General features: G+C 59.3%; 2 protein-coding genes across 13 annotated transcripts; one reads left to right on the top strand and one right to left on the bottom strand.

Moving 5' to 3' along the window:
- The first annotated feature begins 37343 nt into the window (after positions 1-37343).
- CCDC188 (coiled-coil domain containing 188) lies at positions 37344-42900 on the top strand. 7 transcript variants are annotated; one of them, XM_082697553.1, is made up of 10 exons: positions 37344-38386; positions 38518-38625; positions 38770-38874; positions 38992-39048; positions 39139-39198; positions 39345-39409; positions 39598-39655; positions 39909-39961; positions 40880-40961; positions 42376-42900. In XM_082697553.1, exons 1-10 carry the CDS (start codon positions 37853-37855, stop codon positions 42469-42471), a joined length of 1218 nt encoding a protein of 405 aa, XP_082553679.1. In that variant the 5' UTR covers positions 37344-37852; the 3' UTR covers positions 42472-42900. The 7 variants fall into 7 exon arrangements, 5 of the variants coding, with proteins under 5 accessions (XP_082553679.1, XP_082553678.1, XP_082553680.1 ...); XM_082697556.1 differs by lacking the exons at positions 40880-40961; positions 42376-42900 and adding an exon at positions 40051-40331 and having other exon boundaries at positions 37350-37828; positions 38324-38386; XM_082697555.1 differs by lacking the exons at positions 40880-40961; positions 42376-42900 and adding an exon at positions 40051-40331 and having other exon boundaries at positions 37358-37828; positions 38283-38386.
- On the bottom strand, positions 40955-56553 carry ZDHHC8 (zDHHC palmitoyltransferase 8). 6 transcript variants are annotated; one of them, XM_082697470.1, is made up of 11 exons: positions 56316-56552; positions 49537-49658; positions 49205-49362; positions 48946-49118; positions 48691-48793; positions 48141-48232; positions 47822-47963; positions 47524-47611; positions 47309-47418; positions 44971-45971; positions 40955-41939 (listed from the first exon to the last, which is right to left on the bottom strand). In XM_082697470.1, the coding sequence occupies exons 1-11, from the start codon at positions 56417-56419 to the stop codon at positions 41714-41716; spliced, it is 2319 nt and encodes a 772-aa protein (XP_082553596.1). In that variant the 5' UTR covers positions 56420-56552; the 3' UTR covers positions 40955-41713. The 6 variants fall into 6 exon arrangements, with proteins under 6 accessions (XP_082553596.1, XP_082553595.1, XP_082553599.1 ...); XM_082697469.1 differs by having other exon boundaries at positions 47491-47611; positions 56316-56551; XM_082697472.1 differs by lacking the exon at positions 40955-41939 and adding an exon at positions 42600-43843 and having other exon boundaries at positions 56316-56550.
- Positions 56554-59622: the final 3069 nt, after the last annotated feature.

Here is a 59622-nt window from a genome sequence, read left to right on the forward strand (position 1 = left end):
GCCAGTGGGACAGGATGCTAGGAGGCCCTGGACCATGAGGGTGCTAGAGGGACCGGCAGTCCCTGGCCCACATAGCATCAGGAAACTCATTTTAGGAGCCATCCATGCCCCCGCACCACAGATAGGACAGAATCAAACAGTAAGATGTGCGCACTGAGAAGCGTAGGGGCTGAAGGGAGGAAACCAGGACACAGAGCGCAAGCTTGCAGAAGGGCAACCAAGAGGCCCAGAACCCGTGGTGGAGGTCCACTGGCTCCCGATGAGAGTGATCCCTCTGAGGGAGCTCATGGGGAAGGGAGGGAGGGAGCAAACAGAGAACCTGAGTGGTGGGTGCTCCCAGCCCACCCAGTGCTGGCAGGAAACCACCGCCACCAAGCCTGGTCAGGGATCCCACTGGGCGCCATGGACAAGATTAGGACAGATGGATCTGTTCCCTCGGAAGGTGACTTCTTAGCAGTGCAGTGACCACAGGCTGCTCTGGCTGAGCCCCCCTAGAGAGGGTCTGCGTTCACGTCCATCCCTGCCCCGTGGCTTCCCTGCTCTCCCTCCAGGGACCAGGAAGGTCCTGAAGCTCCATTGCCTGAACGAACCAGCCCTGGAAAAGCCAGTGTGCCAGGGTGAACTGGAAGGCAGCCCAGGACCACCGTGTGGCCTCTCACTGCCTCAGTCTCCCTGTCTGGAAGATGCCAAGAGAGGCTGGAGGAGGTGGTATGCGCCTGGCCGGCAGTGGGCTCGTACAGACTAGTACCTTTCCCACCCTCCCAAAGATGGTGGTCCTGCCAGGCCGGCCCACAGCCCCTGGGCAAGGAAGCAGAGGAAACTGGTTGGGGAGAGTGGGTGGCAAGGACTCGAAAGACAGCCCTGGCCGCAAAGGGAACCCCCCAAGGAGCAGGGGCAGGAAGGGGCTCCTAGTACAAACACAAACCCATCCAAGGCCTGACTGGGGCTCAGAGGGATTCCTTGTCAGCCCAGGGTCCATGGCGAGCGAGGGGCAGACCAGCATGGAGGCCCCTGTCTGGAGGTGTCTCTGGAAGGCTTCTGGGAGGAGGAGGCCCTGTCCCACTGAGAACAGGCAGCCTCTGAGAACAAATGCTTGCACGCCCTGGTCCCCACTGAGGGAGAATGGAAACTGGAAGGATGCCAGAGCCTGGCAGACGGCGGCCCTGTGGCTGGGTTCAATCTCAACCAAGGCGTGAGGCACTCCCCTCCCTCCTCTTCCAGATCTGGGCCAAATGCCTTCTGCTGTCCTGTCCTTGGAGGCAGATCGCTGGCCCCACAGACGGCTGGCCCACCATTATTAACACACTTTGCTTGTACCCCAAGCATCTCAGTCTTCCAGATTAAATACAACTGTTTGGGAAATCCAAAAATCTGGGACTTCTGATACCTCCTTGGCAGGGGTTGAGAACACAGCTAGGATGGCCCCAAAGGTGGGATTTCCGCCCCCCCCCCACTCCACCCCAGGGCATGCTGGAAGGCCCTGGGACCCAAGGGGCCACGGTGGGCAGAGGAGAGGCAGAAGATGGGCTAGCGTAACAAAATACGAGACCAGGCAGCTGAGAAATCACCAAGCACTATTTCTCACAGTTCTTGAGTCTGAGGTCGAGGCCCAGGGAGACTGAGTGTCCTGGCCCATGGCTGCCATCTTCTCATTGTGTCCCTGTGTGGCGGAAGGAGCGACACAGCTCTCTGTGGTCTCTTAGGCGGACTCCAGTCCCCTTTGTAAGGATTCCACCTTTAGGAACTAATCACTCCCCCAAAGCCCTGCTGCCAAATACCATCGCCTGGGGGTTAGGATTTCAACAGGAATCTGTGGAGGAACCCAAACATTCAGCCTATAGCCCCCAGCTTATACCCAACTCACAGGCTGATGTGCTAGGGAGCTCCAACCAGGCTGCAGCCCCTCAGAAACCAGTTTCCCCACCGCCAAGACACTCACTCATCCTGAGGCCTTGGCCCGAGCCAGGGGAAGGCTGCCCCTATCTCTACCTTCTCCAAGAAGCTGACTGCCCTAGGACAGAGTCTGTCCGATATCTGCCACCCTTCCTCCCTGAGATGCCTGCTCCCACAGCAGAGGGAGGGTTTAGGGGATGCTGAGGTAGGGCACTGAATGGAGATTAGGGCCTGCAGAGGCCCAGGGAGGCCACAGACCTTGCCTGGGAACTGCAAGCAGGACAAAGGCCCAGGACACCAGCCAGAGGCCCTCAACAGCTGCCCAAGCAACTCTTAGGCACCTCCCATGTCCAGCTCTCAGCAGGAAGGGGCCTTGCCTTCAGAGCGTGGTAGGCGGGTAAATGTTCCAAGTAGGCCCTGAGCTGGGATGTGAGAAGGTCCTGGGGTCAGTACCTGGAAGAAGCTAATAGTCACTGAATACCTTGGGAGCCCAGGCCACAACCAAACGGCCAGCCCCTCCTCAAGACCCAGGAGCCTGAGATCAGGAAGGTCTGCGCCCCTGGGGGGAAGGGCCACCACAGGACACGTCCACCTGTCAAGAGTTTTGTTTACCCGCCAGCCCCTCCTGCACGTAGTCACCTCCTGCCGAGAGGTCACCATGCTGGGGCTAGCTCTAGTCTGTCCTCCCTGTTCCGTGGGCATCGATTTCTGTGTTTCCAACCGAGCCTGGAATTAATATCTGGCATTTGGTTGTTTGGGTGGAAACAGCATCAATATTGTCTGCGGGGTGTCCTGGGCCCCACTGAGAGGCCTATTCCCGCCCATGAGCCTGGACAACAGTGCCTGGGCCTGACCATAAGGCTGCTGAAGGTGAAGACACAGGGAGGACACATAAGCTGCCCTGGGCCACCCCAAAAAGCCAGGCCCACAGGGGTTCTGCCCTGCTGGAGTTTGTTACCCCAGTCCTTCCACTGGCACCTTATTCTCTCGTCCTGATAGCAGCATCCCAGCACTCCCAGAACAGACCCTCATCCAGTCCCCTTGCCCCACGCCTGGAGCCCCTGCCGCACTGTGCCCTGAGCAGAGATGACCTGAGGGCATGGGTTCAAATCGACCTGCAGGGTAACCAGAGCTGTGGGGCGGGTACTTGGCCAGGCCTGATGGGGGTAGGGACGACACTGGGAGGCAGATGCTGCAGATGGAGGGCGCTAATGGGCAGGAGCAGAGTTGGAGTCCTCCCACTGCTCATGCCTGAAACGCACCACATAGTGTCTGAGACAGTGTCTGAGACAGTGTCCTCACAATCCCCCTTATACACGGAGATGGGCCGACGGGCCCAAGGCCACAAGTCACAAGCAGGGGCCAGGACCAGTCTTCTGACCCGTCATCCGTACAGAGATCTGTTTTTGATGTTCCTTATTCCAGACTCGAACCCTCACCCGATCAGCCTGTAGACCAGCGTGGAGGAGGTGACAAGGATCCAGGAAATGCGGATGGGGCTCAGTCAGAGCCTATGGAGGAGGGTAGACCTAGCCACATGCAGGAAGCAGGGTGGCACTGACTAAGACCCTTGGACAGCCGGGCTTCTGTTTGCTGGGATGTGATACCCCAGGAGGGCTTGGCCCACAGACTCTGCTGCCTGCTGCCCACCGGATTTGCACCAGGTAGATAAGCAGCTGGGCTGGAACTCCCTCTCACCGAGGTCTCCCTCGGGCCCAGTGTCACTGGGCTGGCCCAGACTTCGAGAGGCACGAGGGTGACGCCAAGCACCATCAGGAAACCCCATGTGCCCAGGATGGGATCCTGGGATGCAGACCCTAAGGGGGCAGCTGGGGGGGGGGGCGCATCAAAGTGGCAGATGAGCGAGTGGAGTGGGGGATGAGCGAGTGTCGTAGGTCCGCTGGGTGTGCAGTTCCCGGCTGACAACAGATCCTGCCCCTCTCCCTGCTCCTCCATCAGGCCCTGGGGTTTAAGTGAAAGTCAGACACACAGTAGGTGTTTGCAGGCCTTGGGAAGGGCTGAAGGCTGCTCTGGAAACGAGCTGGGGAGGCAAGCAGTCAGCCCTGATCTACATCCATCACCTTTGAGATTTCTGGGGGGCGTGAAATGGGGTTGGGACATGTTTACCCGAGGTCCAGCTGTGAGTCAGAGTGGGGCCCAGTCCTACCAAGAACTACCCCGTGGTTGGAGCCAGTATTCCAGGACACACAGCCAGACCCAGGGGCCACCACCACCACCACGGGCCACTATGGTACCCCCCGCCCCATCTCCACACCTACCACCACCCAGGATGACCAAACCTGCTTCACAGGGAAGCAATGGCTTCCAAAGGCCTGGTATACAGTGGGTGCTCATGCATTGCATGGCCTCATCCACCCCTGATACTCCCTTCCAGGCCCCAAAATGGGAGAGTTTGTCCTAGGATATAGGGCTGGGTCTCAGGGAGCTCAGGGCAGTGAGATCCCCAGAGTCCAGCAGAGCCCTGCTGGGGAGTCCAGCACGAGTCCCAGAGGCCATGTTCCATGTTTGAACTGTGGGAAAGGAATCAGGTTAGCCTGACTTGCCTCCAGCCCTGCCCACCTGGAGCCCCATGCTGGCATCGGAGCTCTTCCTATGAGGATTAGAGCCAGGAATGCAGACAGCTTCCTGTTTGGCATTTCAGTGCACCTCCTCTGTTAAGCCTCACAGCAGCCCATTTCCCAGGCTGGCCGTTGGGAGCCTCTGGGCGCCCCCAGTGGTGGCCCCCCTTGTCCCCTGACCCCATCCCCACACACAGCACCTGCCCACTGCCTCCCCAAGGCCTCCCAAGCAGGTGCAGGATTATACCTTCTTGCCAAGCAGTGCTCCCAGCCCCAAGGAGGGAGTCTCCCACCTTCTGGAAAGTTCCTTGTCTGCGGGGGGGGGGGGGGCGTAGGGAGGCAGGCAGATGGGGGTCAAAAGGCCATGCCCCCCCATGAATCTGCTGCCAGGGATTGACCTAAATCAGTCAACAACATATGTTCAAGCTCTGTGTTTAAGGACCTGCCCCGGGAGTCATTTATATCCATGAAATCCCAGGAATGACCTGCACAGCCCATGCCCCGCGTTTGTCCAGGCAGCATGGAGCTGTCTCATATCTGGAGGAGGTGGCCAGGGGATGTCCATACATGGGAGGCCTCCAGGCTCAGTGCTACCAGGGGCTATGGGCTCAGGGCCCCCTGGCCTACTTCCTCCAAACATGATCTGGGCTCAAACATCCAGCATGAAATCTGGTGCTCACTGCCCTGCACCAGACCCATGGCCAAGGGCACGGCTGGGCACACTGAGGCAAGAGCCCCGTCCTCACTATGGGGCAGCTGCATTGGAACTCGAACTCAGGCTTGCAGCCTTCAGGGCCCAGGGTCCTGAGCTGCCCCCATGTCAGAGTCTGTGCCCCTCTTTGCCACCCACCTTGAGGGGTCCAGCCCCCTGCGAGTGTCGGTTCTGGACCCTGCCCATGTGGGTTTCGTATCTAGATGACGTGAGCTCTGGCCACAGGCAGAGCCCTTGCTGGAGCCCCAGGCATCCTCCCCCTCCTGCTCTACTCTAGGGAGTCAGGGAGGATGCTGGGAGAACAGGTTCTCACACACATCATGCCTCTGACAACGAGACATCAGGCTGTCTGCCAGCTGTACCCTCTCATACCTGGCCTGTGCTCAGCCATGCCAACCCTTGTTGGGGGGGGCAGAGAGGTCAGAGACCCTGCCCCATGCCTATCCCCTATGCCATGCGGTCCTGGGCAAGGGGCCACACCCTGGGCCTCCCTTAACCCTCTGTGTTGAGGGGCTGCCTGGGAGGCAGCCCAAGACAGGTGGCCTTTGCCACTGGCCATGTGAGTCTGAGGACAGACGACCCCCAACTGAGGAGGGCTCAGGGAACAGCACCCTGCTGACTCAAGGCGCCCCAAGCTTCCCCCCAAAACATGCCATTCCTGCCAACTTACCAATGAATAAATACACTGACAAATTAACAGGCAAATAAAAGGCCTGGACACAGGTTCAAGGGCACAAGTGGGCATGAGATGAGGCTGGGTTGGAGGGTAGATCCTGGGAGCCTATGGGATAGACAAGAATAACCATAGCCACTTTGGTCCCCAGGCCACCAAGGGCAGCCTCGGTCACAGGACAGCAGCCAAGGAAGCCCAGCTGGGCCAAGCAGCAACAGAGGGGGCCCCGCCCCCGTCCCTATCCCTCTCCTTACCCCCATCCCTTGCCTGCTCACCCCTAGCCCACGCACCCAGCCAACTGAACCCCATACTCCACTCAGTCCTCTGTCCATCCGCCCACCCGCTTCACTATTGTTTACTGGAGGGTTTTCTTCAAGAGGGTTTTTTGTTTTTTTTCTCACTTAAGTGATTATATTTTGAAAGGAAATCTTACAGCACCACTGGAAATGGAAAACAAGCATTGCAGGCGGCAAATAGAAGGTATCCGTACAAACAGAATGGCAACAAAACAGGTTATGAAATCCCACGAGGCCTGGGACCTGCAGAAGGCTGGACCTTCACAGTGCAGCTCCACCTCCACACCAAGCTGGGAGGTCCCCGGTCCCCAGTCACTCCTCGATGACGTCCCCATCATGGGTTCTTCTACTTACAGGGACAGCACTCCTATACAAGAGTCAGAACGTTCTTCCTTTATTCCGTGCATTAATTAGGTACCACCTGTGAGTGCTATCTAGTTGGGACATGAAATAACTGAATCTTGGCTCCCTTTCAGGATAGGGACTCCCACTTCCTATTGTTTGCCATGGGCCTTGGGGTCCTGGGAAACCCCAGGCTCAATGCCAAGCTCCTGTACAAGGCCCTGGGCAGAGCAACAAGCTAGCAGCTCCAGCCTAGAGGGGCGGATTCCCTGCCCATCTCTTAGAATCCCCTACACCTGAGCTGTTCAAGGCACTGAGAAGTCCTGCAGGAGACCTCTTAACCTTGTTTGACCCAGGGCTTCCTGGGGACCCTTTCTCCCCCAGCTCTACCCTGTATATGGAGGGTCTCCTGGGAGGACAGGCAGTGGGCATCCCTCCTGGACAGCCTTTCTCACTGATAAGAACACTTATGGATCCAGCTCTACTCCAACAGTGAAATGATTCCCACCCAGATGGCATGTGGCCATTCTTCCTGTTGTGTCCAGCAAAGCCATAGGGTGCATATGGCTGCCCATGGCTCCATTGATCCAGGCCCGGAGCTACAGCCTCTCAGCTGCCCCCAGCCCAAGTGGGAGAGCCCTGGGCTCAGTCCTTGGCTGTGTGCTCTCTGTAGGCCTTATCATCTCCTTGGCTGAGATCCCTCTATTGGGACATCTTGCACCAAGCTATAAAAGAAAAGGAAAGCTGGCCCTCTCCTTCGCACAGTGGGCGTTCATAGGAGGCTTCTTAGACAGAATATATACTCTTGTCCACTCCAAGCCAAGGCCCAAATCTGTGGGGCCTAACAGGTGGGGGCTGAGGTGGTCTCCCAGTTCTGGGGCCTAACCTGCCTGGGAGGGTCCTGTGGCCATGAGGCAGCCCTGGGGATCAAGCTGCCTGTCCAGTGAGACCAGTCTATGCCTCAGAGATGGCAGAGCCCACAGCCAGGTGCCTTCTAGAAGGGGCAGCCTTCAGAATGGGACTTTCAGGATGGGGGAGCTGTTGGCGAACCGAGGTTTGGGGAAGGAAATGCCAGATGGAGGGAAGAGAGGAACAGACAGGACCACTAGAGGTACGGGAGGTGTTTGGAAAGCAAGCTAACCCGGAGGCCACTTCTTGGTCCCCTGGTTAGAGAAGTCTGGGGAGAAGGCTACAAGGAGCCACTTCCTGGGTGTCAGGCTCCATCCTTGGGAGGGTCTGAGCTGACAGCCAGGAGCATGGTAGGGGTAGAAAGCATCAGGGCCAACCCTCCCCACCCCAGCTCTGAGCCCATGGGAGCCCCTGCCTGAGCCCCAGCCGCTGTGTGCTGCTCAAACACATCAACATCACAGCCAGAATGGCAAACTTTCACTGTTTTCTGTGGTTTCGGAGGTGTTCCCAGGACTTGGTGATGTTGAAAGTGGGACTCAGCGTGCAATGGAGCTGTCAGGCTGGGCCTCCAGCGTGTCGCCAAGCAACCCCACAGGGACTCACACCCCCTTGGGTCTAACCCCAGTCCTCAGTGGCCCCTGTAGGGCCTTTCAGTCTGTCAGGCCCCTAGGACTCCCCCCACCCCAAGCCCGGCCTTGTCATGCCAGGGGGCATGAAATCAGAAGGGAGTGAGTCCCAAAGGCTGCTCTAGTAAACCATGGACAGGCCCACAGCTGAGGGAGGAGGCCAGGCTCATGGCCAACACCTCCTCCCCAAGGCCACGCCTGCCACAAAAGCTTCCTGTTGCCACAGTGTCGGCTCTATCCCATAAAGCACTGGACAGAGCCTGCATCCATGTTGGGGGTGGGTACAGTGGCCATGGGGGACCCATGGGGTTGTGGGCCATGGAGAGTTCTAGGGGCCTGTGGGGGTTCATGGAGGGGGGCTGTCATAGGGAAAAGGACAAGATTTAGTCCAATAGAGTGGAGTCACCAGCTTGGAGACTCACAGTTGGGATCTTCCCTGACTGCCCCTGGGGTACAAGGGGCCAGGACTGGGGCAAGCATGTTCCAGGGGGCAACTGACTCACCCCTCCAAGTGGCCCCAGTGAGCCTCATGACAAGGCCCTGTGGACAGGTACCTGGAACAGTCTGGCTGGTCCCAGGACAAGAGGGCCAAACTCAGCCTCTTCAGACCAAAATTGTCCCACTCCCGCCCACCCAAGGTGGTGAGGGGATGGCCTGGTCAGGCCTAGAATAGCAGAAGTTTCCTTCCTCACCACCCTAGAAGACCCCAAGGGTCCCCACACATGCCAGGGACCCTCGAACCCTTTTACCGAACCACACTCATCAGCCTGGCCCTGGGGGCTGTCCTCAGGCACTCACTCAGAGAATGCTTACAGACTCCTGACAAGGCTAGGAGGCCCAGCAAGTGGCAGAGCCAGGATTTACACCTCAGGCCTATGAAGGCATCTGCCACAGGACATTTGCTCAGGCCTCCTTTTGTGCCACTCAGTGAAGCTGCCTCATGGGTCCCATAAGAGATGCTCAAAGTGAGGGTCCCAAAGGCTCAGACCAGGCCAGCAAGGGCACTATTGGGGGCCAGGTCTGTGGTGGACCCAAGATGTTGCCAGGGGATGGCCCAAAAGACAGTGCACTTGGATAAGACTGTGGGGGACATCCAGGTCCACTGTGGGCCCCATGAGCCATTCCCAGGAATTGACCCTCAGGACAAAACAAAACACAGACGCATGTGCATTCTGGGACTGTTTTCTGAGCCCCGTTTTCTAACACAGAGAAGTCATAAACAGCCCAAATGTCCAACCAGAGGAAGACAGCCCCATGAATGTTGGATCCTCACCCTGGGAACAGAGGCAGCCAATGAACCTGTGTTTCTGGAGAATCTCTAAATGCAGGGCGTGTGACGTTGTGCTCACAGAAAAGCAAGACCCGGGCGCAAGGGGGCTTGTGGGACCAGGCTGACAGAGATACCCAGGAAATCCGCCTCAAGAGGGCAGGCCGGTGGGACCCCTCATCTAGCTCGTGTCTAACATTTTCAGATTTACTGTGTTCCAATTGCCACAAAAATGTGCTTCCTTTCGTAATGACAAAAAAAAAAAAAAAAATTGTGAAGTTAAGGCTGGATGGGACAGTAGTCACTCGCATTCCTGGGACCCCACCCCATCGTGCAGCTTGAGCCCCAACGGTAGGCCCCAAATGGTCCCTAGTACCCTGGCCGCCACCAGACCCAGCCCTTCTATGTTTGTCAGAAGATTTGCTCCACGCCAGCTTGGGGCAGCTGGCCCCACAGGGTGGGGGCACATGTCCTGCCAGGAGCCATCTGTTCCCACTGCACCCCAGGCAGGCTCCCCGCCAGGGACTTCAAAACGGCCACCTGTCTCTGCCTTGCCAACCGTGAGCCCTCCTAGGGCCAGGGGCCTCCCAGTGGCCCCGCACAGAGGCCTCAGGCCTCAGCTCAGCTCTGAGCCAGTCCCTGCTGTCGGGGACCCTCAAGACTGACAATGGGCAGAGCTTAAAGCAGCTTAGCATGTGGTCGAGATGGGTGGGTGTGGCCTAAAACTCTGTCTGTGTCCTGTGTGTCTTCAGGGCGTGCAGGAGCCACCTAGGGAGGGGGGCCCTGCCGCGGGGGAAGATGTGGGTGCAGACTGGGCTAGGTGAGGGCATGTGCCCAGGGCTGCCTGGGATAGACATGGGACATCACTGAGGTCGTCTTGGAGGGGTCAGGTCCGAGGAAGTGGAGAACACACTTCTGTGGGATACCAGTGAGCTGACAGCCACACCCACTCAAGGCAGATGCCCTTAGCCCGTGAGGTGGGTGGGGTTGGGTGGTAGACTGAGGTACAGACAGGGTCAGGGTGCACAGGTATCACGCTGAGCCAGGACTAGTCCCAGATCGGTATGACTGTGGTGTCCATAACCCCACATGGCCCCAGGGCTGGGATGAAGCTGCTTCAGCTCCAGGGTGGGTCTGGGGAAGAGGGGATATTGTCACCTAGGCTGGTAATAACACAAAGCAATGAGAAACGGAAACGAAGAGCAGGGAACAGTGAGGACGAGATGGAGAAGAAGCCAGTGGGGCAAGTGTGGGAGTCAGTGAAGCCCAGAGGAGGAGCTCCCAGCCCCATCACACGGGGCGAGGAGCCTGGTCACGGGCTGGGGGTCACCCTCTGGGTGCCACTGAGCACTCAGGTTCAGGGAGCACAGACGGACTCAGGAGGTTCCATTGACTGTGTGATGATGTCCCCTGGAGGAAACCCTGCTCCCTGTCACTGATCTGGCACCACAGGGAGACCTATTTCAGAGTCACCAGCCAGGGAAGGGCCTCTCTGTGATTAGGGCCAAAGCCTGGGATAGGTATTTCAGTAGCCCTCCCCAGTGTCAGGACCAGGGAAGTCACCAGGAGGAATTTGGATGTGGGTGGCCAAGATATGGGTTTGTATGGCCACCAAAGAGACCATGGGGGCCTGAGCCAGTCAGGGTGAGCAGGAAGGGGCAGCCAGGCTGGGCTATAAAGGAAAAAGAGAAGAGACCAAGTCCCAAGCTGGAGGCCTTTCTGGGTGCCCCAGGCCCATATCTATTCCTTTCCCACTTGGATCCCTCCCCCTGGGTCTCTCCGTTGTCTGTCACTACATCATCTGGCACCCTCCATCCCATAGTCCTTCACCCTGGGAGTTTGTCTGCCTTCACTCTGGCCCCTCTCCCTGCAGGGACCCTCCCACCAGCATCCTGGCCCCTGTCTCACCCATGGCCCCACAGTGCCCATGACTCCCTCATCACAGCCCATTCTGGGTACATCAGCCGAGAGTCAGAGTCCCTCCATCAGGTCTGCCAGGCCTCCCCACCGCCCTCCCAGCCTGCAACACTTAGTTCCTAGGGAGCGTGGTGGCCTCCGCCAGCAAGGGGCCCCTGGGGAAATCAGCCAATGCCAATAAACTTTCTTCAGACACCCTAATGTCCCAAGTGTGCCATCACTCTCCCGCATCGACCAGCCCACCAGAGCTGCAAAGCTGGCCGGGATAGACCCTTGTTCATCAGCCTCTCCTGCTGGAGACTGGCCCTCACTGCCCCACCCCAAGCAGCTCAGAAGCTCCCCATTGAGCCCTCCCACTTAGTGGCAGGGCTTGACTCCATCACCGCAGCCGCAGCCTGGGGTCCCGCATCACCTGGAGGAGCAGAGGGTGGCGGGCAGGGGCAGTGCCCACCGCCCCACCAGCATGACATTTCCAAACAGGCCGGCAGCACTTCCTCGGCAAGCAGAACAAGCGCAGTCAGCAGCTCCCCAAGGCTCCAAATGCCAACATGGCTGCCCAAGCATGGCAGGGAGAAGCCCAGCAGCCCCGCTGGGGTCAGCCATCCCAGCAAAAGCCTGGCAGCACAGGGTGCTGGAAGGATCCTAGAACGGGTCTCCTTGACACACCACTCTGGGGGTTGGGTGTCGAGCTCCATCCTCTGCCAAGTGCAAGGGTACTGCTCCTGGCCACGAGCTGGAAGGGGTCCCCACGGCTACCTCCACCTTCCTCTGTGGCAAGCCTCTGGCTGCAACTGGAAACAGGGTTCTGGCTCTTCTCCCCCCCAAGCCCCCCTGCACATGGAGCCGAGACCGGCCCCTCCAGGGACCCATGTGGTCTGAGAATCAAAGCCATTTCCATCCTTAGCAGATGGTTTGGGAGAGGTTTTCCCAGTGGGACAGGAGGGGACATGGGCCTGGGGCATCCGGGGCAGCCTCCCGCTTGGGACCTTGGTCCACTCTCCTTATCCAAGGACAGGTGGCCAACGGTGTCTCTATGGCAGGGTCTCAAAATCTTAACAGACCAAGAGCCTGCGGACGGCATCTGGTCCGTCGGGGAGGCCCAGGCCTGGCAGACCCCAGTGGGGAGACCAGGGTAAAGGGGACCAAGAAAGCCAAGGGCAGAAAGCTGCCCACTGGCCACACAGTGCAGGGGGACGGGAGTGAGGGCTTGAAGGAGCCAAGTTTGGGCCTCCAGGGTGGGCACCAGCCAGGGTTGCCTCCAGCCTTTCCGCTGCCAGATGGAAGATGCAGGGGCCAGGGCGAGACAAGAACGTCAGCAGGGACGGCAAACGGTGCTGGATGAACAGGGAGAGCCCCTGACAAGCTCCCAGGGAGATCCTTGGCCAAGGAATCTGGGTGGCCAGCGGGCAGGCCTGGGACGGGCACCACGGGCTGGCTGAGGGGAGAGGCTGCTTCGGGGAGCGGCCACCACATCCAGGGGAGAAGGTGAGGGACGAGGGCTGAGGACCAAGAGGAGCCCACTCTCCGTGGTGTCCGCTCCCCTGCTCTCCTCCCCCAACCCCGTAAGATGCCTGAGAAAAGGGAGCATGGGATATCTCTCACAGAGGAAGGACCATGAAGCCTTGACCCACCCACCCCCTACATGGATTCCAAACCACAACCTCCCCACCACGGGAGCACTGCTGTCTTCCTCCTCAGTACTTCGGAGTCAGGACACACAGGTCACTGGAGGGAAACCGAGGCACGGAAGCTCTGCCCAAGGCCACTGCTGGTCGGTAGATGAGCTCATGGCGTGTGCCTGTATTTGTAGATCTGGGCTGGCTGTCCCCTGTGTCGGAGCCCTGGGCATTCCCACAGAGGGCCAAGCTTCCCTGTCCGTCGTGTGGGACAAAGCCACCCTTCGTCTCGGGGGTGGGGTGCTTGAGTCAGGATGCCTTGACCAGGGCTGGCCATGCCCTGCAACACACAGGGCACCTGCGCCTGTACTGTTGCCGAGTCTGCAGCCCCTCAACGCACAGGCACCTTAGCCCACTGGGGTCACATCTTCCCAGGGTCACAGCCTACACGCGGGAGCGCTCCAAGCCCAGGCCCTGGGCTCCGCTCTTCTGGGGACTGCCTTCCCAAAAAACTGAACCCTGACACAGGGGCAGGCCAAATGGGCAGGAACCCCTGCTTGGCCTGCCCCACCCTGGAGGGAAGCCCTGCCGCCCACAAGGGGTCCTGCTGAGGCCATGGCCACCCGCCCCCATTCACAGGGCTGCCAACCCCGAGCGTGAGCCAGTTGGTCGTTGATTGATGGGTAATTGTTTTACCTCTGAACAGCCCGAGCCCCATAATTTGGAGGCATAAATCCCAGCCTGTCGGGCTTGGCTGACATGGAATGACACCCAGAATTAAATGGAAGCATAACAATTAACTACCCATAAAAAGGTTCTGAGCAGAGCCCCGCCAACTGGGAAAGTGTGTCTCCTTATTCTCCGGGTGGGATCCCACGGACTTACTGGGCCTCCGGGGGGGATGAGGGGAGGCAGCATGACCCCAAGTCCCTGAGCCCCAGCGGCCTGGCTTTCCTCCTGGAAGGTCTAGAACTCCTCTCCACTTATGGTGCCCCCATACAGGTCTGAGGATCAGCTGACTTCAGCTCTATTCCTGGGGGTGACAGCCGCTGTCAGAGCTCCCCTCCCCCACCCTGTATCCCTCCAGAAGGTGCGTGCTCCGCAGGGCTCCCTAAGGTACCCCAGGGGACCCAGCCCCAGCAGTCTGCAGCAACCCACCTCCTGCTGTAGCCAAGTGTCCTCCCCCAACCCTCAGCCCCTGCCTCTCTGACCCTGGCTTCCCCTCCCAAACAAGCCCCCAGTCCCAGCCAGGGGGCAGGGTCCTCTTGCATGACCCATGCTAACCTGGCTATCAGCGTGCCCACCACATGTCTGAGGCTCACTTGTCCAGGTGTCACCTCTGTGTTCCCACTGCCTGTGCCTCTCAGACCAAGTACTCTCGCCTTGTACCCTCAGCCTCAGGAGGCCAAGGCTCACCACAAGGGGGCTTGGTCTCCCCCGGCCTCAGTTTCCTCCATGAGTCAAGGCACCCCGGCCCTGGCCAGTGACACCTGCTCCACGGCGCTCCCCAGCACATCCAGTGTAGGGCCTGAGCTGGAGAACGAGGTCCCTGAAGTTGGGGAGGCTGCCTCCAAGCCCCTAGGCCTGGAAGCCCAGCAGCAGAGCTCGTCTTTGGGCTCACGTATCCTGCAGGCCCTTGTGCAGAAGGATGGGGGCTGCGGTCTCAGCAGGAGAACCCTCTCCCAGCACACCACAGCACTGAGGCACCAGACGGAGCTGAAGGCTCTGTTAGGAGACTGGCCAAGGCTCCACCCTGCCTGGCTTGAAGAAGAGGCCGGGAAGAACTGGAGAGACCCAGCCCGGCCAGCTCCATCGGCGTGATGGTGGCCCAGAGGAACGGCACTGGCCTCAGGGACAGAGGACCCCCAGGCCCCACGGGGGTTCTGGGCAGGGACCCCAAGTTCTGGCCAGAGGTTTAACACCAGAAACTCTTACTGAGTGGATGCAGAGCCCACTTTAAAAATCAACTTAATAAAAAGCCACTTGCCTAGCATTGGGAACAGTCAAACAGTTGCTGTAACTTCATTGTCTCCCAGCTCTCTGTTTTGTAACTCGATAATTGTGATTTTGTTTTCTTATTAATGTCATTGTTTTAAACCTCCTCCACCACTTTCTCTGCTGGGCCTCAGGGTACAGAGCAGAGGCGGGGCTCCCAGAGGTTTCCTCCAAAGAGGCTCGTAGTTCCAAAGAGACTGCTCTGTTAAAAAATGCCCACCCCGCCGCTGTGGGGGAACGTGGGAGCGGGATCTCAGGGACAGGAGAAGCACAGCAGCAGGTGGAGGAGAGCCAAGGGTATCCGGGCAGTGGGGAGAGCCTGGGCAAAGGCTGGGAGGCATAAGGGCGGTTGCTAAGGGAGGTTTGGTGAAGGTCAGATACTTAGGAGGCCAGTGGGGAGGCAGGGGAGAAGTATGAACTTGACCTGGGATGTGTCACTGAGTTGAGGGGAGTCCAGTGGCCCTGGCTGGGGTCCTGCAACCAGAGAGGGCTAAGGGGGGCACATCCAGAGGAGAACCGCTCCCCCTTGGCTCATTCCAGTGCCCACCAAGCCTGCCAGAACAGGGGCTGGGGAGCCGCCCTGGAAGACATGCACTTGCGGAGGCGACAGGCGGCCCCAGATTCTGCACCCTGCAGACACTCCAGCCCTCTCCCCAGGCCCTCCGGTGGGAGCCACACCCGCATTGGGAATTCCGGGCAGGTCCAGCCTGCACGCTGTGTCGGAGAAATGCAACACAATTAATTAGCCCCTAAAAAAAGCGTTTGAAGTGTTTATTGCAGGAGCTCCTGGTTTTATAAGCAGATGGGGAAATAAAGTGGTGGGGATGACAAGCCGGGAACAGCTGCACGGGGACCCGGAACCTAATTCATAATTCAGCAGACTAATCAGAGAACATCTTCTGCAGGCGCCGTAATGAAGGGACGTGAGGCCGCAACTGATGAGCGGCTCCCTGCTGCGCCCCAGTACTCCGGCCTGAACGGCCGCTCCCCTGCGCGGCCACCCTCAGCAGCCCTGCCACCCGCCCCAGGGCCCCGGGGCACCGGTCCGAGTGCCAAGCTCTTGACATGAATTTTCTCAGCAGCGGCGTTGGTCAGAAACCCATTTTCCAGGAGGGGAAGCCAAGGCAAGGGGAGGCTGAGTCTGAGTGACAGGTCCTGGCAGGCACACAGCCCCCCATCCCTCCAGGCACCCTCAAGAGTCTGAGCCCCAAACCCAGGCAGTAGTAGCAGAGGTCCCTCCAGCTTTGTGGGGTGTCTTGGGAGAAGGTTTCACCCATACAGGGAGCCTCCGGCAGGGCCTCGGGTAGACTGAGGAGTCCTCACCACCTTGCAGGTCGGGGAGCAGAGTTCCAGACGGGGCACAGCGTTTAGAGCTGGGCCAGAGAGGCTGGGTCCTCAGGATGAAGCTGGAGGCTGTATGGGGGGGGGCCCTCCCTCAGGGTAGGCTGGGGCAGGGGTGGGGCCAAGACAGGGTGGGTGGGGGCGGGGTGTAGGGGGCGGGGACATGAGATAATGGAACATAAAAATTCACATGCATTTTATGAGTCTCCCGCCCCGACAGGAGTCCGCGTTCACAGCAGTCACGGACTGTAAAATATGCAGGATGAAATGTCTGTGACAGGCGTAAAGTCCTCGTTTTCTCCTGGGCTGCTGTGGAAACAACGGAGGCGGAGGGCCTCCCTTACCCGCTCCATGCCCCTCCTAGAGCTCCTCCTCACCCGCAGCTGGGCCCTACGCCCCACAGGCTCTGCGTTCTTGATTCTTGTCCATGGGCCTGGTAAGACAGAGACTCAGATAAGAGCCCAACCCACCATGGCCTGAGCAGCTCGCTCCTCCAAGGGCTAACAGAGGTGGTCAACTAAACACAAACAAAAGCATAAATAATATCAAAGTCATTAATGGCCTAACAGGAAGAAGGCACAGGTGCCGTGATCCCCCAGTGAGAAGGCAGGGGCCTTGCGGAACTGGGCTTTGAGGCATAGGTAGGAGCTCATCAATGTGAGATTGGTGGTCACTATTCCCAATGATGGAATCCAGACTCAGATTAGAAAGGGAACCTGGAGTCAGACCATAACCCCAAATCCATTAGACACCTCCCCTGCCCACCCCAGGCTGACCTGGCTGAGGTCCTTTTCAGGGGTCCAAGCCCCAGCGCCCAAGCTTCCAGCCCTTGGATCCGAGTTACCACCTGTCGGGCTGTAAGATGAGGGTGGGGTAATGGGGAAGCGAGTGCTCAGTTACCTGCCACAGGTAACAAAGCAGCCCAGTCACTTGTGGACACAGTGTGTGGGTCAGAATGTGGGCAGGGCTATGGGGGATGACGCTCTGTTCTGTGTGGTGTCCACAGAGTCCCTCAGTGGTATTCAGTTCATGCCTGGCCTTGGCTGACTGGGTCCAGGGCCAGGCTCAGTGGGTTGCCCTCATCCACAAGGCCTCTCCAGGGCTCAGACGACTTTTGTGCCAAGAGCCAAGAGCAGGAGGTGGCCTCTCCAGGCTCGGAAGTCCCGGGCTGTGGCACAGCATCGAGCCCACCTGATACAGATGGTCAAAGCTGTTCCAGGCTGCCTCAGAGCAGGTCCGGCCCAGTCCAGTATGCTGGGGGGAGCAAAGGAGTAGAAGCCCACCAAGACCCCAGTTAGGAGCCCCCCGTGACCCCCAGAAAACAGGACCAACCAAAGCACCTGAAGCTCCAGGCAGATCCCCTCATGGGTATTCTTTCTGGAAAAACATGAGCAGGGAGTGACCCCATGATTTCAGCCGGGGCCTACCCCATCCGAATATTGATGGCAGATGAAACACGCCAGAGTCTGCTTGGGGCCTAAGTAGCTAAGGTGTGCTAAACCCAGGGCAGGCCCTCAGGAGTTGGAGCCAGGCTAAAGGACCCTCGCCAAGGCCTGGTCTCTGTGCTGAAGTCAGACTGGGGGTCTGCAGGCAGGGCTGGCTGCCTTCCATGCCCCCCGCATGCCCCACCACCAAAGCGACTCCCAAAGTGACTGGCTGCCAGGGAGCCAGTCATTGGCCAAGGACACTCTGGGGCTCAGCCTGGGCACAGCCAGCACATTGTTCATCTTCCCATGGCAGAGGGCAGGGGCGGGAAGGGGGATGCAGCTTTCTCCTTGTCCCCAGCCCACCCACTTGAAAAGAGAGATCCAGGGCGCCTGGGTGGCTCAGTGGGTTAAGCCGCTGCCTTGGGCTCAGGTCATGATCTCAGGGTCCTGGGATCGAGTCCCGCATCGGGCTCTCTGCTCGGCGGGGAGCCTGCTTCCCTTCCTCTCTCTCTGCCTGCCTCTCTGCCTACTTGTGATGTCTCTCTCTGTCAAATAAATAAATAAAATCTTTAAAAAAAAAAAAAAAGAAAAAGAAAAGAAAAGAGAGATGCACCTGCCCAATGCCACCCAGCTTCCAAGTGGTAGAGCAAGAACATGAACCCTGGTGTCCCTGGCTCCAGGGCCATGTTGCGGGCACAGGCTGGCCCATCGCCTCCCCCTCAGCCAGATGTCTATACCCACTGTCCACTCTCACCACCTGTCACTCTTCCGGCAAGCTGCTACCCCAAGAGGACTCGATGCCCTGGTCTCCCTTCCCCAGGCTGCTCCCCTGGGGAAGGGGCCCCTCCACAGGCAGCCGAGAGCCCCAGGAGGTTAGCCAAAGGGCAAGGGGGCACCTGAGTGTGATGGAGCCACAGTTTCTGTGGGTCCAGCACCCCACTGTGGGCGGCTGTCTCATGACCCTGCCGTCTGGCCTTATGGACTGGCTGCAGCACTCCGGAGTGCCCAGTAATGGACAGAGCCACTCCTGGGCTGTACTCAGTGTGGGCACACGTTCCCCCCACCACCCCATGCCTGTCCCGCGGGGCGGCTCTGGCAGAGGCAATCTCGCTGAGCAAACACGCCCCGGATTTGCTCTGTGCAAACAGCAGAAACTGCCGCACCACAAATGAGGGGCTCAGAGAGTAACTGAATGCACAATGGGCCATGGACGGCTGTGTCCTTTGGGGCAGGAATACAGGAGGTGACCCCTCGTTTTCCACAGTGTGGGACATTCAGAGGGCAAGGCCATGGGACCCCAAGACATATGCATGCCCAGACACTCAGGGGCACTGAGCTGGTCATTGGGGGCCCACGGGGGGCAGGATGAACATAGTCCTGTGTTCAGTAGGGACTGAATAGCACACGTGCTGTAGAGAACATGCTGGGCCCCGCAGCTCCCGCAACCAGAAACCTGCCCTGGGCCCACCGCCAGCACAGCCAGCCCCACCCTGACTCCCAGCTCTGGGGCCAGGGCCAGTCTTGCCCCAGTGGGGTCCTCCAGGCCCCTAGAGGGCCGTCAGCACCCATGTGGTGACCCCCCACAGAGCTCCCGAGAGAGGCCTTCCTCCTGTCTACCTCTCTCAGTTCCTCCAGGAACGCAACCAAGACCCTGAATTGACAGGTCAGCCAGGCCTGACCCTCTTGGCCACTGGAAGAGCGCCTCCCTGAGGGCCGCCCTGGACAGCGGAGCCATCAGGATCAGAGCCCACCACCACCCTCAGCTGGGTCCCCGCCCAGCTGCCCCCTGTGCCCCAGTGGTCCTCCTGAAACTTCTAGATCCTGAGGGGCAGAGAGCTCTTCACTGTTGGCCTCTGTGACTGCCATCCACCCAAGGGAATCCCCACCCACACCCCCACCAGGGGACTTTGCCTCCCCCACAGCTGAGCCCAAGGCAGGCCCACAGGTGGACAATGCGGTTCCAGGGTAGGAGGGTTCCTCACGGTCCTTTCTCTAATTTTTCTGCATTTCTGCATTTTCCCATCTGGAACATCAGCCGGGAAAATCAAGCTCCCCTCAGGCATGTGGGGGAGCTGGAGGCCCAGGGCTCAGAGGAAGGTCAGGCTCCTTCCAGGCTGGATCCCAAGCAGGTGGCCCAGTGAAGAGCCCCCTCCAGGGTGCAGCCAGGGTACCCTCCCTGTGCAGAGTCATTTGTCCCCCAGCGGGTGCGGGGAGTGAAGCTCGGTGCCCCTCTCCAGGGACATGCCAGGCTCATTTCATCGTCACTGCGACAGTTACATTAACTGGTATCTAATGGGACGCTCGGCTATTGGACATGGAGCAATTCCAGTTTAATTAGGCATCAGGAAGCTGGGCATTAATTAAAGTAACAAAAGACTCAGCACAAAGTGGGCCAGGCCTTTTTGGAAAGGCGGCAGCCCAGATCCACAGGAAAGGCCAGGAGAAGGCCAGCCTTCCCGGGGCTCCCTCGCTCATCCCAAAGCCTGTCAGCCTGGCTTCGAATCTTCTGTCACACCCACTCCTCAGGCCCAAGCACCATAGGCCACGTGGGGCCTTGCATCTTGACCTCCTGGCCTTGCGTGGCCCAGGGTTACGCCCCTTTGGGCTTCATGTGCTGCCCTCTCAGGAAGAGAGGGCAACAGGAGCCACCTTGGAATTCAAGCAGAGCCCCTGCTAGTGCTCTCCAGGCCCTGGCAGCCCGTGGCCCCACCCAGGGGAAGCCTGACCCCCACTGTGTGCACAGACCACCCTCATCACCCCTTTCTCCCCATCCGGACAAGCAAAGGGGCTCAGACCCAGGGACAGCCGGGGACAATGGCCAAGGGCAACAGACACAGGAGACGAGCTATGGACACTGCAGCCAACACGTATGAACTAGAAATGACCTGCCTCCCTTTTCCCTCTGCCCAAGCCTCCATCATCTCCTGGCCTTCCCTAGTCCTACTGGGCCTTGGTCCCTCCACAGCCACCATCAAGAATCACACAAGGGTTTCCAATCACATGAAATTTGTCACATTTATGGGAGGCGCTTTGTGCAACTTTTTAAGGGTGGGAGAATTAACGGTTTTACATTTCTTTCTCTAAGGATAAACAGAATACTAGATTAGGTGGCTTACAATATGACCCCAGTTACTCCTCTCCCACCTTAACTCTCTCCCAGTGTATCCCTCTGCCCTTGACCTGCCCTTAAGGCCTCGCAGGTGTGATTACCACCGGACCCTACCATTGACTCCAGAACAGGCTCCAGACTCCAAGGCCAGGCCAGAGCCCAAGATTCTCTAATTTAAGCCACTTCTCCCAGCCCTGATGGAATCATCTCCTTCTTTCCAGATGTCCTACCTCTGTTGATGTGTCCTGCTCTCCATCTTCACTCTCCCGTGGAAACTGAGCTGATTTATGTCCAGGGGACAGGGCCCTTCCTAACCGAACTGGATTATTGGGTGGCTGACTGGGCAGGAGCTGTGGATCTCAGTGAGACTCAGCCAGGGGTCCGCACTGCAAGAGCAGGAGGATTCCAACCACACAACGATATCGAGCCACCTCCATGGGGCATTTGCTTCAAACACGCTGAGTGAGATAGGCGTGTTTTTGAAAACCTCTGAGTCTCCTCACAGCCCCTGTTTCTGTGAGCAACTGTGGGGCTCAGCCAGGAGGTGACAATTCAGGAACACCTGTACAGGAAGTAGCAGAGCCATCCCTCCCAGAGGGTCTGGAAGTAGGTTCTGAGCAAGGGCTCAGGGTCCCCGGTCCAGACCACAGGCTTCTCACCACCGTAGGACCCAGGCCTGCTCTACGCTGAGACAAATGCTGCACGCTCTCATATTGACATTTCCCATAATGATGATCATATTTTCCCCATCGGTCGAGACCTGGATCAATGGCATTTGAGTAATTGGAGATTGATTTTAATTAAGTCTCAGAAGTTTTGTGACCGCGCCTTAAAGGACTCCTTTTTATCGGCTGCAGAGGGAGTTGCGGGAACAGGATCCTGGTGTTGCCTGACCCTAAGAGGGGGGGGGGGGGCTGTCTCCAGGGGTGTTCTTGGGCCCTGGCCTGAGCCTCCCCCACCTGCCCCACCCAAGAGCAACCCCATCTTTTGTCCCAGCCAGGTCTGAGACTCAGCCCAATGGGCAGGGCTGGCTGGGGTGGGGCCCAGCTGGTACTGGGGGGTAGATTCTGGGGAAAGAGCTTGGTGGGTGGGGGCAGGCCCCTCTTTCAGGACCGGCTTCCACAGCTGGATCTTGGACATTGCCCCCTGCTGGGTGCCAGGTCTCTCTCCTCCCTGACCGGTTTCCTCAAATGTGAAGTAGGGTCATACTGCGCACCCCTCCCCCACATACTACACATCCAGGCCCTCCCTACCCCCAGGGAGCATTACCACCTTGTTTCTCTTCCATATTCTGATGGGATTGTCTGAGCAGAACAGGCCATCCAAGCCCCCTTCTGCCCAAACTTCATCTTCTAGCATTTCCAATATCCCCAGGCCTCTGTCCCCAGGCTACCCCAGCAATGTCCTGGTCACACACTGCCCACAGAACACAGAGGGCTCATGTGGGTTCCCTACCCAGCAATGTCCCCCACCAACTGTCTTCTGGGCCAGGCCACTGGCCCTGCTGACCTTCCAGATCCTGCCCAGGGCTTCCCACCCAGCCTCCCACAGCCCACTCACTCCTGGGGAGCCCATGCCTCCCCAGCTGCCCCAGCAATATCCCACCACCCACCAGCCCCACTGGCAGCTTTAATGCCATGGAGGAGAGAAGGTCATTAGCAGGAATGTATTATTAATGAAGAGGCCTAATTAAGCAGACCGCTAAATCACTTGGTCTCACCCTGAATCCCCGAGGACTAATGGGGAGCCATCAAGCCCTCAGGAGTAGCTGCCAACTTCAGGTGGGTGGGCCCCAGGTGCTGAAGATGCCGGGGGTGCCCAGGCCCCAGGCAGAAGCTCAAGGATGGTCAAAGCCACGGCCCCAGGGACAGTCAGCTCCCACCCCAGCCACTGGCTGAGACTGAGGTCCCCTGGAGAGCCTGATCACCCAGTTCAGGTGACAGTCATGGGCAGTGCCTTCTCAAGCCTTGACCCCTCTGAGGGAGTGGAGTCAGGGTCCATGGGACAGTCACTGCCCATGCCAAGACCCTCAGGTGTCTGCCCTGTCTCTCTTTGTCCAACCGCCCACTTCTGAGAAGGGAGAGGCAGCCCCCAGGAATAAAGCTGGGTTAGTGCCCCTCTTCTCTGACCACTGGCTTCCCCAGTGAAACTCTGCTTCCTCAGCGGAAGATGCACTCACCCAGCACCCCCACTGCCAGACCACATGGAGCCTACCACCGGGACAGGTTTGGGAACCTCAACACCCAGTGGCAGCGCCTTATCCTGTCCCCTAAACCCACTTTGCAGATGAGGAAATCGAGGCCCACTTACAGAGCAGAAACTGGGGCCAAGCCCCTCCCAGGTACCCAGAAAGCCTGCATTTCCATACACCTCCTGGCTCCTGTGGTTAAGGTGCCTCCTAGAAGCAGCCCCCAAGATCACCAGCCCCTCCCAGGCCAATGTAAGGACAGGGAGCAATAGGCAGAGCGGCCCAGGCTGCTGCATCGTCCATAGGGTCAGGGCCAAGGCCACGGGGTCCTCACATGGGTGGGCAGCCAACTCCTGAGCTGGGAAGGACATTCACCGGGCGCGGGAGGAGAGCGGGCAGCCCTATGGAGGAGCCTTAATGAGCAATCAGACTCAGAGGAGCCTCAATCCTGCTAATGGTCTCAGAGCCTCTGGCTCTGAACAGAGAAGTATGACAAGCTAATGAGGGAGAGCGCTGGCCAAGGGCACTCCCAGAGCAGTGACCCCAGGTCAGAGGTCTAGAGGGGCTGGACCTAAAAGCCTGGGCTGGGGGAAGGGCCTGGAGGAGCCGGGGCCAAGCCTCTGCTTTCAGGTCCTTGGGCCTCGGTTTACCCGTCCAGGTCTGTCCTTAGAATAGGGGTGATGAGGGAGATGGCCCTTTCCTGCTGTCCAAAGTGGGAAATGGGGAAACCAAGGCCAGGACCATGCCTGCCTAACCCGTCAACCGTGGTAGCAGTCAGTGCCAAGCCACAGAAGGTCTCCCTTTCAGCCCTGCACATGGGACTGCCACCGTCACCCCTTTATTTCTCGAACTGCTACATCTTTTTTGTATTGTGTTCTAGAAAACTTTAAACTGCCAAGAAAAGCTGTAAGAAGAGCTGAAGCGGCCCCTGCCTGTCCCTGGCCCACCAGCAGGCACCAGACGCCACTCTGTGCCATCATCTCGTGGCAGGCCGTGCCTCTGCAGTGCTGTCTCTCAGCACTGGCCCCCGTAGGGCTCTGGAAGCTGTGATGACGGGAGGAGGAGAGCTTGTGGCAGCCAGGGCAAGGTCCTTCTTGGAGGCCCAGGTAAAGGGACTACACAGCAATGTCAGCTAGGACTCTAGCCCGGTGGGGCCTGGAACCAGGATCAGAAAAAGTGATTCATGTAAAGGGAAGCTGGTCTCCAGGTCCTGCCCCAGGCAGAGCTCCTGATACCCTCCAAACTGCTGTCCAGCTGTGGCAGAGTCCAGACTCTCACAAATGCCAGGCCTCCTTTGCCTGGAATTGCCCTCTTCCTCTTCCTACAATTGAAGGCTGCACATTGCTAAATGCACAAAAACTATAGACCTAGAGAATTAAGGCAGCACTGAGCAACCACTCACACTTTAGTGAGAATTGATGGATGGAGCAGCCCTGGACCAGATCCCAGCAGCATGATAGGCTAAGTCTGACGGTGAAGGTATATTTCCAGGGCCCAAAGGAGCGGTGGGTAATGGGAGCTGTGGGCAATGAGGGGACCAAGGACTAGCCCAGGGGGGAAGAGGGTGTCGCTTCCTACCAGCCCAGAATACCTGCGATATGGGGCAGTGACTTCTGGGCCCAATGAGAAAATCTCGAGGTGGGGCGCCTGGGTGGCTCAGTGGGTTGAGCCGCTGCCTTCGGCTCGGGTCATGGTCTTGGGGTCCTGGGGTCGAGTCTCGCATCGGGCTCTCTGCTCGGCGGGGAGCCTGCTTCCCTCTCTCTCTCTCTGCCTGCCTCTCCGTCTACTTGTGATTTCTCTCTGTCAAATAAATAAATAAAATCTTTAAAAAAAAAAAAAAAAAGAAAGAAAGAAAGAAAATCTCGAGGTCACTCCATGAATCTCCCAGGGAAGGAGACAGGCTCCACCCACCTGGCTCAGTGATTAAGCAAGACCCTACTTCTGTGGGAGTGGGTAAGGGGTCCTCGCCTTCTGTGTATGGATGACACCCACCCCTCGTATACAGGTCCCAGGAAGGTTGGGGTGGGGGACACAGGAGTCTAGCAGAGCCACATCCTGGCCCACGTGACTTGGCCACCCCAGCCCCAAGGTGTCTGCACCATGCAGGACATCAGCCACTTAACTTTATCACAATTCCTTTGAAAACTATTAAGTGTAGTTATTAATCATTAAGTAATTATATCTGCTCTTGTATTAATTATCTGGCCATTGGGAATTTCATCAAGATTTAAGATTTTTAATTGTTAATACTATGTCCCAAACACAAGGGAGGCTTAGCACCTCCATATACTCTCCCTCTGCCCAAGGTGAGGCAGAAGGGCCCCTTGGGCCCCAGAAAGCATCTTCTCTGGGGTAGGGACAGGCTCTGCCCTCACTGGCACTGCCCGGCAGGGCACCCTCGGCCCTGGGTATGACCCAACCTTCCCTCTAGAGATCCGTAGGGTCTCCAAACTCCTGCTGAAGAGCAAGGCCCACTCCCCAGCATCTGCACCTAGCCCCACAACCACCAACCTCCACAAGGCCCATAAGCTGGCACCAAGACCTACTGGGAAGATTGCATCGGGGTGCAAGGTGCCTCCCACATGGCAGATACCCACCAATGACTCCAATGTCCTCAGATTGGCCCCCAGCTGCCCATTCCAGGCCTGGGTACCCCCAACAGGACTCACCGACCCCTCAGCCCCACTGCCGTCTCCAGTATCCCCAGGAGCTCTGGCTTTGGCCCCAGGGTCCATGGCCCCCCTCTTATCTGGCCATGCTCTATGGTCCTTCATGGGCATTGTCTCACTTTGCCCTCGTGGCCCGCTTCACAGAGCCCATCTCACAGAGGAACAAACCGAAGCTCAGAGCCAGGAGACCAGCACCGCCAGGCTCTGCACAGCTGACGCTCTCCGGGCCACTTCCTCAGAGTACCTGGTCCCGCCCCAAGCCACCTCCTCAGTTCCTCAGGCTCTGGCTGGCGGGGTGGGGGAGTCTGTGGAGGGCAGGATGGCTGGGCATCTCATCCAAGCACTCCCCAGCCCTGGGAAAGCTGCAGAGGCTACGTGTTGGCTTGTGACGTGGGTATGGATGAACAGAAGGATTAGGGGTTCCTCTGCCCGTTCTTCCAGGCATCACAGCTCTCTCTGCTCCAGCACGGTCAAAGACAGAACTCGGGTGGGTAGGGGACAAGAGGGGCCACTGGCAGTGTCCTTGAACTGCAGACTCTCAAGGGCCTGAGTCCTTCAAGACCTTCCCGAGCCTGCCCCTCTTCCCTTTCTGCAATGTATTGCCGCACACATAGCCACGTCTAACATCTCTTCGGTGGCAATCAGAACAGCATGCAGATTCCTATGCAGGACCAACTGATGAGTGCCAACTGATGGTGGCCTTGAACAAGTGCAAGTTTGTCAATGTGGTGCTGCAGTTGTGGTGGTGACAGCATAGTTATCCCAGTGATGGTGACGGTGGAGGCAGGGAGGACCATGGCAGTGATGGTGGGGGTGATGATGGGGATGGGGATGGAGATGGTGAGGGTCGTGGTGGTGACGGGGGTGTTGGGGGTGAATAGGATGGTGATGGTGGATATGGTGGTGATGGGAGTGGAGGTCAAGGTGGTGATGGTGCTGATGATAGGGATGGTGGTGGTGAAGGTAGAGATGGTGGTGATACGATGATGATGATGATGGTGATGGCGGTGATGGTGATGATGGTGAAAATAGAAGTGGTGATGGTGGGATGATAGTGGTGACAGTGGTGGTGAAGGTAGAGGTGGGTGAGGTGGTGTAGTGGTTTGGCAGCGATGGTGCTGCTGGTAGAGGAGATGATGTACGTGAAGGCAGGGACAGTCATGTTCTTGGTGACAGCAGTTGCTGATGAAAACTGATTCTCCACGGTCCAGAGCTTTTCCGACAAGCTGCATCCTTGCCCCCACCTCCCCATCCCAGCTGCTGGCCCCTTTCCTTCCTGGTGGGCTGTCCCCAGGAGGCAGGAAGAGGGGGAGCTTTGACCAGACCTGACAGGAGAGTGGTATATCTCAAGCTCACAGAGAACATTTAATCTTAGTTAAATATAAATAAGTTCAATTATTGGAAAGGGAAAAAATAGCCTAGTATTTACTGCAAGTGAATCAAAGGTAATTACTCTGGGAAAAGTCCCCTTTAAAGATTCTGGGCACCATCCCCCTCCGGTCAGGGTCCCAACTAGCAGGTGGGGTTAGACGTGGGCCCGAGGAGAAGGAACAGGGAAGGATCACCCAACCTCTCCCCAAGGGCGCATCCCTGCCCCTTCTTCCTCGCCCCAGAATCTTGAGTGTCAGCCAGGTCCTGACACATGCCCCCTGGAGGCCTGGGTACAGTCACCCCATAGCCCTTGGCAGAAGCAAAGGGCTCCGGCCTTCCCCAGGCCTTTGACTCACCCATTCCTCTCTCACCTGCCGCGCAACTGTAGGCAAGCCCTTCACCTCTCTGAGCCCGTGTCCTCACCTGAAAACTGGGTGATGAGACAGCTTCCTGCATCAGAGGGTGGTCCTCAATAATGATCACTGTCCCTGTGGCCGGCAGCAGGGAGCAGCTGATCTGTGACAATGACCTGTCTGCTGTGTAGATAGCGGAGCCTTGCTTTCCCTCCCCAAGCCCCAACCCAGCCCAGGAGTTTCACCCTGAGCACCTCCTTTCAGGTGCCCCCAGTGTCATTCTAAAACAGAACCCTGAGGGGCCCTGGGTGGCTCAGTCAGTTAAGCATCTGCCTTCAGTTTGGGTCATGATCCCGGGGGCCTGGGATCGAGCCCCGCATTGGGCTCCCTGGTAGTGGGGAGTCTTCCTCTCCCTCTCCCTCTGCTGCTCCTCCTCTCTGTCAAATAAATAAATAAAATCTTAAAAAAAAAAAAATGAATCCTGAGCCTTGCCAGCCACTCCAGGACAAGCTAGCCCTTCCCCAAGTCTGCTTAATCAGGGTCCTGTGAGTACTGGTTCCAGGCAGATCTCCCACCCCCAGCCTGGCGGCCTCCTTCCAGGCCCCTCCCTGCTGTGACTCGGGCAGGCCACCTCACCTTCCCACAGGGACTTCCTCTCCCCTCCGTGGTCCCTGCGCTGAAGGAGGTCGCCACCCCAGCACCCACCCTGGGGGCTTCTGAGGCGACCCGAGGCCATGAGGGCCAGCTCCCCGCCACAGCACGCGTGCACAGCCACGGGTGACCAGCTGCAAGGAGCTGCCGCTGTAATTAGCGCAAAACGTGCTGCCTTTGCTGGAGAGGAAAATCCCATCTCAGAAATACACGTCCAATGCAAGTTCAATTTCACCCGCGGGGCCATAAAACCCTCTTCCAATCACCTGGTGCTGTTGGTTGCCAGCACCGTTAATCCTGGGAATGTTATTTAGAGCCAAGACATCGCTCGGGGAAAAAATCAAGTCCGAAACCCACAAGGAGCCCCACTCTGCTCCCTACAGAGGTTTCAGGAGATGAGCAGTAGATACCTGGTAGGGGTGTGGGGCAGGGAACTGGGTGTCCAAGGAAGCCACCAGGTCATGTCCCTCCCCCACCAGCCAGCAGAGTCCCAGATGGGCCCATCCTGGGTGGGAAGACAGACCAGGTGGCTCAGCCCCACTGCACTCTGCCGCCCCCACCTGACCCCGTCCTTCTCCTCGTCCCAAACCGCTGCTGGCCCCCGATCATCCTCCAGAGATTCATCCCACAACCCGGTCTTTAAAATCGTTTCCTTGATTACCGAGGGTAACAATGAAAACACGTAATTGAATCTCCAAGAAATTACCATTTTTATAACTTGCTCCCAGTTCCTGAGATAAATTAAACGTCTCCCTTGTATGGTGAGCCCGCTCTCGGCCCATCATCGAGGGATGATACTGCCCTTTATCATCAATGTGGGGCCTTATTAAGAAGAATGCCTCCCGCTGCCTCCCGGGAGGCGCCTGCCAGTTCCACGGTGCGGCCCTGAGCGGGCAGCTGTCGGCTGGAGAGGCGCTCGGCCAGCATGGAGTTGGGCAGGTGGGTGGGCGGCTGGCCCCTTTGCCGGATAGCTGGCTCCATGGTGTGGGTGACTGGTGCAGGAAATGGGTGTCTCAGCCCGGGGTCCCCAGAAAGCCAGGCTGGAGGGAGGGAGCAGGTAAGAGAGGGACAGTGGTGAGCAAGGCTGCCCTCCTTGTTGAACCAAGCTGACCCCAGGGAACCAACTGCCCACTGGGCTGGGCTGGACACCCAGGGGTCTTGTGGCACCTCAAGGTCAGGCACCAGAGGGGCATGGGGCAGGGAGGGCTTGTCTGTGCCCCCGGGGAGCAGGGAGCAGGTGACCAGCTGTCTGAATGCTCGGTAAGCTTGTAAGATAGTTCTTCAGTGGGTTTGGTGGTCACAGCTAGCTCGTGAGTGAGTTAAGCCCTTGCTGCCTAGGTGGGCGGGTGGCCTTTTGGGTGGTGGGAAAATGGAAGCCACCAGACCGTGGATAGCGTTTGCTGCAGGCGTTTGCAGGCTGCACTCAGCAAACTCACCTTCAAACAAAGGACCCAACAGTGGGATCGCTCACCTGAGAAAGCTGAGTTGGGGGAGGGGGAGGGGAGGGTGCTCTTCTGCTCTCAGGGGACAGGAGGCTTAAGGCCCAAAGAGCAGCTTTCCACTGAGGACATTTGGGTGTACTTGGGCCAAGAACAACAACAATAACCCTGAGATATGCTAACCCTGAAGGTCAGGTAGCCTTGGGGCCAAGCTCTCTGGCAGAGCATCCAAGGAGACTGGAATGGAACAGGCCAGGGAGGATGATGGACAGCCCCAGGAAAGGACTATACCCCACCCACCATCTCTCTATCCCCTACATAGCCCCACAGGCAGCCCTGTAGCCCAGAGCTTATCTGGAGGCTCTGAAGATGTGTTGGTCTTGAAATCCTATGGTCGGGTGGCAGAGTGTGACCTCAGTCTACTCTCCAGCCATGTGTCCTGGGCCTGACTGAGGGCAACCTCAATGCCCCCTTGTCCCACCCTCCCAGCCAAGTGGAAATTGCAGCTCAAGGGATAGTTTGCCCTGGACTGCAAGGGACAGTGAGGCTGGGCTCAGGCTCCAAAAGTCCAAGGTTGAGAGAGCCTGTGTCCCCCACCTTCTCTGGCCTGCAGCCCCATACCCCAACCCGGGAGCCCCTAGCCCATCCCCCAGTCCCTCCCCACTTCCCTCCAATGTCACAGGCCCCACCTCAGCTTTGAGCCCTCAGGGCCAAACACAACCCGTCAGCTCTCAGCCCCACACCCCAGAGCCCCATCTCACCATGCCAAAACCCAGATACTTAGCCTGGCCCTAAAGAACAAAGTTCATGGGGCCATGGGGCTGCCCAGGGGCCAGAAAGCCTTGATAAAGGCTGGGTCACCTGAAAGGAGAGGCCTTGGGAGTCCAGACCCAGGGCTGGGGAGCCTGCACTGAGAATTCTCCCCAAAACCCTGTCCTCAGCACACAAGTAAACACCTGGTGTGTCTCCCTTGAGAAAATAAGGGGGTGGGAGGGCAGAAGATTTCAGGTACCATGTGGACATGCCAAACAGTGGCAGTGCCCAGCTGCGTGGCCAGCCCTCCACCCAGGACAAGGCCCACGGTGACATCTCTGGGCACAAAGTGTCAGCGTCCTACCCCTGCCACACACGCACACCACCCCTGGGCTCTTGTGTCCTATAGGTGACTCCCGTCCTGACGCCCCCACTGGCTCCACTGTCTTTCTCCCTCCAGAAGGGCTCTCCCCTGTGCCACTTTCTAGCCAAGCCCCAGGCCCCAGCAGTTCCCAAGTTCGGGCCAGACGCCACTGCGGACCTGGGGCCTCCTCATACCAGCCCAGGCTGCCCACCAACAAACAGGGCAACATGGGGCTAGCCCGGGGTTGTCAGGAGGGCTCCACTTGGGGAAGGCCCACAGGCAGGAGTCCCAGCCCCTTGAGAGGAAGCAGGTGAGGGACCCCTGAGCTGGGGGGGGGTCTGTATATGTGGTGAGAGCCCCCCTGGGCAATTTAGGTGTGAACAGAGGGGTGGAAATAGTGAAGGACATTCTGATCCGAATGGCCAACCAGCCACTGCCCTAGGTCAAGACAGAACCACAGATTCAAGTAAAGAAGAGGTTTCTGCCCCCCAGCATTGTCCCTCCTCCACTGGGGTGGCCCCCTGTCCCAGGCCTGGGGTGTACCCCAAAACCTTCAGCCTGTCTGCAGGGTTGTAGCGCCATCTGGTGGTCAGTTCTGGGCTCCACACTTTGGTTGGTGGGCAGAGGGTAAGGGCATCCTTCAAAGAGAGGAAGCACATGGCCCTACAGGTATACTAGCCAGGCCTGTGACCACTCCAAATATTCCCCACTTCACCAGACCCCCAGTTTCTCACTCAAATCCTTTGGGCACATTTCCTTGGTTCAGTGACGGGCCCCAGGATCTCATGGCACAGCCCTGTCTACTCCCAGTAAGAGCCAGGCAGAGGCAGGGTGTGGACAGCAAGATGGGCAAGCACCCCAGATCCCAGTCCTGGTAAGGACTTGGCAAGCTGACCCTGGCACTGGCCATTAGGCTCTCAGGCCAGGCTGACTCCCTGGGCACCACTGTCCAGCTAGCAGGGCAGACGCTCACAGAAGTGCAAAGAAAGGGGTGAGTTTGGCTTGGGTGGGATCTTCTGCAGAGGTAGTCTCCAGGCCCAGGCAGGGGTAGGCACCACCAATTCACCCACCCAGGAGCTGTGGGGCCCGACAGCCCCCAGAACTACCATCTCCACAGCCCGGAGCCCTCAATGCCTTGGCTGATAGTAATTTATTGGAGCTGTACATCCCTGAGAGGATTTTCCTTGACATCCTTATTATCCCTCCGATTCTTAAATAAAAAATGTGAGCAGTGGGTGTCCAGAGAGTCACCCTAGAAGAGAAGACAAATGGCCTGCCACTGCCCAGGGACAGGACAGACAGAAGAGCAGCCCCTTCTACCCCTAAGCCTCAGCTCTTGAAATGGGACCACCCTAGAAGGACTTCATAGGCCCAGGCTCCACCCCCACCACCGCCCCCCACCCCACCCAGTGCCCTCCCTGCCCTTCACCGGCATCCTAGTGGGCCCTCCACCAGTCCATTCTCTGTCCACCAAGTCTGCCCCCACAGGCTAGAGAAGGGAGGGGAGGCACCTATCTCAGCAGCTTTCATGTACTTGCCTGAAGTGTACCTGTTGGCCCCGGGATGGGGGGTCATTCTCTAAGGAGCCCCACCACTCACATGGCAACACCCAGTGCAAGACCACACTCAGATACCCTTGGCCCCAACCATGGGCCACCCTCTGCTACCTGCTCAGAGCTAAGGAGAGCTCACCTCTTCCCAGGCCGTGGGAGGGAAATGAGGGGCCAAGAGTGACCTAATCACCCTCCCCAGGTAAGAGGGATTACCTGCAGCCTGGGGCCACACCAGGAAGCCTGCAGGGCCTAAGGGACATGTAGGGTGGCTCTGAGGCCGGGAGAAGGGAGGGTTTGGGTCAGGAGCCTGGGTTAGGGGAGAGATGGGTCTCCCCCTAAGGGCCTGTGCTGACCCAGGTACCCCGAGTTCCATCTGCTCCAGGACTGTTTCCCACCCTTTGATAGGAATGTGGGGCATCAAAACTTGAAGTCCCAGGCCAAGCAGGAGCACCGCAGCCTGGCTCAGGGCAGGCAGGGCGCGGTCCCCCACGCCTCCTCTTCCTCCCTAGCCAACCCCTGCTCACAGGCTCCAGGTTCCCTGAGGCCACTGGGCATCATGGCAATTTGGGCAGGAAGTGGCTGCCATGGCAACTGGCGTCCAGGGAGGTGCGCTGCCTGGCAACAGGGGCCACGGCCCGCTGCTCCCTCCAATGCACTAGGGCCCCACTTCCCGCCCATGGACAGGAATTCCGGCCAGTGGCAGGAGCAAATACGGATTCACTCCCCACCCTCCTCTGGGCATCCTGACACCGAGATTCGCTGCAGAACCCCCAGCCACCCAAATCTGGGATGCTGGTTTGCAGTGTTCTTTAAACGTGTTAGCGTATCTATCCCCATTCATGGGAATGCCAGCCCAGCTGTGGATCCTGAGCACCGTCGCTCCCTCTGGGAGCACCCCCACCACTTGGGATGTTCTCCAGCCCTGGCCACGTGGCCAGGACCAGAGGGACGGGGTGAAGAAGGCTTCAGGGAGCTGGGGTCTGTGGGACCAGGCTCTGAGCCTCCAGCCAGGGGGAAGGGGCACAGCCTGAGTGAAGATGTGGGTGCATCCGGGAATGTGGGGTTTCCAGACTGGGAAGGGAGGTGTCTCAAGGTCACAAGCAGGGGAGCCAGAGCTCCTGTGTCACTGGGGGTGCTCTGAGACCTCCTCATACCCACTTAGGGATTGCCACTGCCTTTGGGGCTGACAGCCCAGCCAGGATGTCCACAGTGAGACGTGAGGACACAATCCGCCATTTCCATATGTGACAGCCACCGGAACCCCCACCTCCACGGTGGTTTTTGCTCCCCTATTTAACATTTCTGAGCACCTGCTGGCACCCGGCAGGCTGAGGGACACTGAGGCAGTATGCAGCACCCGCCCTGCCCACCTGCCCACGCCCCACCCTGCCCCTCCCCCACAGCGGCCACCTCTTGGGGCTTTGCCTGGACTCCTTTCCCCTGGCTGCCTCACCTCCGAGGTCCTCCAAGAAGACTTCCTGGGCCCTCCACTTGAGTGGCCTCCTGCAGGGTGCTCTGAACCAAGCACATCCTCACACCCATGAGATTCCAGTGAGGAATTATAGGACAGAGGCTCCCTCCTCCCTCTGCTGGCTGAGCAGCACCGCCCCCCCAACCCCCACCACCACTTGCCTGGCAGTTTGGGGGACCAGCTCGGGGGGTGGGGGGCAGCTCCAGGAGCATCCTTCCAGCTCATCCCTGGGCAACAGGGATTAACCTGTTGTTAAAGCCTGGACAGAAGCCCCCTGACGCACACACCCTAGAAACACAGAGGGGCCTCCTGGGGTTGGGGCCACACATGTGGCCTCTGGATGGCAACCACCAGCTCCTCTGTTGGTGAGCCCCCCACCAGGGGATCCTGCAGTATATCCGCCCCATGTGACAAAGAGTACAGGAAGAAGACATCAGCACACGAGAGATTTTAACTAACTTCTCCAGACAGGATGTGGGGACTAGATTAGTGGCACTGCCTGGGTGGAGACAAGCAGGAAAACAGGGCTTGCTAGGGGACAGTTCGACATGACCATCCAGCGCGGAGGCGAGGCAAATGGTGCTCTACTGATGGTGATGGCAGGACAGCAGGCGACCTGAGGACTCTCCATGCTGTCCCCTATTCCAGACCGCAGAAATGCAGCAGCTAGACGTTTGCTCAGACAGGAGGGCCTCTTCCCTGGGGACTGACATGAAGATGCTCCAGCAGCTCTTAAAGTTAATGGGGAGAGAAACGTGCCCGTCAGCTCTTTCCTGCCTCCTTTATACACAGGAGCAGAGTAAAAAGAAAACCCATGTCCAATAGGCGGTCCCAAGACCAAAAAGAAAAAACAAAAAAACCGCCACAAACAGAATAAGGAAAATACAGGAAACAAAAATTTCCCTCCCTTCTAAACCCGCTGTATCCCTAAAACAGAGCAGGATGTTCTAGGAAAAGAATAAAGGGCATTCAAAGAACAATAGTGATGTCTTGGCAATTTAAAACATGATTTCTGACATTGAAAAGACTGCCGGCCATGCCTGGCTTGATCCCAGCAGCACTGAGGGACCTTGAGGGCCTCCTCAAATTCCCATAGGAAACGCCCTCTGAGCTGATTCTCTCCCCAGCCCTACATCTGAAAAGCCTGAGGTCAGAGTAAGGTGCTTTCTGGAGACCTGTGAGGTGTCTCATTATTCCCACGTGATAGGCCCCTACAAAATTTAGTGGCTAAAACAATCACGATGTAGCCTGGGGCTTGGCGACTTGGCTTGTCCCTCGGAACCATGCTCTGAGGGGTGCACTGGGCTTGTCTGCCCCTTTGGGCCTCTGGGGACAGGCTGGAATGACAGAAACTTCTTTCTTCCCATGACTTCTCATCTGATAGCAAGGCCATGCCTCTGCAATGACAGAGGGTCCACAGGGCAGCAAGAGAGAGAGGTCAAGGCCCAGCACATATGCCCAAGTGATGCTCAAGGTTAGTCCAAAATCCAGGATGAAGAGAGAGACCCTGTCTCTCGATGTGAAGGGGGCAAAGTCATATTGCAGGGGAGCGAGGGCACTAGGAGGAAAGGGATCTGTGGCCCTCTCTACCATGCAAGGACTTGAATCCGCCTTTCTGAGAGTGTTACTTGAGGATGGGCTTCCACAGAACAAGGGAGGGCACTGAAGAAGAAGATGTGGACCCAGGATGTCCAGGGGCAGTTGGGGGGGGGGGGAGGTGGCTACAGTAGCATAGGCCACACCAAGGGCTGTTGGAAAGAAGTGAGGAGAAACAGACCAGGGGCCTGAATCTGGCTCCAGCTGTGGGTGTGGGCTCAGCGGTCACAGAACTAGAAAAAATAATCCTAATTTTGCATGGAACCACAAAGACCCTGAATAGCTGAAGCCATCTTGAAAGAGAATACAAAGGGAGGTACCACAATCTCAGATTTCAAGATTTACTACAAACCTATAGTAATGGAGACAGTTTGTTACTGGGACAAAAATAGACACAGATCAATGGAACAGAATAGAAAACCCAGAAATAAACCCACGGTGATATGGTCAATTGATCTTGGACAAAGCAGGCAAGAATATTCAATGGGCGGTCTCTTCAACAAACCATGTTGGGAAAACTGGACAGCCACAGGCAAAAGAATGAAACTAGACCACTTTCTTACTCAGATTCAACAATCTCAAAAAATAAACTCAAAATGGATTAAGGATTTAAATGTGAGACATGAAACCATAAAAATCCTAGAAGAGAGTACAGACAGTAATTTCTCTGACACTGGCCACAACAACGTTTTTCTAGATAGGTCTCCTGAGGCAAGGGAAACAAAAGCAAAAATAAAATATTGGGACTACTTCAAAGTAAAAATTTTCTGCACAGCAAAGGATATAGCCAACAAAGCTAAAAGATGACCCGCTAAATGGGAGAAGATATTTGCAGATGACATCTCCAATAAAGGCTTAGCATCCAAAATATGTAAAGAACTTCTAAAACTCAACACCTCAAAACAAAATAATCCAATTTAAAAACAGGTAGAAGACATGAGCAGACATTTCTCCAAAGAAGACAAGCAGGCGGCCAATGGACACGTGAAAAGATGCTCAACATCCCTCACCAGGGAAATACAAATCAAAACTACAAGATACCACCTCACACCTGTCAGAATGGCTAACCAACAACACAAGGAAAATCAGATGTTGGCAAGGTGTGGAGAAAAAGGAACCCTTCTGGGATGCCTGGGGGGCTTGGTCGGTTAAGCGTCTGCCTTCAGCTCGGGTCACGATCCTTGGGTTCTGGGATCGAGCCCCGCATCAGGCTCCCTGCTCAGCTGGGAGTCTGCTTCTCCCTCTGCCCTTGCTCCTGCTCCTTCTCTCTCTCTAATAAATAAATAAAATCTGGAAGGAAGAGAGGGAGGAAAGAAGGAAGGAAGGAAAAGGAACCCTCATGCACTGTTGGTGGGATTGCAAACTGGTGCAGCCACTGTGGGAAACGGTATGCAGTTTCCTCAAAAACTTAAAAATAGATCTACGTTATGATCCAGTAATTCCACTCCTGTGTATTTACCCCAAAAATACAAAAACACCAATTCAAAGAGATACATGCCCCTTATGTTTATCCCGGCCTGATTTACAACAGCCAAGATATGGAAGCAGCCCAGTCGTCCATCGACAGATGAATGGATAGAGAAAACAAGGTATGTATAGTCCACAGAATATTACTCCAGCCATAAAAAAGAGTGAGATCTTGCCATTCGCTACAACACGGATGGAGCTAACGGGTACAATGCTAAGTGAAATAAGCCAGCCGGAGAAAGGCAAATACCATTGGATTTCAGCCATACATGGAATTTAAGAAACAAAACAAATGAACAAAGAAAACAAGAGAGAAACCAAACCAAACCAAAACAAAACAAAACAAAAAGCCACTCTTAACTACAGAAAACAAAGGGCTGGTCAGCAGAGGAGAGGTGGGTGGGGGTGGGGGATGGGGGTACTAGGTGGAGGGGATTCAGAGTACACTTGTCATGATGAGCACAGAGTAACAGGTAGAATTGTTGAATCACCGTATTGTACACCTGAAACTAATAGAACATCATATGTGAACCACGCTGGAATTAAAAAAAAAAAAAATACTTCTTAAACACTGAAGAACAATCTTACATCTGGTTCCATCACTTAACAGTGGAGTGACCTTGGGCAAGGGACCCAGTGTCTTCATGCCTCAGTGTCCCCACCTATAAAGAGGATGATAATCGTCCTTATAGAACCATTAAAGTAAATGTTCAATAAATTATTATTTTTTTAAATCCCAAAGATCGGTTAGGTGCAAAAGCCAGGCTGTGGGATAAGCTCTTCTGTGTGAAGCGAGGGGGGGAGGAGGGCATGCCGCCCAGCTGGGCAGAATGTGCAGCCGAACCCCAGAAGGATCTTAATGATCAGGCTTTTGGGGGTGGTGGGTGGTGGGAACTGGGGTGGGAGGACCGCACTGGATAACACGTCTGGCGTTTGATTTTGTTTTAACTTTGCACCTGCATTATCTGTTACATTTTCAGAAAATGACTAATGCAGGTCGGGGAGCTGGGGTGGGGAAGATGCATGGCGGTGAGGGGGAAGGAGCGGAGAAGGACACTTCAGGAACAGGCACCTGGGGGGAGGGGCCCCACCAGCCCTGACTCTGGCCACCACCCCAGCCCATTATGACCTCCCTGGCTGTGCCCAGGCCTTTGTGACAGGCACTCTTGAGGCGGACCTGTGAGCCATGACACCTAGAGGGCCCTCAATAAGAGGGTGGCAGGTCGGGCCAGGCTAGAGCCTGGACCTGGGGTAAGGAAGGGGTTACAGGGAGGTATGGAGGGGCCCAAAACCCTGGGCCCCTGTGGCCACTCCCACCCCCAGTGCCCCCAGCCATCAGCTTCAAGCAGCCACGGAGGATGCCTGGATTCACCCTGCCAGGGCTTTGTAAGGTGGCCCTGCCTGGTGCCTCTCAGCTCCACTCACTCCATAGAGTCTGCCAGGCCTTTCCCACCTCCGGGGGCAGGGGGTGGGGGGCCCAGGGTCGGGGGTGAGGTACCTGGGAACTTTATGGCAAGCGAAGAGGGCGAGATGCAGCGACAGAGACCGAGAGACCCAGCGGGGGCAAGACAAGCACAAGTGGAGGCAAGGCTGGGGTGGGGATGGCCCCTGCACTCGGGGCGAGAGCAAGGGGCACCCAGGCAGGGGGGGTCCCCCAGCTCAGGGCCCAGACCCTGCCCTTGCCCACCCCTGCCAACGGGGTCAGGAACCCCGGCCTCGCCCAGGGCAGCCCCCTCCCCTCTCCAGAGCATGCCCCTGGATCCTGCAGAGCAGTCCTTCCTCCAGCTGGAGCAGGAAAACCAGAATCTGGTGAGTGAGGAGCCCCTGTGGAATCAGCCCAGGCTCAGAGCCCATCTGTGCAATGGGCTCGCAGCTGTTACAGCTACGACAAGCAGTCCCGTCTCTCTCTCTGCCCCCGCCCACCCCCCCCAACCCCGCAGAAAAGACAGAACCAGGACCTGCGGGAGCAGCTGGGGGCCCTCCTGGGGCCAGGGCAGCAGTTCCTACCCCTGTGCACAGAGCACACGAGCTGCACAGCCCTGGCCTGGGTAAGTGCACGGCGGATGCCCAGCCATGGCAGGACGGAGGGCAGCTGTGACTCCATGCGCCACAGCCCCACCCCGGCTCTCAAGAAGTCCATGACCACAGGTGCTGCCCACGGCCTCGGGGCTGACCCCAGGGCTCTTCCACAGCCCCCCGAGCAGGCCAGTACCCGGCCCCTGGAGGACAGGGCACCCTTGCAGCTGCTTCGGCGCGAGCTGTGCCGGGGGGAGGAGTCCTTCGTGCAGCAGTCGCAGGTAGGTCCCTGGGAGCCAGACCAGGGGAGGGCGCTCTCTGTGCAGCAGTCCTCAGTGGCCGGAGGAAGGAGCTGACACTGTTGGCCCTGCCTGTGCCCACACTGTGCCCCTCCCCAGAATGAGCTGCAGCAGATCCGACTGTCCTTTGAGAGAAAGAAGATGGCCATTACCGAGGTGCCTGCCCAGTTGGGGTGGAAGGGCCTCTGGGGAACCCAGCTGGTGGGACACATCTTGGAAGTGACTCTGCCCCTCTTCTCCCTCCAGGTGTGGGACGGCGTGGCCGAGGTGCACATGGCTCTGAACAACCAGGCTACAGGGCTCCTGGTAGGTCCCCAGAGGGTGACCCCTGAGGCTGAGGGGTACAGGAAGTAGGAAGAGGGTGCTGGGGCGTGGGGGAGCATTAAGAAGCAGGGGAATACAGCAGAGGAGTTGGGGTGAGAGGACCTGTTCTACCTCCTCTGCCCCCCCAGAACCTCAAGAAGGACATCCGGGGAGTACTAGACCAGATGGAGGACATTCAGCTGGAGATTCTGGGGTGATGTGCAGGGTCAGGGGCCTGGGGGGCCTGGCTGAACTGGGCAAGGGGCAGCAGGTGTCCTGACCGGGATGGGATGGCTCAACCCCGGACCCTTCCCCAGTTCCACCGAACCAGACCCAGGGGGCGGGGCAGGCTGGGGTTGGGGGTACACGTGGCCCTGATGGTGCACCCCTCCCCCCATCCAGGGAGCGGGCCCAGTGCCGCACCCAGGCCAGGAAGGAGCAGCAGATGGCGTGCGTAGCGGTAAGCCCCATTGCCCACACTCCGGTCTCACCCTGGAGGCCCCTCTTATGGGAGGGGTTGTGGGCTTCAGTGAAGGCGGCCCCAGGGCGGGAGCCCCAGCAGAAGCCAGGTGACCAATTATCCCTGAGAGGTGGCTACAGGTCCCTGTCCTGAGTAAGAACTCCCAGCACAGGGAAACCACCCTCCCCCGCCCCCAGCCCAGCCCCTGCTCCCCATCATGGGGTCAGGCTCTGACCCAGCCCCTCCCCTGCAGAAGGCAAGGCCGCAGCAGCTGGGATGTTCCGAGGGCCTCAAAGGCCAGCTCTGGTAGGTGGCTTCGTGAGTGCACGGCCGAGCCCAGTCCCTGGGGACCATCCCCGAGGGCACCCCCGCCCCCTGACCGCCACCGCCCGCAGGCTGCTGGCCCTGAGGCTGCTGCTGGGCGCCCTACTGGCCTGCACTGCCGCCTACGTGTACGTGGTGGACCCCGCGCCTTTCGAGGGGCTGGTGCCTCCCCTGCTGAGCCGCGCCGCTGTCTGGAAGCTCCGGGCCCTGCTGGGCCCATTCCTGCGCCTGGAGGTGGACGACTTCCTGCCCTTCTAGGCCGGAGGCCCAGCGGCCCCAGCGAGGAGGAGGCCAAGTGGCCGGCGTGGCCCCAGGTGCCCAGCGGCCGCGCTGGCCCCTGCCCACGGCACTGCCGCGCACCGTCCCCGCCAGGAGCTGCGGAGAAGGGTAGAGGCGGGGTCTGTCCTGAGGGCTGGGCCTGCTGCTGGACATATAGTCGTGACACACACGGTGCGGTGCGTGTGAGCTTGTTTCCATGGAAACGGGGGGGGTGGCGCAGGCAGGAGGTTTTGCCGCCTTCTGAGGCCAGTCTCACACCAAGGTTTCCTCAGGGAGGGGCCTCTCCCTTAGGGACCATATGCCCCATCTGCCTGCTGGCCAGGCAGCCCCTCCGCGGTAAGCCCCCAGCCCACCCCAGGCCACCAGGGAGGCCTCTGAGCAGAGGGTGTCATAGGACAGTCTCCACTGAAATTGAGGACCAGGGGTCCTCGGGCCTCATCCCTGGGGCCAGGCCCGATCAGCAGACCAGATCAGGTTCTCGGCCCTGAATCTGCTGACCCACCAACTTGGCAGCCCTTGCATAACCCTCCATCCCCATCTGGCCGACCACACCACCCTCTCCACACTCGACCGGCCACCAGTACCCCCCACCTCCCATTCCTGTCCCCTCCCCCAACCTAGGATCCCTGTCCAGTCCAGCCTCCTGGCATTGTCCCAAGGCTCGGAGGACAGGGGGACCACGTTGGTGGACAGAGCTGTAGAGGTAAACACCAAAAATTTTATTTAGGGCATTAAATTGGGGCGGGGGAAATACCTTTGAGAACAATAGAGAATAGCTCTGTGGCTCACTCATCCCCAAGTGGGAGAATTAGAGGCACCGCCCAGGCAGGAAAAGGGCCAGCCCAGAGTCCCGCCCTGCCCCCAGGAGGGGGGGGGGCGTCCAGGCCCGGGCTGGCTGGCAGGGACTGCAGGGCATGGGGTAGCAGGGCCCTCTGAGCTCCCCCAGGTGCCGCATCTCGGAGTAAGAGAGTGAAGACAGCCGGGCAGGGCTGGGCAGAGCGGTCACCAGGAACACACTGGACTGGCAGGGTCTCCTCCCCGCCCTGGCAGGGCCCGGATGGCTCACCAGGCCGGCGGCTCCAAGAGGTTAAGGCATCTGTTCATGTGCTGGGTGTGGGGAGGAGGGAGTGCAGCGACCTGCAGGGGCAACCTGAGACCCCCACCCCAGCCCAACCCGCAGAGGCCTGGGCTCCCTGGGGAGGAAGTGGCGTCTAAAGTGCTCGGTCAGGCAGGGGAGGGCGGTGTGCTGGTCCCAGCAGCTCCGGGGCCCCTGCCTGGGGAGTGGAACCCCATGCAGCAGGTGGGGACTTCCTGAGGTGGGTGGGCACAGGGTCACAAGCCCCAGCGGGCTGGGAGTCAGTCAAGGTGCGGCTGGTGGAGAGAGGACCCCCAGCCCCCGGCCCAGGGTCTGTGGCTGCCTGGCTTCCTGGGCTGTCCTCTCCGCCCCAGAACTGCCTACTTGGTGTCCCGCTCAGGCCCCGAGAGACTGGGGAAAAGGCTGGAGGCAGCTGAGTGCAGGCGGCACATAGTCCCTCGGGGGGGTACCCCAGCGGCCGGGCTCCAGGGGGCCCGCAGCGGCGGGCGGTCCTCGGGGAGGCCAAGGTGGCATAGGTGCAGGCCGGGGGGCACCCTGGGCTGGCCACGCCGGCCCCATCCACGGCTGCAGGTGCCAATCCGCCCCCTGGGGGCCGCAGCGTCCCATGAGAGAGAAGCAGAAAGGTGGAGGTCAGCATGGGGCAGAACTGCCCAGGGCAGGGTCCGAGGTCCAGCTAGCCTCTTGCATTGGGCCAGCCCCTGCCCCAGATCCTCCCAGTCTTTGCCCTGGCTGTCTCAGCCCTAAAGAGCCATGGATTCCCAGTGCCCCCACCCCCAACATCTGGCAGCAGGGCATTGGGGGGGGGGGGTAGGGGAGGCTCAGGTGGCCAAGAGCGTGAGTTCCAGTGAGTGCAGCTGCAGGAGGTGGCAATGGCCCCCACAGGGCCCTCCGCCAATGGGTGGCCCCCTAGGCACCCCCTACTCCATCTCCCCCCAAAGCTCTTGGGTTCCCAGGGGGTTCTCAGGGGGTCTTGAGGCGGCTGCAACCCCAACCTTTCTTCAAATGCGCTGTTAACCACCAGGGATGCCGCAGACCCACGGGAGCCTCATGCTTGTCAGCCAAAGACCCATCGGCCAGCCCCCACCTCCCAAGCTTCCAACTCCGCTTAAGTCAGTGAAAAAAACCCACGAAGAATGCCCGTATGCCTGGCCAACGCCTCTCCCAGAGCCTGACCCACTGCTCCCCACCCCCGGAGCCCCTGCATTGCAGCAACAGCCCTGGCCTTGCTCAAGGAAAGGAGCGAAATGACTCTTTTTCTTTTTTTAATAAAATTATAGATATATAGATGTAGATATAAAAACATAAAACAGACACAACGCAAGCGGACGCTGCCGTGTGCTTACTCTCGGGTCCCTGGCGCCAGGCGGAACTCTGACCCACGCCCCCGTGGGCTTCCCACAAGGGCGCCGAGGCTCCCGCGGGGCCTGGACTTGACATGTCTTGGGGTAGGGAATCTCCAGTTTGGCAGGGGAGAGGACTCCTGGTCTCATGGGCCCCCTGTGGCAGCGTCCAGCCTGTGCCTGCTCCCACCTGCCCCCCCAGTCGCCTCCCACAAGAGCATAAAGCAGAGGTTAAGGCTTCAATGAAAGCGAGTTTCCCGGCAGTGGGGGCAGCGGGGGCCCGAGCATTAACACATGGGACGTGGCATGGCAGCTCAGCGCACAGACAATGGGGACGCACCCACCAGCTGGGTGAGACAGGACACACGGAGCCAGGACCCCACCCACAGCTGGCTGTCTGTCTGTGCCTCGTCCACCTGTCTCTCAGAACCCAGAGCCATCCCCGAGCTGGATGCCTGTAGGCTGGGGCTGGACTCCCCGAAGAGGAACTGGCCTGGCCAAGCTACAAGCTTCCAGCGGGTCCCTGAAAGGCAACGAGTTAGGAGCAGACGGGTGGTGGGGCCCCGGTCCAGGGCGGCCAGGGACCCAGGACTCTCTGTCCATCTCTGGGCCACGGTGACCCTTCTGTGAGGGGAGTAGGTGGGGACCGGCCTGGGGATAGCCTCAGGGGCACGAGGGCAGCAGGTGTAGATATAACCCACACCCCCTGGCCATCCCCGCCTGTGGGAGCCGGGGCACCGGCACACAGATCCCACGGCCTGGCGGCCCCTGGTCCCACTGAGCCCTGTCAAGCAGATGGGCAGATGGACAGGCGGAGGAAGAGGGGTAGGCTTGTTGGAGGCGTGGTCTCTTCCGCTGACGTGTCCACACCAGGCCTGGGCCTCCTGGTCTCCCGGAGCAGAGCAGTCGGGAGGGGAGGGCAGCCGCTGGGGGTCCTGGTCCCCGGGGCTCCACGGCGGATGGATGGCAGTCAGTCCTCACACTGAGATCTCGTACGTGGTCCCACCCACGCCGGACACCTTCTTAACGAGCGTGTGCCGGGCAGGGCTGGCGGAGGGCCCCGGGGGGCCAGCGGCAGGCCCCAGGCGGGCCAGGCCAGGGGACTGCCCGTTAAGCTTACTTGGGGGGGTCTTCAGCTGAGGGTGGTCCCTGCATCAAAACAAGCACATACACGCGCACACACAGTGAACACGGGACCACGGCATGACAGAGGCCAGCAGAGGCAACGGGACAGATGATGCAGACACAGACAAAGTCCGGGGTGGCCCCTGCCTCTGAGCTCAGGAGGGCCCACCCAGAGGGTGGGTGGGGGTGCACAGCCTGCAGAGAGGGGACTATGTTGCCACAGGACAGACAGATGTCAGACTGGCCATCAGCCCCCTCCCAGGTCTCTCAATCCCTCCCATTGGCACCAATCCCAGAGCACAGGGAGGCCAGATAGACACTGGCCAAGCCCCCAGGCCCTGCACTGTCCCAGTGCCCCAAGCTGAGGAGCCCAGGGGTGACTCTGGCTCCTTCCCTGCTCCCTCTTAGGAAAATAAGAGGCTGTCTTCCTGCCCTCCAGCCTGCCCAGTACTGGCCAACAGCATTTCTGACATCGCTGCCCAAACACTCACGAGGATGGGCTGCCCTCCTGTGGCTGCCATCCCACCTCACTGTCCAGCTGCCACCCACTGGGCCGGTTCTAGCCGCAGCAGGGGCCTCCTCACTGAGTCCATGCTCAAGGTGGCAGAGGAGACGCCCTGATGACAGCCACCCACCCCAGGCGCTCAGCTCATATACTTGGACCTGACACTGTGAAGCAGCCATCCCTGCTTCCTATTACCCACCTGCCAGGAGCCTGGAACCAGCCTGCCCCTCTGGGCCTATTTCCCCATCTCTGAGCAAGGAAGCCCTTACTTCCTGCTCCCAGGCCATCATGTCCTGCTGCCGGATGATGTCCCCCAGACTCAGCCTCCTCGACCCACACCATCTCCAGGGGAAGAAACCCCGGGGTCCCCCTGCCACTTGGTTGCACCAGCTGCAGGAGAATGTGCAGCCTTGGGGCTCAAGGTGCAAATCCTCCTCACCTGCTATCCTTGGATGTGTCAGGGCATCCTTGGAGCTGGGCAACCCTCACACAGTCTGGCCGGGAGCCTCTAAAGAGGATGAGCACCCCACTGCCCCCAGAGGCAACCACTGGCTTCCCAGATAGCCCCCGCATGCTCAGCTAAGAGGTCCTACAGGCAGTCGGATATCTGGCCTGTGCTGGGAAGCCCCCCGCCCCCAGCACCCACCTCTGCACGGCCAGCGAGGGTGGCGACTCCGGGAGGTCCGTGTGGATGAAGGCGACAGCTTTGGGGCCTGCATAGGAGGGTGAGCGGGGAGTGCTGGGTGGGGAGGGCGGGCCCTGGCGCACCGGAGACCTGTGTGAGCCACTGCCAGGCCGAGGCCCGGGGGCATTGTTGTTGGCCAGGTCAGCCTGTAGGGAGGAGGAGGAGGTCCGCGGGGCCCGGCTCACGGCGCTGGACAGCGAGGACAGCGAAGTCTGCAGCGCAGGGTTGCGGGCACCACCGAAGCCGGGCCCTGCAACTAGGTCATCTCTGGAGCCGTAGCGCAGGGCCGGGCCACGGGGGCCCTCGGACAGCACGCTGGCCTGCTGCAGGCTGTAGGAGCTGGGCGCGTCATAGACGCCCGAGTCGCCGAAGAGCGAGTCTGCCTGGGAGCGCAGCAGCCGTTCCCGCTCTTCCCTGTCCTTGCGCTCCTGGATGGAGGCCATGATGGTCCGGGACAGGTTATCGTAGCGCACAGGTGAGGGCTCCCGCGGCCGGGGGCCCAGCACCGGGCTGAAGCTACGGGGCGGGGGCCGCGGTGGGTCACCCACTGCCCCTGGGTGCAAGTAGGGCGAGCGATAGCTGGCCACGCCGGCCGAGGGGTGGGCTGGGCATGTGTGGCCGCTGGGCGAGCCGGGGTTGAGCAGACTGTCGTAGGACAGGCTGCCGTTGCGGTTGGGCAGCGCATGGGGGGCGAAGATGCTGCGGTGGGGTGTCGGGGGCCCGCCCTCAGAGCGCAGAGGCTGCAGGGCCACGTGGTCCCCAGCCCTCCGGCTGGCCGCCTTGAGGCTCAGGGAGCGCAAGGCACCCGAAAATGTGTCAGCAGCGCTGAGTGGCGGGGATGGGGGGTAGGCGGCGTGCAGGCCTCCGGATGTGTAGTCAGGAAGGTCCAGGCTAGGCTCTGACACAAAGTCCAGGCTGTGGATGCTGTCCTCTCCCAGCGTCAGGGAGTCGGGGCCAGTGACCTGTGGGGAGAGAGGGCACACATCTACTACGGCCCAGCCACCAGGTGCTCTGTGCCCCACCCCTAGAGGCTACAATCTCAGTGACACGTGTAACCGACAAGCTGTTCCTGGAAGGTCTCCATCCCCTAACCACCTCTTCCTTGCCCACCACAGAAGGAAGTGGGGACAGGGGAGAAAAGAGCACCCAAACGCTGCCTCCCCAGGGAAGGCTAGGCACCCTTCTCCTGCTCCTACTTCTCCACAGAAGAGGAGGGGGCTGAGGGGACAGCCTCGGGAGCTGGGCCTTGAGGAGATAAAATAACCACACAGAGGCCCAGAGCCCTCTCCCAGGCACGTCACAGCTGAGAACTGCAGTCATGGCCACGTAAGACCAGAGCTGGGTACTGCATCTACCCAGGGCAGGCCCCTCAGAGCCCACACGGGGCAGGGCCTCCTGGGGGACAGCCATAGCAACAGCGAGGAGGGGCCTCTCTGAGTCTCTGTGAAGCAAAGCAAGTAGGCACGGGCTTGGGCTGGGGATGAGAGCCTGCAGAACTCAAAACCCAGAGGGGATTTTGACAAACGTGTCCTCAGGGTCCTCAGGCCAGAATCCTTGTGGGACCCAGGACAATCCCATCAAGATGAGGCAGGCAAGGGCACCTAAAGCCCCCCATTCCCAAGAAGGGCTGATGGACACCCCTCCTGGGACAGGACCATGGCATGCTGGCCGAGGAGGCCCAGATTCCCTGCCTAGCCCGAGATGCTGATGCTGGCTTGAGCAGGGCATCAGTCCTGGGGGGAGGCGACCAACCAGTCCAGGCATACTGGCCCAGTCACAGGCTCACCTCTTAGATGGCCACGAAAGAGGGTGGGCAGCCTGGGAATGTTTGGGGTTCTGGATCATTCCTCAGGCTGTCCAGGGTTGCCAACTGCTCCGCAGTGATCTCAGAGTACTTATACAACTCAGAAAAAATAAATGTGCTTTCTTAAACAATCTCAAATTCTTCTGAAGCCTTCCCGTGGGCCTTACAGAGTGACTAATAGTGGAATTCCAGGCATCCTGGCACACACTGTCCCTGGGGGCAGCCGCCTACCAGGCCAGCGGGCAATGCCACCAGCCAAGGAGAAGGGGCCAGCCAGGACAGCCTGTGCCAGCCCTTCCTTCATGCCTAGCTGGAATTCCCACAGAGTGAGGTCCTGCTGGCGCCCACAAGGCTCTCTATGACCCTATGGCCCCAGGGACAGGGCCTCCTGGGGCAAGTCCTCCAGGAGTGGGACCTAAGGGCTAAGGCCTCTGGGGACAGGGTCTCCAGGAGGGGGAGAGTAGGACTTCCTGGGGTGGGGCCAGGCCTCCTCACCTGCTCACCAGGCCCGCAGAAGGGCGCCTTGGGACCCGAGGGAAAGGCAGGCCGGAACTTGTACATGGCAGGTGTCGGGGGGCTGGTCCTCTGCGCCGACAGGGCGCTCTCTGGGGAGATGGACCACGGTCAGGCTGGGGTCAGTCCATGTCCCTCCCTCTGTCTGGCCACCACCACCTCACCAGCACTGCTCGGGCGTGGGGTCTGCAGGTCACCTCCGAACGTGCTGGCCTCCGCCTTGGGGGGCAGTGGCGGCCCCAGGTCCAGCGGCTTCTCATCCAGCCGGTCCAGACTGCCCTTGGACTGGGAGGGGGCGTGGTCAGTGTTGGGTAGGGTGTGGGCCAAGGGTGGGGCATAATTGGGGATTCCTCCCTGAGCCCTGGGCCCTAGTCCCTTCTCCAGAATCTACCCAATTCCTCCCCCTTCCACTCCAGGCCCCTTCCAACAAAGCTGCTTCCTGCCTCCAAGGGTCTGCCCTTTACCCCACCCCCTACCTGACCCCAGGGCCCCCACCTTGCTGCGGCCCAGGCCAGACTTCAGCCCGTTGTCACTAAGCTTGACCTTGAGTGGGGCAGCTCGCTCCAGGAGCTCAGGCCGAAGGAAGGGCGGTTTCAGGCGAGCAGCCAGCGGCAGCCGGGGGGGCTCCACCACGTACCTGTGCCGGGGGTGGGGGCAGAGGGGTCAATGGCCAGACCAGGGTGACTGGGCCTGAACGTTCACCAAAGGCAAGGCTGGCCGCACCTGCCAGAGGCAGAGGTCAACTGGGCTGAGGGTCCACACCTGCCCACCCCAAACCCGGCAGAGGCCCCTTGACACCCCATCCAGGCCTCACCGGGGTGCCAGAGGGCTGCACAGCACGTGCTCCACATTCCCATAGCAGCCTCGGGTGAAGGGGTTCACGCCCCCGCGGAACTTGCCCGTCACCTGTGGATGTGGGACCCCTCAGCCAGCCTGGCCACCCAAGGTCCAGGACAAGGCTGACAGAGACAGGCAGGGATGGCTGGGGTTCCTCAGCCAACTAGCAATGGTGACCCACCCTCTGGGGATTCCCTGTCCCTCAGAGGGCAGGTTGGGCAGGGTTGGCAGGGTGCCCCCCACCCATTGCCCCCCAATGTTTCCTGCAGGAAAGCTGTCAAATTTCTGGGCCCTGAGTTACTGAGGGCTGCAACATCCAGAGGTGGGAGTGAATGGGGGAGGGGCAGCACAGGTGCAGCCCCATACTCCATGCACCACCCTGGGTCTCCTCCCCCTATGGAAGCTTAGGGCTCCAGCAGCCCTTCCCTGACACCCCCCAACATGGGCCTGGTGCAGCCCTGGCCCTCTTGGCCTGTAGGGGATGCCCCCTATGCCCATCGCTGCAGGGGCCCTCCTCGGGTCAGCACCTGCTCATTGGTGGTACGCCCCCGAGTGACCAGCACCACATGGAAGCCAGTGAGGCCGATGACAGGGATGAAGAAGAGGCCAGCCACACACATGACGGCCATGCTGGCCCGTTAAGGCCAATGGCCATAGGCGAAAACACGGAGCCGGTGCCCATGAACAAACCACTCCCACTGCCACCCAACTAGCAATGGTGACCCACCCTCTGGGGATTCCCCGGCAGTCACCCCATCCCCCCGAGGGCCAGCCAAGGATACGTGATGGTGGTGTGGGCAGCTCCCAGCCCCTCAGCGTGGTTCAGCACATAGACCAGGCCAAAGGCGACGACACCCACCATGTGTGCGCTGAGTGACAGCAGGAACAGGAAGAAGTATCGGTAATTGCGGCGCCCAATGCAGTTGTTGACCCAGGGGCAGTGGTGGTCAAAATCCTGAGCAGGAGCAGTGAGTCAGGGCACAGGGTGGGTGGGAGGGGAGGGACATGGCAGGGGGGCAGACAGGGTGGCGGGACGGTCACCTCTACACAGTTGTCGCAGACACTGCAGTGGGAGCAACGAGGTGGGCGGTAGAAGTGGCAGGTTGCGCACCACTTCATTCGGACCTGGATGCCCCGCACGTCCACATTCTTGTACAGCGGGGCCCGGAAGTCGTCCTCCTTATCCTCGTCCTCATCCGCTGTGAGCCAGGGCCAGAGGAGGGTGGCAGGAAAGTGACTTCCCTGCCAGGAGAGTCCTTCCCGCATCTCTGCCAGCCCACCCACCAGGACCCACCCCTGAAAGGCTCTCACATGTCAGCCACTCACATTCTAGTGAAAGTGAGCAGATCACATGCCCTGGCACAGGGCCCTACCTCGGGGGAAGACGCCAGGGTCCATGAAGGTGGCCATGCTGAAGTTGGCCAGGACAAAGAGGAAGATGATGCCATTGTAGACAGGAACAGCTGGGGACACAGCTCGAGTCAACCATGGGCACCTGCGTTGGACAGCAGGGCAGAGTTCGGTCTGGGGGTGCAGCAGATGGGCGGGGATGGGGCGTGGGGACAGATGAACTAGGTAGGCATGGCCACACATAGGCAGGCTGGGCCATCAAAGGCCACCATCAGTTCTCAACGTGGCAGTCGGGGAGGCCACTGCGGCCAAATCACCGCTAGGAGACCTCTGCCCATCAGCCTGCCGCTTCTCTCCTCAACAATCGGGGCTGGGCCTCTTGTACATGGGCTGCCCACATGTGGACAATGACTCCAGCAACCGTCCAGGTGCGTATTAGGAATTCAACTCGCGGTTGAAGACACTGAGGCTCAGAGAGGCCTGTGGGCCCGGGCTCCCACATTTAGGAGGGGTGGCAGACTGGAGGCAGGAGTCCAGGATGAAAAATGAGCCCAGTCCACCTGGCTGCTAGGACAGACAGAAGCAGCCCCGGTCCTCAGGCAGACCTGTCCCCAGCCCAGCAGGGCCTCCTTGCCAGGGAAAATCTGGGACGAGCGGAGCTCCAATTCTCAGTCAGGAAATGCATGGTGGGTGGCACCCCTGTTTTTTCCCTGAGGCGTGAAGTCTCAGGGTCTGGGCCACTGGGCATATCCGCATCCAGCCAGCCCCTTCTTTCTAGTTTGTCATCTTACTATCCATCTGACAATGGGGAACACCCAGAGACTCTAGAAAAGCATGATACCCCCCCACCATCTTTTACTACCCCCGCACCCATGGCTCAAGGCTGCGCCTTCTTCTAAGAAGCCTTCCCAGATTCCTGGCACCCTACAAGGATCTCACACACCTCCCCGATGGGTGCTCTGCCAGACACTGTCCTCTTCTGCCCTCTAGGGACCAGACCAGAGCCCTCTCTGGAGATCTACCAGTCCTTGGGCACATAACCTGTGGCCCCATGTCCCAACCCTGCAGCGGGTCCCTGAGTCCAACCACTTGGCTCTCACAAAGTTCCTCTGGCCTCAGGCTCCTGATGGCTCCTGGCTGCTTTGACAAATGGGAGGCTCCTGGCGGGCTGTTTCCCTCCCCATACCTAGCCCCTCTGTGAAACTGGATGGCCAGGGAGATCCCCCGCAGTAGCCCTGACTGAGAGAACAGGGCATCGTGGCCTCCAGCAGGGTGAGTAGAACCCATGGCCCTGCCCACCGCCCCAGCGCACGCCGGCCACGCTGGTGTGCCCACGCCTGCCTTGGCCAGGAGCCAGCCCCGCCACCCCAGCAACCACCTCCATGGCAGCAGAACTTCGCTATTTTTAGTGAAAAGCGAGAGGCTATTTAAAGATTCCACTTCCCACGGCAGCAGGCGCAGCGGGCCGGGAGCCGCAAGTTACCCCTTCCTTTTCTCCAGGACCTGCTGTGGAGGTGGACGTGCTCCCTGAGGACATGGGTTCCCTCTGCAGGGAGGGCCTTCCTCCACTACCCCCTGCCCGGGCAGTCCTGAGTGCCCACTAGTCAATGCCCTCTACATTCCCCAGCCCCGCGAGCTAAAGCATGGCACACAGACGGCGCTCAATGTATGTCCTGGTCTCTGACCCAATCCCATTCAGCAAGGTGACAGCAGACCCTGGAGGCCTGGTCTGCCTGGCAAGGTGGGGTGGGGGACAGAAGCCAAAATGCCAGTGGGGACAGGCTCTCCAGGCAAGCAGGAGCTGTCAGCTCCGGAGAACCAGGAGGCCGGGAGAAGCGGGGGCCCCACTCAGGTGGGGCAAACCAGCTCCCCATGGTGCCTTCTTGGAAGGGCTAGCTGTGCGATCTGCACAAAACAAAAATGCAGGCCTGGTGTTTAAAAAGTGTCAAGAATGCCAAGGCCAGGACAGCAGAGCACTAAAGGCAAGGGTCAGCTATCATGCACGTGCAGGCCCCTTGCCAGTGGGGCCAGCCCGCCTCTGAGGAGGAAGGGACAGGGAGGTCCTGAGGTGCTCTGGGGCTAGCAGACGTGCACACATGAGCTGCAGCAGGTGGGTGCTGCATGGCTGGCACAAGGACACGGTGCAGGCTTGGTGGGGGGCTGGTGGGGAGACATAGGGACAGTCAAAGGCTCCATCCCCACCATCCGGGTTTTGCCGGTGGATACCAGGAGCCTGTTGCCCAGCTGCCCAGTGCAGTGAACCACAGAATCCTCCCTTCCAGCTGTAGGGAATGGGTGCTTCCGCTTTCCTATTTTAGAGACAAGGAGTGGGTATGGGACAGTTTGTCACATACCTAGACCTCAGTGTGAGAATACGTCAGGGCTGGGATTCAAACTTTCATACAGGCAGGCGGGGGACTGAACCCCACGGGCAGCCCCCACACCCGCACTGGCCAGAGTCTCCCCTGGCCCAGGTGGCCCATACTGCTTTGTCCTCCCTGAGCCTCAATGAACACCTACTCCCACCCTGGCTGGACAGGCTGGACAGCTGCCCCGAACAAGATGCCTAGGGTGACACCTGGAGAGCAACAGGGCCACGTTTAGGAATCTGATACATGACAGGACAACATCTGCACTGAAGTGTAGGTGGCCTCTGTCCACTATGGGCGCCACCCCTCTGTGTGCCTGGGCCACACACAGGAGGGAGAGGGGGCTGGGGCCTTAGCTGGTGCTAGGTAGGCTTGTGGCTGGGGGGGTGCAGGCCTCTGTCAGGGATCTGAGCCACTGCCCCATCCACCCCCATCACCAGGCCCCAGGCTCGACTCTGACCCAGGATCGGGACCTCCCGGGCATTCCTGACCCCTCATCCTCCCTCAGGAGGCCTCTACACCCAGGCCACGCCAGGAGGGTCCAGGCCTGGGTCAGGCCAAATGAGAACTGGTTCCCCGGCCAGAGCCAACAGGCACACGCACAGACATGTGTCCCCACAAGCAGGGAGGGACACATGCACATGCACACGTGCGATGCACACAAAGACACACAGACACACAAATACACTCCCGGACACACACGTGTGAACACATGCCAGTGGATATACACATATACAGACACATGTACACACACGACCACATCCAAAAGGCACGTGGACATGAGCTTACACCATGTGTTGACAAGCGAGACACATGTGCATAAATGTTTGTGAGAACAGACCTGCCCGACACACAAACACACGGCCGCAGAGACACACCTGTGCCCTCGTTCATGTACACACACACTCATATGCACATGCGAACACACACAGATGCAGAAATGCCATGCCCTTCCTCAAACCGACCCCCTGTCTACACGCTCTGTCTCCCTGCGGACCAGGCAAGCGGGAGGACGCGTGAGGACGTGCAAGCTCCGTGGGCAAGGCCTGGCAGGCAGAAGTGCTCAGGCCACCTTGAGTCTGTCCTAGGCTCCAAGAGGGGCCCCTCCGCCCACAGGGACAACATTCCACTCCCACCCAGGGGCTGGTGTGCTCCAGGCCGGGGCTGGCCACCCCTTGCTGGCTGCAGCCACCCTGTGGGGCCCCGGGGCGGGCCTGGTGGGGGGGGGGCTGGCCCAGCTCTGGGGCTAGAAGCCCTCCTCCCAATCCAGCCCCCGCCTTCTGAGTGTTAGGGCCACACACCACTGCCATGGGCCCCACCCAGATAGAGGCCCCAAGTCCGCCTAGCCCGGCGGGGAGACACCACCCAGTGGGGGTGGGGGGTTCCACAGGGCCAGTATGCGCGCCACAGCTAAATGTGGAATGGAAAATTTTAACTCAGACGTTTTCATTTAAATCGGGTTCTTCATTAATACTGTTTGTGTTTAAGAGTGATGCACATGCGCAGGGGCACCTGGGCCCAGAGGGTCTGTGGCCACTCTACCCTGGCCAGGCTAGGCAGGGGCCTCTGTCCTCCTGCACCCATCCAATTCCTGCAGGCACCTAAGAGATGAGGCAACTGAGGCTCAGGTGGCCAAAGATACGGTAGGCCACAGGCAGTGAGGCCTGGCAGGGGGCCCACGCCGAGTTTCCTTCCTTCCCGTGTGGCCCCTGCCAGGGGCTCTGTCCACCTGGGCCTGTCCCTCCACCATCCCATGCTGGGTGTTCCAGCCTGCCTGGGCCTCTGGGCATGGGGAGGGCTCAGGCCCATCCTGGGGAGAGACAGTGACATCCCAGAAGTCAGCCCCCTGGTCCTGCACAGAGACAAGATGGCCCAGCCTGGCCCCCGGGATTGGTAACCCAAAAGCAGCCCTAGCTTTCTGATGTTTCCAGACTCCCTGTCATTCTCCAAAGTGGCTCTGGGAGGAGGAAGGGTCTAAGGCAGAGACCTGGCCTGGGGGCTCTTGGAAACCCACATAGCACCTGACCCATCCTGGCACTGAGACACAGTATGAAGGGCTTCTGGGGCCCCAAAAGGGGCAACTCAGGTTTACTGAGCAGAGAAGGGACCTGGGGCCACGCAGCATCCAATCAAGTTCAAGGGGTAAAAGCAGAGAAGAGAGAAGCCAGTGGAAACCCCAAGGGCAAGGTGGAGAAAACACAGGAGTGGCCTGCTCTCTCCTCCCTACGTGTCTAAGTCTGCAGCAGGCCTGGACCCAGAGAAAGGGTAAAAGTGTGACTGCTAGGGTGACCAGAGACCTATCCCAAGGAGGCAACCACTGGGACCCCTGCTTGCCTGGAATTCGGCACACTGTGAGTGGTGTCAGTAGTCCTGGTTCGCCCCGCAGAACCCCTTTTCAGGAACCCAGTTGCTTTGGAGGACCCCGGTGGAGCTAGGGTTAGGGTAGGCCAGGGAACCCAGTGGCCTTTTGGCCCAGGGATTGTGGCCTCCGTGGCTGAGGGGAGCCCTGTCCTAAGGATGACCAAGGCTCCATTGACTAGAGGATGCCTGCACCTGGCCCCCAGCCGGTGCCCCTGCACCCTCAGCTTGTTGCAGAGGCACATGCCACCATCTCTCAGGTACAGTGGGTCACACATAAGGCAGGACACAGGGAAAGGCCTGCAGCGCCCTGAGCCAACCCTGCCCCTCTCTTGGTTGGTGTCCCTGAACCCAGAACCCCCCAGCTCTGAGGAGGAAGAAAGAACTTGGCAGGGTGCAGGAGCATCAGTGCCCACATCTTGAGATGTTTCAAGTTCATAGGACAGCCGTGTAAGGGCCTTGTGCAATCACAGCCAAGGGCTTATAACAAGCACACTACCTCGGGACTCAGGTGAGCCTAAGAGGAGAGGAGAGGAAACAGGCAGGCTCTCTGGAGCAGGGTTGGTTTCAGTTTCTTGAAAGATTTATTTCCCTGCATTTCACAAGTTTTTGAAAGAGAACACATACTACTTTTAATGTCAGGGAGGGAAACACTGAATTACACTTCGGAAGTGAGAAACAGGACCAGCAAGTGGAGGCCAGGCTACCAAGAAGCACACCTGAGGCCAGGTGTGGGGGACCCCAGGGCCAGGACTGGGCCAGGTCCCACGTCTCCAGAAGACCCTACACTCGCTGCCCACCTGCCTCTCTCCTCTCTGCCCCACAGCCAACAGCATCTGAGTAACAAGAACATGCCTACTTGCCAAAGCCAGAAATAAGCCCATCCACACAGGCCTTTTTTAAACCCGCTTTTGGCAGCCTGTGCGCCCACCCAGCCCCGCCCTCCAGGTAGGGAGCTCTTGAGCCTCCATGGGTACCCAGTGCAGGCTCGCCGTCCTCATAACTGCTACCCTCACTCTTGCTAAGGCAAAGCAAGGGTGCCAAGCCAGCTCTTGCTCCCCTCAACCCCAGGCTCATTCACCCTCGGGCTGACCTGCCTCGGAACAGAGGCCCCCATGGACTACAGCCATTGGTGACACCTCAGTTTCCCGGGAAGGCTTGAGCAGTCCTTGCTGTAGTCACCTGGGCTGTTTCTCAGCATGGGACTCGGGGAAGCGGGTGGTCCCAGATCTGCATGTCTGGAGCCTGAAACTCCCACCCCTCCTTGTACTGAGGGAGCCCTTTTGGCAGTGGGGGGGGGGCTGCCCCACAGCCATGGTGTTGTCAGCAGGCTTATGTGTGAAGTTCTGAGGCCCTGCCTGCCTTCTGCCTCAAGGGTCCCAGTGCCCAATATGGCCATGTCCCTGGGTGTGGCCTGGCCTGGGCCTGGGCCCTGCAGCTGCGACCCCGAGCCTTCCTGAGAAGGTCAAGGGAGAGTGGAGGGCACTGCCAGGCCAGCATCAAGGGTGGCTTTGGGTCAGGCACGTGGCAGCCTGGCCAAGCCACACCTACGCGGGAACAACTTGGCTCTGGCCCTGGACTGGACAACCAGGAGTGGACCCAAGAGCCACCCACAGCTCCTTGTTGGAGGGGCTGGTGGCTCTCAGCAGCCTATATCCCCCTCTGATGCAGCTTGTGGAAAGGGGAGGGCTGCAGCCACACCCTGGGCAGCCACTGCACACACTCCCCTGTTTGGGCCCAGCAACTGACACCCAGGGCCTGGCACAATCATGAGGTGCCAGCCAGGCACTCGTGTCCCCACACAGAACTCACCTGTCCCTGGTGCCCCTGTATAGGCACACTCACTGTTTCTGCCTCAGCCCAGGTCGGGGTGGGGAGCTCACATCACCCACAGCCCAGCCCTGGTGCCAGCCCTGTCTTGCCCAGCCCTCCTGGCCCCTGGCCCCCTGCCCTGCCCAGCCCGCGGGCCTTGTATCCCCAGGCCTGCCAACTGCATCCCCCGCTGTACCGGCCCCTGCCCCTTTTGGCCCGTCTGCGGCCGCCTGTGCACCCCTCCGGTGACGCGGGGGACTCACGTGAACACGAAGAACAGGGTGCTGGAGCCGACCAGCAGCGCGGCGGCCGTAGCCACCGGGATGTACTTGGCGGGTTTGAGGCGCGTCCCGGGGCTGCGGGGCATCCTGGGCGCCGCGCCGCCGCATCCCTCCCCGGGGCCTGGCGGGCGGGGCCGGCCGGGGTCGGGCCGGGGTCGGGCGGGGCGGGCTGGACGCGGCGCAGGACCCGCGGCGGCGACGGCGGCGGCGGCGGCGGCGGTGGCGGCGGCGGCGGCGGAGGAAATCCCACCCCACGGGTAGCGGCGGCGGCGGCGCGCTGATGTCAGCGCGCCCCTTAAGGTGGACCGAAAGGAGAGGCGGGGCAGGGGGGCGGGAGCGGGGAGGGGCGGGACGGAGCTGAGCGCTCGGTGGACGCGCCCCGGCCCGGCCCCGCCCCACACCCTCCTTCCCCGGCGCTGGGCGGCAGAGCCTCCCAGACTCCGGAGCTACCGAGCCCCCTGGGCCCCGCCGGCGCTGACGTCTGGCGCGGCGTTCAGGACCCGGGCGCGGCCGCTCCTCCGCTTTGGTGCCCTGGCCAGACGAGTGCCCGCGGCTGTCGTCGCACACCTGCAGTCCTGGCCCACCGCGTGGACAACGCGGAGAACGCCAGGCCCCCTGATCCCGGCCCGCAGGCCCTGGCGCTGGGGCATGTTGGTCCCCTCCCGGGCCTCTTCACAGGTCTTTCCCTTAACATCTCGGAGCCGGTCCCTGGGGTCAGACTGATGTTCCTGTTTCATGCTATTCGCAAATAGGGCCAGACCTCTCTCATCCGGAGACCTCCTGGCATTTATGAGGGTGGGAAATTTGTGACCTTGTTTATTTCTTGCCCATCTCACACCGCTTGGTTATAAGGGTAAGGAGGACAGGGTGTGCAGGATTCTCGGGCTTCCTTGCCCAAACTGCAGGTTCGGGAGTGTGTGTAGGTGGGAGAGCTAGGGTCGGTTGAGCCCCTCAGCCTCCCAGAGGCAGGGTGGAGCGCCCCTTGGGAAGCCTGTGAAGCACTGGGCATCTTGCCCCGCCAGGGATAGGCCTGTGGGCAGGCCCACCTCCTGCAGGAAATCCCACCCGCCAGCTCCACTGGGGCTGCCTACTTAAGGTGGACCCATGCCTTTGCAGTGCCTGGCTGCAGTGTGGCCAAAACAGGCTGAGCGGCCAGGGAGAGAGCAGTGCAGAACCTCTGGGAGGCTGGGACCTGGGTGAAGCTCTGAAGCCTCCACAGTGAGGACCAGCAAGTCTCTGTTCCCTCTAACATAGCCTCAGGGCTCTCTGCTTGGAAACCAAGACCCATCAGCACCCTCCCAAGGTGGGAATCCACTGGGGCTCTGAAGGGGGGTCCTCACCCCCCTTGGCCCTGGGCACCTGCTCCTCTCTGGCCAGAATCCCTTGCTGCCCAGGGACCACTTTCTCAGGCCATGCTGCCACAGGCCCTGGGGCTCCTTGGCCTGGAAGCCCTTCCCTGCCTATACATGGGCCTTGTGAAGGCCCCAGCCTCAGTTTGGCAGGCTGCTGGCTGTGGGCCATTAAAAAGACCCTGGGCTGGGGGGCTGAAACTGGGGCATTAGTACAGCTCATGAAGAATAGAAATGGTCGTGGGCCTTTTCCCATAACACTCTAGCTGTAGCCTCTGCGGAGTGGGGAGCCCACCACAGGGGGCCTAGCATAGGGTTGGGGGGCACCCTAGCACAGAGTGGAAGGCTCGGGACACAAAAGTGAGTGAAGAGAGGACACCTCCTTACCTCTGCCTATGGTGCCTCAGCACCTGGAAATGCAAGGTCCAGGGTCCTCACAAAGACTCTGGCCAAAAGATGCCCCACCCATGGCTTTGCCATTGCTCCTGCTCTTCTGCAACCCAGCAATGGGACCCCAGGCCCTGGAAGCCTCTGGATGCAGGCTCACCCATGGGGAGCCCCCCGCACAGGCTCCCAAATTGTGACTCAGGCCCAGGTCTGACTTTGGGCCTGTGTAGGGGTACCAGTACAGCTGAAAGTTGTGGAGTGAGCACCAAGTGCTGGTCATGGGGAGAAGTGGTGCTTGGTGCCTCCTTGGTGAGGTCCTTGCAGACTTCCTGGGCAGAGGGGAGTCCTGGGTGGGGGGAGGGGAGAAGCGCGGGTGAGACCCTGTGAGGCCTCCGGCCCAGGATTCCTCTCCTGCTAAGGAGTTAAGATCCCAGGGAAAAGGAAAGCAGAGCAGAAAGCTTGCCCAAGGGACTGACCTGGAACAGAAAGGTTTATCAACTCACTTCTCACTCCATCCCCAATACCATCAGCACCCCAATTATGGCCTACCGTTGCCTCTGCCACAGGGAGGAACTCACCTGAAAACACAATTGCTGAGGGGCTTGGGAGAGGTCCCACTGGCATCCCTGCTCATCCCAGTGGGACCAGAGGTCAGCACTGCATGTCTCCCTTTCTGCAGCACTCTGCAGTGTCGGCAAGCCACCTGTAATGTAGCCTGATCATAGCACATCTCTGTTCCCCAGCCACTGTGAGGGGCCTACCCTGCTGTTGGGGTTGTCCCCACCCCTTGGAAACACAACTCTTTACCCAGGAGGGAAGAAGTCAGCCTGGGGTTTCACATCAAGTGGGATTCATCTTGTATTAGAGCCCAAAGCAAAAACAATGTTCAACAACCATTCTGTACTCAGTGAAAGGGGAGTCTGACTGCCCCTTCCTGAAGGATCAGGCCTGGGCCAACCTTTCATACATCAGTGCATCCTGCAGAGGCCCAGGGGGAAGCAACAGCTGCCTTACGTCAAAACTTGTTCATCAAGACAGGTAAGGTGCACAAGCTTCAGTGTCCCTCCTTGGCCGGAAGGGCCTCTGTGCCAACAGTGACTTCAAGAGCACCCAGACCTGTGCCTCTAGAGATTTAAGGATGCCAGGACACAACAGATGCACAGCATCCTTTGGAAGTGCTTCTCCATTTAGAACAAGATACGTCACGGGACACACACATGTGGAGACATCGGATAGAACAGGGCCCCAACCAGTAGACCATGGCCAAACGTAAAGCACCTCCAGCAGGTGTCAATGGCCAAATGCCAAGTGAGGGTGATCTACTCCAGGGCCAGGTACAAACTTGCTCCACAACCCCTCACCCGCATCAGAAGGCTGTATGGCCACTGTCTGGATCCCCACTGGCCTCCCAGGACACACGTTACAACATGTGACCACATGCTTTGAAAAGTCTGCCGGTGCACCAAAAACCCTCTTCCCCCACCTAGGACACCATTCAGACACCATTTGTTTTACAAGACAAGCCCCCAAATGGCACCCATTTACATTCTTGC

Source organism: Mustela nivalis, assembly GCF_964662115.1.
Source record: "Mustela nivalis genome assembly, chromosome: 14".
NCBI lineage: Eukaryota > Metazoa > Chordata > Mammalia > Carnivora > Mustelidae > Mustela > Mustela nivalis.

Excerpts from the sequence above, each read along its gene's own strand:
- CCDC188 (XM_082697552.1), top strand. The coding sequence starts at position 37,853 with ATGGAGGGGCCCAAAACCCTGGGCCCCTGTGGCCACTCCCACCCCCAG. Across the intron at positions 38,875-38,991 it reads CCTTCGTGCAGCAGTCGCAG|AATGAGCTGCAGCAGATCCG; the intron begins GTAGGTCCCTGG and ends GCCCCTCCCCAG. Across the intron at positions 39,410-39,597 it reads ATTCAGCTGGAGATTCTGGG|GGAGCGGGCCCAGTGCCGCA; the intron begins GTGATGTGCAGG and ends CCCCCCATCCAG.
- ZDHHC8 (XM_082697469.1), bottom strand. The coding sequence starts at position 56,419 with ATGCCCCGCAGCCCCGGGACGCGCCTCAAACCCGCCAAGTACATCCCG. Across the intron at positions 49,363-49,536 it reads CCCTGGCGTCTTCCCCCGAG|CGGATGAGGACGAGGATAAG; the intron begins GTAGGGCCCTGT and ends CCTGGCTCACAG. Across the intron at positions 48,233-48,690 it reads GGCGTACCACCAATGAGCAG|GTGACGGGCAAGTTCCGCGG; the intron begins GTGCTGACCCGA and ends CCACATCCACAG.